The sequence below is a fragment of the Mya arenaria genome, chromosome 15 (assembly GCF_026914265.1).
Source record: "Mya arenaria isolate MELC-2E11 chromosome 15, ASM2691426v1".
NCBI classification, from domain to species: domain Eukaryota; kingdom Metazoa; phylum Mollusca; class Bivalvia; order Myida; family Myidae; genus Mya; species Mya arenaria.
In genome coordinates this window covers 54545533-54617621 of record NC_069136.1, presented here as the reverse complement: position 1 = coordinate 54617621, position 72089 = coordinate 54545533, and the positions used below count along the sequence as shown (strand labels likewise).

At 34.8% G+C, this 72089-nt stretch overlaps 3 protein-coding genes across 3 annotated transcripts; 1 reads left to right on the top strand and 2 right to left on the bottom strand.

The window, feature by feature from the left end:
• The first annotated feature begins 13455 nt into the window (after positions 1-13455).
• On the top strand, positions 13456-16166 carry LOC128219494 (monocarboxylate transporter 12-B-like). Its single transcript, XM_052927302.1, has 6 exons — positions 13456-13648; positions 13909-14052; positions 14262-14975; positions 15279-15500; positions 15748-15873; positions 16024-16166. The coding sequence occupies exons 1-6, from the start codon at positions 13456-13458 to the stop codon at positions 16164-16166; spliced, it is 1542 nt and encodes a 513-aa protein (XP_052783262.1).
• A 24299-nt stretch (positions 16167-40465) lies between these two features.
• On the bottom strand, positions 40466-43183 carry LOC128219524 (uncharacterized). The gene is made up of 2 exons (XM_052927333.1): positions 43056-43183; positions 40466-42881 (listed from the first exon to the last, which is right to left on the bottom strand). Exon 2 carries the CDS (start codon positions 42852-42854, stop codon positions 40638-40640), a length of 2217 nt encoding a protein of 738 aa, XP_052783293.1. The 5' UTR covers positions 42855-42881; positions 43056-43183; the 3' UTR covers positions 40466-40637.
• A 9748-nt stretch (positions 43184-52931) lies between these two features.
• Positions 52932-67159, bottom strand: LOC128218858 (uncharacterized). Its single transcript, XM_052926591.1, has 23 exons — positions 67126-67159; positions 66446-66544; positions 65984-66082; positions 64860-64953; positions 64428-64624; positions 64057-64183; positions 63389-63611; positions 62625-63190; positions 62207-62315; positions 61843-62066; positions 61551-61668; positions 60818-61003; positions 59795-59831; positions 59343-59615; positions 59077-59127; positions 58776-58918; positions 58091-58277; positions 57720-57839; positions 57263-57417; positions 55190-55303; positions 54339-54453; positions 53503-53596; positions 52932-53064 (listed from the first exon to the last, which is right to left on the bottom strand). Exons 1-23 carry the CDS (start codon positions 67154-67156, stop codon positions 52932-52934), a joined length of 3495 nt encoding a protein of 1164 aa, XP_052782551.1. The 5' UTR covers positions 67157-67159.
• Between the last annotated feature and the right edge of the window lie 4930 nt (positions 67160-72089).

Here is a 72089-nt window from a genome sequence, read left to right as displayed (position 1 = left end):
ACGCAATCCATAAGGGGTTTTCATTTCTAGTTATGCCACGCTGTCTCTGCTTAGCACGAAGCCTTTTAATGTATTACCAATGTATTGCGGACTTCATTATTCAATTTGTCGACAGTATGTATATTTGGATGTCGAGAATCAAAACACGTTTAAAATATACAATTAGGAACAGATCGACAAGCTTAATTAATACATCTAGTAATTGAAGGGTCGACCTGACAATTATGAAACCTTTACTTTGTTTGCAATTTTTTCCGTTTGAGCAATTCACGAACATACCTACATTCCTTTAGAACCATCAAATTGCTTTATACTGCTTATGCCGGTAGAAGAGACACTATGATATTGTGCACTAAACACTACTGACGATGATGAATAATACTCAGTCGAGACGGCTGCTCGGTTACAATGGTTGTTCGCAGATGTAAAATAAGTATTATATTTGGTAGATTTTTGTAATTACATTTTTAAGTATTTGACAAATTTAGTGGTTGTTTTCAATGTTAAATCAGTAGTTGGCCTATTTGGTGCTTGCTTGTTGATAATGAACATGATTAGCTGTGGTTTTGACTTGAAAAGTGGACTCTAATTGCAATACGAATCAATACTGTAAATTTTTGGCTGTTGGACTCTCACTGCAAAAAGCCAATTGGAAGGGCATTTATCCAATCTTCTTCAAATGTAAGTCCCTTTCGCTTGAAATGTTGCTATTCTTTAAAACAATTGGCCTTATCGTTTAACATCGTATGAGTTGTCTTGATAAGATGAGTTAATGAAAATTAAAATTTACCAAAGTGTTCTATGCGATATTGTTAATTTCAGCTTTCCAGCACATTGGACTGAAACACAGCATGGTAATACAGAACACAGTACGCTTGTGCATAATGACTCACTGGCATTGTTTAATGTTAATGCTTATGATTCCACCAGTTTGAGCACCGGACGGATTAAAGAAACACTCCCGGGTTAGTGTCATAATCTAGCATGCGAATTCTTCAATTACATTTAAATGAAATGGAACGCAACTCAAGTGTCTATGTAATATATTACAAATCACAGATTGACAGGCACGCCTTTATGTCACATCAGTAACACTGGAAATGCGTTCGTTGTTTAAAGGCAAACAATGATTAGAAAATTAACGGTTCGACATACATTCCGGGGAAAAGAATGCAGTAATAGCTTACAAGAAATAAACATAATAACTGATGAACAAACATGGTAATCACGGACACGCCGGATGTTCAAGAGTAAGTATAATATGATGAAGTTGATTCTATATCACTCACCTTTAACACGACAGTGTCCATGCGTTTTAACGAGATGGTTATTCTGGTACTTAAGAATGGCATGCTGTGTTGCGAATCACAAAGGGTAATGTACAATAGTTGCTTGAAACAATATAAAATTTTGACACCTTTTAACCCCCAGGATGATTAAAAAATGCATTTATCGAAATAACTAATAATCTACAAAACCGATATTAATGTATTATAAATTTAGCGCGCAAATTTGCATATAACGTGATTCTTACATGCCCAGTATGTTTTAACAATGTAAACTAATCAAATTGTATGTTTATCCAAAGGACTTTTCTTATCCTGTTTGACATTGTGTAAATACCAGGATAATAAATAGTGCATTAATCGCATTTACAATGATGCGACAGAACCGGAATTGTATTCTAATTTAGCACCCCCCATAAACACGAACTGGACTACTCATTCGCTATATGCTAATGCGATAGATACTATCGCATTAGCATATAGCGAATGAGTAGTCCAGTTCGTGTCTTTCAATATATTTCTTTTTAATAAAGCATTGAGCGGACCTCGGAAGTACTTTTACTTTTTCTAATTATTTCAATCATGACTTTACATGTGTCAGCTTTATGACGTATTCAATTTTCCATTCCGTTATGTCCATGGTAAGAAACACATAAACAACACGGGTCTACATTGACCGAATTATGTGGTAACCCCTTCTCTCTTCAAATTCAGTCTGAATAAATACCAATTAGCGTGGTAGTGTTAGTATATATTTATCTCGTCATTGCCGTTTCTCTATGTTGAAATAATACTCTCTGGCATACCGTATTAGTTATTTGAACATTTAAGTAAACCTGTCTGTTGAATATTATAATGTGAGCAAGTTCTGAAACAAATGTATGAATAATCTTAAAGTTTAGATATAGCTATGGCATAATTACGTATTTGAGTTATGAAATCATTGGGCGGATTGGGGGTTTCGTCTTTAAAATACATTCACTACTAAAACAAACCAGTAGAAATTAAATGCATTGATTTATACAATAATTCTTAATTTATATAAATTATAGACAGTACCTAATTCCAGTGAGAATTTATGTTTGTTATGTTTAAAAGTTCATCTGCACGTAGTACATGCCATTTAATTATTCTCTTTTCGCTCCATAGTTCTCCTTTTAGTGCGTATTTCAGTGTTTTTTATAATTCCATGTATAACTAAGTATTGCATGTTTAAAAGGAATTGAGAAATCTTAATACACCAATTGTGTTAACCCTCCGATAATGCGAATGTGTGTTTAGACTATTGGACTGCATTATTTTTGAATAATACTCTAAAATATTTTTAACACATGGTAATGCATATATGAGCATTATCGTATATTTTGTTCTGGCATTCAATCACGCGCTGAATGTATTATAGTTCATTGACCTCATAAAATAATGGTAGCTACCATTTAAAATACCTGCAGCCAATTAAGTTAAAATGGTAAAAACTTTGGTTTGGTTAAGCTAAGCTTAAATGCTTATTGATTGGTCATCCATCTTTATCCAATAATTACTGTTGATCTGTTACTGTTCACGACAACCTTTGCTGACTTTTGTACAATGCTTACAGATTGACTTCGGTGCATTACTATGGCCGCGACGGAGCATATCACAAATACACAAATATACCGCTTCTCCTCGTGATGGTTTTGTTTAAGAATATTTGTTTTCACTAACATTTTTTAAATTAGTGGTATCTTACCTTTAACCGGCATGCCATATGATGCTATCAGAAGAGAATTAGTAAAATCAAAAGCTGAAAGCATTTACATCAGGCTAAATATTAATTAAGGAAGAGGGAAAATGAAAATAGTAAATTACAAAACAGAAAATGAAGAAATAGAATCCAGTTCAAAATGATACGTCTTAGAATCACACTCGGGTTGCTGTCTGTTGTTACATGTTTTCCTCATAAGTCAAACATCACGTTAATCATTGTATTCAATAATTTACACAGGCATATATCAGGGCCACAACCATTTTATTTTTGTAAAGTTGTACCAATAACTCTTTACCAAAAAATAGGTTAATTCCTACGTAAACAATATTAATATCTCGAACGCTATGATACCACTCTAGCCTTGGTCAGTAATACGAGATTAAATTCAAAACACAATATCTACATGTATAGGCTTTAATGAGCGGCGTAACAGATAACTACGTTGAGAAGAAGGCGAATAACGATCTAAACATATCGGTAAGTTCATACTGATCTGCCGCGTAAATACCTGTCGAGAGGTTGGGTAAATATTGTGTTCGAAATATCATTCCAGTTGTAATATATCGGGCTCACAATATGAAAACAATTACGAAAATCGAAGAGCCGTGATGGCAAAAACGCAGGAATTAATTGAAAAAAAAAATGTTCCAGTAATTGCAACTCAAAGGTAAAACAAGTTTTTATTAAATTTATCAATACATTGAAACCATACATTGATATAGAAATGTTGAATATGTTCATATAATTATCATTTTCTCAACTGTCATAACAAACTATACACATTAGACAAGTGAACCTATGGTGGACAGTATCAATTAGCTTGACGACCTACAGTAAATCCATGAACTATTCTGCACATATGCTAAATAGCAGCATTATTTAGGGGGAACGTCGAGGATGAGGTCTTGTAATTGACCCACGCAATATCCAAACGACCGAGTAGCTCACAACAATGTCCAAGCAAATTAATTGCAACATAATAATGCCCCCCGTATTCATAATACTCGTATCCAACATAGTTTAATAATTTGTTGAAACAATCATTCATTTGATCAGAAGAACCAAGAGCATGGTATGTGATGAACTGCAGGTAATACATAAATGTCAACAGATCTACAACAATCCATCCATATATCCCCGTATGGTTGTCTGTCCAGTTTATCGTCTGTGGTAAATGTGCGAAACATGTCATATATCAGAAATCCAGGCACACAGTGCAGTTCATGGCGACTGAAGACAACACTTGTAACGATAACTGAATCAAAAATGTCCTCATTGGAAAGCATCAATACTTTACAATGAAGATTACTCACGGGAGGTATATGTTCACGTCTCTCAACGAGGCACATTTGGCAGACCGGCGTCTTCCCTATTATCTGTTCACATAAATATAAGCTTAACGCCGCGGCATTGAACTGGTTACTACAACAGAGCATCGAAGCATATTTCAGTCTAGTTGATACCGAACTTCGGGTGTCGCCAAAGCCGTACATTTCTGTTATTTGTTTTGGAATATTTCTTGTAAGTTTGATGCACCTCGATGCTCGCATACTTATGCCAGTGCATGAAATTATTGGACCAAACTCTTTGGCTGCTTCTATATGCCTTTCATCTCCCACTTCTGACCATTTCTGCAGTGCAGTATGGATGAATATCGCCATAGCATTAGAATGGCATCGTTGTAAGTCATTTGATCCAGATCTTGCAGTATTTGAAGAAAACATTTGAAGTATTCGCTGCTGTATTCGCAAGCCATTAGTATCGCAAAAGCGCAGTTGTTATATACCCACGATGGCAACGAGAAATTAAATCTCGCAACTCTTTTCCAGAGACGATCACTAATATTGTCAATTTCTATATGAAATACGCATTGTATGTTGCTCAAAATAATCTCCGACAGTATGCTAACCAACTGAGGTGTTTCGTGTGCGTGAATCTTCCCCGTGAACAAGTTAACATTTGCTATTGTGAAATGAGGGCAAAACCTTAGCAGTGACCATCTCAAAAGTGTTTTAAGACAGTAGGTGACGCACTGTATGATATTGTTTTCTCTCCAAATCTCTTTCGGGTAATTCTTCACAGTATACATCAGTGTTGTCTTCATATGAAATGTGCTCAGTCTATCGCCCAATATCGGCTTCAGAAATGTCTTCCGTATTAAACTTAATAGAACGTACACCTCCAACTGTTATATACTCCAGTCGAATACAAACAGTCCTTCCATCCGTGATGTTGAGTATCTCCACTGAAGAAGTGATCCGACACTTTCAGTAACCATATAATCATCAGTCACTTGGCCAACCTTTTAAAACTTTTTTGGTTAATGTGGGGATTCGCTGTACCACTGCGGAACAACAAACGTACCACAAGCTTTTGCTTCGTCTAGAAGTGATGGGCTTGGCTAGTGGCCTGATCGAGGTCTTCGAAAAACAAATTTGCACTCATACGGCAACACTGGGCAGTTTAAAGCCTTAACATAGTCCGTGTTATAGCTCCATGACACAACGGGTCCGTATTTTTTCAAATTGTCATTGGGTCGGCAAAGTGTCTTCAGAAAAATAATGCTTACAGTGTTCAGGAGAAAAATCAAGCCCGATTGTCTTTAAAATAACAATTCTCATTAGTCCTTGTTTCAGGGACAGGTTCTTCTTGTTTCACGCAAAGCAGGTTGCAATGTTGTGGAGGTGTTTTCGAGTTTTGAATGGCATGGAAATTCACGACACCATCTTTCCAGCTAGACCATTCAAGTATAACCTGGGTATTTTCAAAACAATAGAGCATGTCAATATCTGAACCCATAGAGAGTTGTTGCTTCGCTTTGGCGTACTTCTTGTACGTAATCGATACCAGCATTCTGTCAACATTTGTTTACATTTAAAAAAGAAAGCTTTAACCGAATGTATTGCTTCTTTCATTAGCCACGTCCTTCTCCGTTTTTGAATGGAAGTGGTGGGCAACACAACGTTCTCTAGAATTCTTGAAAGTACGAGTTGATATCGGCGGCTTAAGTCCATTGCTGCGAGTTCCGTAGCGATCAATCTGAATTTAATTAAATGTATAAATGTTATATCTGTTGTAAAACGAACGTCGTTATATAAACGTAAAATGTTGTTAACCGCTATGAATCATATTTAATTAAGACATACAAATACACAATATAATATGGAAGTTTGAGTTCTTAATTACGTTAATATCGAAACTCACTACTAATATCCATTTTATCTAATGACGTAAATATCACCGATAAAAAATCGTTCCTCTAGTCATACATTTTGCAAAGTAACTTCGGCCAAATTGAGTTTCAGTTCTGTCCTAATCAAGATTGTTATTCGTTTATCAATCCATGTTTTAACTCGCAATATCATTTACACAATTATATGCATTTTTGCATGTGTCCAAAATGTGGCAATATGACCGGTAGCAAGTACAGACTAGGATCAAGTGCACCACATATAATTACTTTTTGTCATGCTCAGAGTTTGGTTTATCATTTGAATTGATCTCTATGGTTTTGCATTCAATGTATATTTTATCATTTAAGAATGTGCCTTTTAGGGATTGCCTTTCGAATGTCAAAAGTTAAATAGTAGTAAGTAAAGCAAAAACAACACCAAAAAACCCTGTTCTTAAATTGATATGTGCAGGTTATAATTAAAAAAAAACACATTAATAATCAAATGCTTTCATAAAGTCCAAATTAGCTTGCTTAAACAAAATGCGCATGACATTCGTTTTAATTATGAGACAAACGACCAGTACTGATAAAACTGTGCGACGTATTGATCATTGACTTTCATTTCACACGAGATCGGTGTTTGGTGCATTCCCACAATAATAATAATACAAGTGTTAAATACTGGCGCAAGAAAATGTCTGACTCACATACTGAAGAACGTAATTTGTTTAGCAAAACAGTTTTTGTTTATCACCTTATCGTTTTCAAAATTGACTGAAAGGATTGAATGTTATATTAAAACTTTTTACCATGTCAGTAAAAGGTACCGAAAATCGGTGATAATGAAAGAAAACCTTGATTTTGCAGTAGGTGAAACACATATTCTTTAAAAGCCTAGAAACTTTTTTATGTCTAATTAGTTTTTATTTCTGAATGACGAGCATTTGGCAGCATTATTGGCAATTTTATATTTTAAGAAAATAGAAGTTGCACCAATGTAAGTATTTGTACAGATGGGTTTTGTTTTAACCTCGTCGAAACATCACGTAAAATCCTGTCAAATCTCAAGTCAGTCTCATTTTACCGCATTATAGCAAATAACTAAGCAACATTTTATACTTTTCTCTTTTTAAACGTGTATTATCTCTAACTTTTGTTGACAAAACACTACAGGTAACAATTAAAAAAAAGTATATTATTTTTTATCTATAATTAATTTTCTTATACATATTGAGCAATGATGCTTATTAACATAATACATGCTAGAATGTCCTTTAATAGAACGTTAAGTAAATTTACATTTTACTGACCGTTCCAAGGCGCTACCTAACAATTCTTGATAAACATACCAATTATATATATATATATATATATATATATATATATATATATATATATATATATATATAGTATTTATGCACTGTGCTGTATGTAGAGTTTTGTGCTGTTCTCTGTTTCTTGTTTGTGATTTTGTGTTCTATGTCTTTGGCATGTTAAAACCTTTTGCTACTTATCATGTTTCTGTAGTTTTTGCATATATATTGAGTAATGTCATGCGGATTTGTGGAAAAATTAGTTGGAAATAATATGGAGAAAGAACTTGAGAATTTTCGTGATATTCCTAAAGATCTCAAAAAACTTATAAGTAAATTCCCAAAAAGAATCTCCACTAAATCAACCACTTAATACAAAAAGTATTCAAATTCATTCTCTCATAAACTTTGTTGATTAAAATGTGATGTAAACATTACAAAGAAAAGAGATTCTACAGTACAAAATGAAATTGAATACATCTGATTATTTTAACAATTAGACATTTACGTTTTGAGAAGTTACGTTTTTAAGAAAAAGCAAAATGAGACAAGATTAAGATTTCGAATCATACCATGCTTTATGCGCGTATATGAGGTGAACTATTGTCAAGCAGGTAAAATCTTGCGCCTGAATTTTGTGTGACATTTCATTTGATCTAGCAATGGTTATGGCCTATCACTCATTTAAACAAAAGTTATTGCTAGCTACTTTGTACAAAAAAGCCCTGAAAAATATAATTGCATTATGTTATAAAAGTACCGTACACACACTCATTAGATTTCATAAGAACGCTGTTCGGCACGGTAACTTGCGCACCTACAATTTGTTTTAATGTGTACTTTTTCTTACAGAAATTATGTCTCTTTACTTTTAAAACATGGATAAAGACATATTTAGCCAGACAGCGAGTTCGAGCTAATGAATTCGACTTTATGTATGCATTAGAACTTTTGAGCATCGTTGATATTGGCTGGCTTATCATAAATATTTATGTGAAGAATTACAGAAACAAGCTCAGTAGCCAAATGTTTTAACATAAACCCCGTTAAATGGCACAGGGTTATCGCCAAAAATGTATAAAAATCACAAACAAGAAACATGGAAAAACAGCACAAAACTCCACAAACAACACGGTGCATATATACATTCTACTATATGAAAAGAACTAGGTGTGTTTATCAAGGATTGTTAGGTACCGCCTTAACGGGTACAACCGGGCATAAAGTCGCATGTGCCATTTAGCATCCTGGTTTAGTTCGCTAGTTACGTAAATAAGGAGGTTTAAAAAAAATGTTGTCAAAACGTAGGTATTGGGGTATAGAATAGTCTTATATATAGTCAATAGTGACATCAAGTTAATATAATAGTTGAACAGTAATATGACGAATTTCAAGGAAAGAGTGAGTAATGGTTTGAGGAGATAAGTTCATGAACATTGTAAGGTCCGAAGTTTTAAAGACAGTGACCAGAGTTGTGTGAATTTGTTGATTTGAATCAAAATATTTAGAATATCCTTATTTCCATCATTTTGTCCGGTCATCGTGAAGACTTCTTAAACACAATCATAAAGCAGTTTTTAAAAGTCTGTGAAACTTTGATGTCCTTGGTTAATGTTCACGATCGACCAATGTTAGAATACTTCCCGAACTCTATTATTGGTTACACTAATATAAATATATAAATAAATATTAACACTAAATGTTTGTAAATATTAACCAGAAGGTGATGTTCACCAACAAAAATGTACGATTTGAAATTATAGTTCAATGTTCTTGCATTGTGTAAAAAACAAACAACTTTAAGTTCAGAAAGTAGTAGCTCTAGTGCTATATACATTTGACTCATTTGAGAGCTGTCCGATCATAGCAAGTGAATCAAAAAGCAACTCGGTGCAGTATTCAAGGTATTCAAGTGGTATCCACATAATTGCTTCAACATTGAACTTTTCAAGAGTCTCTAGCCACCGGCATCTTAATCACCGGCGAGTATATCGACATCAAAGGGGATATTGCCGCGCTTAACGACTGCCTTGCACGGATTGAGTTCCCAATTGAGTCGAACGAATACCGTCAGGGTACCAAGATATCTGATAAACCATTAATAAATAATGTGACCCAGCTAAGACAGTATAGTGAAAATTCTGCATACGACTAAGCCCTGTCAGTCTATTTTACAGGCTACTTTTCCCCATTTACTTTCATTTATCACGCTTAGTGCAAGTACTTAACCAATGAATACGGCGCAGAGCTGGTGAACAGCCACTTTGACCTCTCCAACTTTAGGATCTTTAGTATGTTATAGGAAAACACGTCGGGGCACAACCTGATTTACTTGAAACGTTACGCTCAGCAGCCACGCTTGCCGCTGCTGGTTATTCGATGGCTGGATTAGTGTTAGAAGTTTAAACCTCTAAATGGATATTAAGGTCTTGAGGTGTGACTGAATATCGTCGGATTGGTCAGTTCTGTACCTTTTTCATACACTCAGTAGTTGCTGAAGTGACAAAGGCCTGATAGCAGACAGTTGTTTTTTAAGAACAAATGATCGTTTAGATAACATAATTGCAGTTTCTACAGTCATTAGTAAGTGTTCTTGCAAGACTATCTAATGTGGTGAGCTAGAAAGCCAATCAAAATTTAAGAAATTAGTATCAGACGATGTTACATCGATCTGTAGTTGATAGTGTTTATAAGTGTGTTGATAGTTGTAGCTTTCTGTTATTCTAGTACAGCCTTAAAAAAGTTTCTGAATAAAAGAGTATAACTGAAACTTGTATATTGGATTACACCAGTCACTGGGTAGGCCAGCTGATTTTCTATACATATATCAAGACCTATATGTGATTCATGCAGAACTTTTGTTACAGCGGATTCTGTATTAGTATTTTTTGTTTTAATCCAATGACCTATATGTGTTAACGCAGCTTTATAGCGCTATGCCATATTACGGGTCATGGATTGCGGTTAAGATAATTGAAAGTCTATCTGTTACCGACTTTCCTTCGCCGTCCTGAATGAATGTGTTTATATCTTATGCTCTAATTGATCACACTATACTACTTCATCTGGGTATTTGTCAGTGCAATTCGACATCATTCTAAGAGATGTGAAAATCTGAGAAAACTGAAAGAAGAAATAAATGTAGAAATATATAAATACATAACTTATATATACATATCTTGTTGTGCGGCAAAAATATATTAGCCATTTTCTTAAATGTCCTTAACGCTTGGACGTTGCTCCGGTTTCTCTACCCAGCAACAAATCATAACTTCATACCATCTTACTAGACAAATCGTGTTAATGGGTGTGCGAAGTTTCAACAGTGTAATTACTTATTGCATTTTATAAAGCTAGTAAATCAATTCACTCTAAACGAAGGTTGATCCAACTAAAGCACAAACTATGCCAACCTTTAATTCAAAGTGACATTCATGTCAATACTGATGCACTAAAACGAGATGTGTGGTGTTGTTCAAACTGAATGTTCATCGCATTGCTCAAGTTCAGATAGTCTGAATACTATATTAGCTATACTTTTACTGACTATGTAGGTCATTTCCGCGATTTGTTTCATACGGAGCATCGCCATAAATCGTTACAACGACATATTTACAAACTAGAGTACATGTATAACATAATCCGTAACCAAAGTGCAATAGCTCAGTACAAGTATATCATAACATAAATGCAGTTATTGAATGTTTGCATTAAGATGACAAATAGTGATCCGAAACAACAGTCAATTAATCTCTCAATTTTACAATAGAAGATACAGGGACGAGCTTGGCAGTCAAGACATTAAAGGATCTGTCACGAGTCGTCATATGATGCACAATTTTATTCAAGAATTTCAGGATATATGTATAAAGGCGAACTTAGATTCACCAGTCGGTATTCTGGCATAAGGGTTATAGTCATTAACAGTTAATAAGTATTTAATGTTGAGCCCGTACCGAGAGAAAATATTTCTCACAGCCCGACAACGTATGAAAAAGCAACATAATTTTTCAATGTGCTCTTTATGCACTCCGTAGTATGGAAAGCCAAAGGTCACGCGTTTCGCGTTCCTCAAGTTTCCGCAAGTCCGCACTAAGCAAACCGGCATATATAAATAAGCCGTCCCGGGCTCCGCATAACCGAGCATCTGAAAGTTTCCGCAAATCCGCACATAGCAAACGCGCATATTTTCATAAGCAAACCCGCACAAAGAGATACAATATTCAATATCTACCGCAGATTATAACGTAACTGATGTTTGTAGATAACCAACAAGCAGGCAAGTATAGCCGCTGTAATTGTTTACTCTTAATATAGAAACACCCCGCACATAGTGAAGCTACTTGCATTCTATACTTCACTAAAATCACCCTTTAAGAAAACATAAAACAAATGCTATCGATCATAACTAATCTCAAAACAACAAGTTAATATTTTCAACATTTCTATACTTACTTCGCAAATAGAAACTAAAAGTAACACGAATCAACCATAAAAACAAGATCAAGATAGTTACATCTTGTATGACCTTAAATTTGACGAGATGTCATATTAACACATGGTGATGATAGTGTTCTCTCTATATATAAGGTCAGTAACCCCGAAAGGTTATGTAAATTGATGTTATCTATGTACACCTTTAAAGTATTGTTCAATGAATTAACTGGTCAAATCCGGATACTGATTGTTTACACTTGTAATATTGGAGATTTGATGGGGCACTTAAAAATAATGAACTAGTTCAATGCATTTGATTTCTTGATTTCAGAGTGTAATAGGAACATTCGTCTAATTAATACGTGTTCAACTAGATCCATGATAATACATGTAATAGTTTTGATGCATTGAACAAGATAGATACAGATTTTATGAAATCAAATGTGATCATGGACTACACGTGTGGATAACAACTTGTTTAGAAGGTAATGATGTATTCTTTTCACCAGAACAAACGGTCAAACATGTTAATATTGACTGGCAATTAAGTGATACTGACCAAATACAAAAACAGAGCATACTTATTCAAAATGGCTGACATGTCACTTTCTCACATTAACATGATTAAGCTCAAACGTTACTGTTCGGATTTCAAATATGTCCAAGCAAAACTTATTTCAGGTTAATAAAATAGATAAAAATAATCCATTGAAATTATTCTCAATCGATAAATTACATTTATTAACAAATTACCGGCATAACAGCTTTATACAGTCGAATGCCGGCCGTTTTGAATTTGTCGCTATCGTCCTAAAGTATCAAATGTTTAATCATGTTGATTTTACATGCCTGGTGACCCTGTTTTTATTTGGTATTATTTTAAAGTGTTTTTTTTTAATTGTAAAGAAAGACTATGTAAAAACTATACCTTAAGTAATTTTTGTGCTTTGAAAAACTATATATATGACCTATTTAAGAATCTAAAATAAATTGAAAAAAAATGAATATGATGCATTTTTTGTTATTAAGTCCACGAAGTTGAAATCAGAAAGCAATAATAAAACATTCCAAAGGCATCTTTGTTTACCGGGCAGCTAAATTATTGCCAATGACACGTTTAAATGACACACTAAATCGTGGATCGGATACATGTACGTAATGTTAAATGGTAAAACGGTCCACAAGGAAATGCTTTAACTTCACTTAGACTTGATGCACAGTTAATACAACAAAAGCAAAGTACATTGACTTCTTACTAATTTTAAGTATCACGTGAATCTATTTAAGTTTGATTTGAATTTAATTCAACATGTTTGCTTTCGTCTGAAATTTACCAATGATATATTTGTTATTCATTTTGATGTACACATCACACGGAATATTGTAAGCCAACTTTTTACATCACTTACCATATGTATATATTAAACGTACCGTATAATAAGATTGATCTTTCAAGATCGGTGAATATTTATTCTAATAAACACAAATGCAGGCATAATGACGTCACCGGCTCCTGACGGGGGATGGGGATGGGTTGTGTGCGCTGCGTCTTTCTGCATGAGTGTCTTCACAGACGGAGTGGCTTATTCGTTCGGCGTCATCAATGTAGAGCTTCTCGAGTACTTCGGTTCGTCAAGGGGTAGCACTGCTGTCATCGCATCACTAAGCACAAGCGTTACCTTTCTTATAGGTTAATAATATCTTTCTCTTAGTGTCGATATTGATTTTTGAGCTATTTCATCTCTTTAATTAAAATTTTAAGCGACTAATACAGTTCATATAATAAAGCGGTCGTTAACGCACTCAGTCAATTGAATATCCAAGCTCGCCTTAAAACAAACCATCTCGAGCTACTTCGAATGCGACTACACAGACAACCTTAGTTACTTTAAGAAATCATTCAATACACTATTCTAGCTAGGGTTCTGGCATGTTAATGGCTATTTTCAGGTCCAATAGTGTCCATGTTTGTCAACAAGTTTGGATGCAGATCGGTTGCCATATCCGGTGCTCTAATAATATTCGGCAGTCATATTATCAGTGTTTTCGCTCCTAGTTTGCAGTTCCTGTATTTTTCGTTAGGATTTCTTCCCGGTGAGTACATTTCTAAAGCCAACAGGAAACAAAGCACCATGGTGAGTTATAACATGGTATCCAGTTTGGTTTTATATAAGTAAATGTAATGTTATCTCTGCTTTTTACTCGAATTGTTGAATACTGGATTTGTTCCTCTAGTTGTCATTGGATTGTTAAAATAATATGTAGTCTTACGTTATTTTTGATAGGTGTTACTTATGTTATAGGTATTGGCTACGGGCTTATCTACCTTCCGTCTATTGTTTGTGTAGCGTCATACTTTGATAAACGACGAGCCTTTGCTTCCGGAATAGGGGTCAGTGGAACTGGAATAGGAACCTTTGTATTCAGTCCCGTTACTAGTCTACTTGTTCAAAACTACACCTGGCGAGGGGCGATTTTAGTGCATGCTGGACTGCTCCTCAACTGCGTCGCTTGTGGTCTTCTATTTTTACCTTTGCAGAATCATGAAAGCGATAACGTAAAGGATTGTTTAGCAATTGATTCCGAGCAAGACAATCCAGTCAATAGTCGTGGACATTTCGAAGAAAGCTCACCTAGTCGTGCCGCTTTTACCAAATCTAAGTATCCGACATTAGTGCCGTTCTGTGACCATACCTCGAATAATTCCATTGATACAAATGTCCCTCGACCAGAAATCCAAGGCCTTTTAGCATATATTGACAACAACGACACTTCCACAAATGACAACATTTGTACAAGCAAACAGACCAGTTCCTATCTGTCAATAAATGACAAGGGGCAATCCACGTGTCCATGTGCTTATCCAATCGAAAGATGTATTGCTAGTATCAAGGAACAATTTGACATTACTATATTCAAGGTTGCGCCATTTAACCTGTTTATGTTATCGTCGTTTCTGTACAGTCTCGGGTATTATGTTCCATACATATACCTTCCAGACACTGCAATTGAATTTGGTAAGTTTTATAGTTAAATGCTCATACAAAAATACATGCTTTTTCAATTAGAAAACTTTTATGAGCGTATTACGGAGTGTTATAATATCATATATGCTATCTATAATATCAGTTGTAGGTAATATGAGAAACGTAACTGGTTTATAATACACAGGTCCTAAATACGTCCATGATACTTTTTTGTATAATATTATCCAAAAATATACACGCTTTCGTAACATAGATGTGGAGCGAAGTTAATACTTCAAGACAATCTCTTCCACCAAAATTGAACATTAGATCAAATTCCGTTTTTCATATCAGGTATTAACGAGCTGGAAGCTGCCTGGCTTCTCTCCATAGTTGGTATAACCAACACCGTTGCACGCGTCCTGTTTGGCTTCCTATCAGACCGGAAGTGGGTCAATCGGCTCTTCCTTTACAACACGGCTCTAGTTATCTGCGGCGTTTCCACTACGGCCGCACCTTTTCTGACGTCATTTTGGTCTCTTGTCGTGTACTCAACCTTATTTGGAGTGTTTAGTGGTACGTGTTAGTACATAAATTTGAGCGGGAATATAAAATGCTGCTGCTGCGGCATGTGTACTGTTGAACAATGTGTTACCTTAAAGCGTAAGATTTACTTTAAAACGGTAATATTCTTTTACAAGAATAAAACTGACTTTCTTGTCTGTTATCTTTTTCTGATAATTTCCAACAGCTGTTTACACATTATTTTATATGTTCGGATTTTACGGTTCAGATTTTGTGATACTTCGTCCTCATATTCCAGGCGTTACTGTGTCGCTTACCTCTGTATTGCTGGCAGACATTGTCGGCATAGAGAAGCTGTCTTGCGCTTTCGGAATGACCAGCTTTATCTCGGGAATAGCTGTCCTCGCCGGTCCACCAATAGCTGGTTTGTATGATAGTCATATACTTGATGCTTTTGACAATAACATATTAAAAGTAGTCAGACAACAAGTTATAAGGTGAACACCTGAGCGTTTCATTGCACGTTTGAAAATTGAAACGAACTCTAGTGAGCGTCCATATCCTTAATTTTCAGGTTGGCTGTTCGACATCTCAGGAAGTTACTTGATTCCTTACGTTGGAGCAGGCGTTACTATAGCAGCAAGTGGTGCCATTTTATTTCTCATTCCTTTGATTGATAACAATCTATGCCACATCACTAATAAACAAACAGTGTAATATGTGTTGTTAGTCGTTCGAGAACTTTAGATAGTTGGCATATCTGAACGTCATGTTCCTGGTTTCAACATTCAATAGCCAAGTTTGATAAAACTTCGGTTGTTTTTATTACCTTCTTCAATGCATACTTTTAATATCGAACGACATGGGAATTCTCAATATGTTTTATGTTATGCTCGAAATCGGAAGTGATCAGAGTCACAGCTGTGGTCAGTATATGTGTTTGTATTCATGGATAGCGAAAGAAAAAACTAATTGCATTAGGCTACTTGAACTCTTCTAATAAACCTCCCGCATCGTTTAGAAATGTGTAACCAAACAACCTGACCTTGCTTAACACTATGTTCTGGTTAATTGTGATACACACACACATAATGATTTGAGCAACTTCCGCTGCAATATTGACAATTCTGAAATTTATATTTTTATATTCTAAAATGTGTTTAAAATGTCACATTACAGATGTTGCATATCGATATTTATAGTGTACTAATGGAAAAGACCTCTGTTAGCAATTCTGACGTCCCAAGGTAAGACTATTAAGACGTATATGAAGTACCATATTTACATATAAATTATTTCCTGAAAATCGAGATGAGTATTCGTGCGTTTTGGCTATAATACTATATACTTCTTCGATCAAGTTAACAGAAATCTGTTTCCCTTCCAATCAATTTCTAAATTCTTTGCTTTTTTAGCGCATTTAAAGAAATATGAATATCACTAAATATCTATCATGTAGTTGTGCTTTGTACAATCATTAAAAGATTGCTCTAAGTCTTTAATTGGCTAATGGAATTAAAATATCCCCGACAAGTTATTCATTTGTTTAACAAATCAAAAAAGCTAGAAAGTTCGAACAGTCAATAACAATAATGCATGTATTTAATCACATTCACAAATTAAATTAGAACAGTATGGGAATCATTGAATTAAACAAAAAAGCTACATTTGTGATTTTTTGTTTCTCTAAAAATAAATATAATAAAATATGAATAACTGCATTTTTGTGTTTGTATCAATATCATCACAATTATTATTGATTTCTTAACATTTTGTGAATTTTTGGTGAAATTACGTTGACAGTTAAAATAATAAAACAACTTTAAAATAAATTTCCTCAACATACTTGCAAATGCTGTTAGAACAGTCTGGAACTCAAGCAACTATATAACTTTTTCTGTCATAACCGATCAAAACTCAGCATAAGTAATCTTTATACCTTCTCTTTTCTCCGGTTTATCCCTTCTAACGTTTCTTTCCTAATTAAGTTAGTTTCACTTATGAATAAAAACTATTTTACTGCATACGCTATTTTTCTACATAACGATACATTTATGATTTTCGACAACCGTACTACATGTTTTTTTCTGTATTGCTATAAGTTGTCTATACCATATCGATAAATTAATGATATGAATAAGGAGAGAAGTCTTAATATTAGCTCTAAGCTCTCTATTCAATCCTTTCACCTGTATACTTGTAACATGCTGATATATTAACAACATATGAATAAATAGTGTTTAAACCAACTATATTACTTCTAAATTCGAATGCAAATGTAAGTTGCTTTGCGTCTTTGAAACTTGGTATAATTTTTCATTCGAAATCACCTTAAAGTTTCAAAAATATCTAGAATGTAATATTTAAAGGCACTAACTATATTGACCATGCTGCGTAACGGAATAAACAATGAATTCCAATTTAAAATATTGAGTTTTAAGTGAATATGCCATATTAACATACTGGTCTTATGTTATGTTTGTATTTCGAATAGTCTTCCATAGGGGTTTATAATTCAACAGCATTTTCATCACTTTCGGAGAAAATACAGCATTTCATTTCTTCTGATTTTTCTTCTGACGTGTAGGTATGCAATCGACCTCACATACGTGCATTGACAATTTATTATGATTCGAATATTTTAATAAAGATTATTCTGATTTACCACTAAAATCTTTACAGATTAAAACCATATATTTATAGTGTTTGGCCGTTTAAATCAAATAAAATTAGTATTTTTTCTTCAGCGAAATCGTGGAACGATGATATTTTGAAATGATATTCTTGGGCTTATAAATAGCTATGCCATAATTACGTATTTGAGTTATGAAATCATTGGGCGGATTGGGTCTAAAAAAAGTTCACTAATAAAACAAACCAGAAGTAATTAAATGCATTGCTTTATACAATAATTCTTAATTTATATAAATTATAGACAGTACCTAATTCCAGTGAGAATTTATGTTTGTCATGTTTAAAAGTTCATCAGCACGTATTACATGCCATTTAATTCATCTATGTTCACTCCATAGTTATCATCATAGTGCTTATTTCAGTATTTGTTATGATTCATTTTTCACTTAGTGTAAGTACTTAAATGTATAACTATGTACTGCATGTTTAAAAGTAATTAAGAAATCTCAACACACCAATTGTATTTACCCTCCGATGATGCGAATGTGTGTTTAGCCTATTGGACTGCATTATACTTGAATAATACTCTAAAATATTTTAACAAATGGTACAGCATATATGAACATTATCGTATAAATATTTCTGGCAATTAATGACGCGCTGAATGTATTATAGTTCATTAATCTCATAAAATAATGGTAGCTACCATTTAAAATACCTGCAGCCAATACATTTAAAATGGTAAAAACTTTGGTTTGGTTAAACTAAGCTTAAATGCTTATTGATTGGTCAATCTTTATCCAATAATTACCGTTGGCCTGTTACTGTTCACGACAACCTTTGCTGAATTTTGGACAATGCTTACAGATTAACTTCGGTGCAATACTTAGACCCAACGGAGCATATAACAAATACACAAATATAAGGCTTCTCCTCATGGTGGTCTTGTTTAAGAATATTGTTTTCACCAACACTTTTAAATAAGTTGTATCTGACCTTTAACCGGCATGCCATGTGATGCTATCGTAAGACAATTACTAAAACCAAAAGCTAAAAGCCTTGACATTAGGCTAAATATTAATTAAGGAAGGGGCATAAAGTAGATTACAAAACAGAAAATGAAGAAAAAGAATCCGATTCAAAATGATACGTCTTAGAATCACACTCGAGTTGCTGTCTTTTGTTCCATGTTTTCCTCAATTTGCTTATTTTTAGATAGGCATAAGTTAAACAACACGTTTATCATTCTATTCAACTACTTACACAGGCATATACCATTTCATTTTTGTTAAGTTGTACCAATTACTCTAAAATAGGTTAATTTCTACGTAAACAAGGTCAATATTTGGAACGCAATGATACCACTCTAGCCTTGGTCAGCAGTACGAGATTAAAGTCAAAACACAATATCTACATGTATAGGCTTTAATGAGCGGCTTAACAGCTTATTTGAGAAGAAGGCCTATATCGATCTATACATATCGGTAAGTTCATACTGACCTCCCGCGTAAATACCTGTCGAGAGGTGGGGTAAATATTGCATTCGAAATATCATTCCAGTTGCAATATATCGGGCTCACAATAAGACACATTTACAAAAATCGAAGAGTCGTGATGGCAAAAACGCAGGAATTAATTGAAAATAAAATGTTCCAGTAATTGCAACTCAAAGATAAAACAAGGCCAAGCAAATTAATTGCAACATCATATTGGCCCCCGTATTTATTATACGCGTATCCAACATAGTCTAATAATTTGTTGAAACAATCGTTCATTTGATCAGAAGAACCAAGAGCATGGTATGTAATGAACTGTAGGTTACACATAAATGGCAGAGGATCTACGCTCTTTTCCCGCAAAAATGACGCACTTTATATAACATTGTTATGTTAGATACAGCGCCATTTCAAAGTGCGCCGCGTTGTTGCCAGTGTATAATAATAAATCAATATAAAATATTTAAAATATGAAGTAAGTTAGTAATTAATTTCCATATTAATTAAATCACATGTGAAATATGATGTTAAAAACAATTCAAGAAAAAAAGATGTACAATAAGCGACAAAAAGGGGTCGTTCACGAACTTATTGATTCCCCCTCGTACAACTGCTAGATCCATCCATATATCCCCATTTGGGTGTCTGTCCAGTTTATCGTCTGTGGTAAATGTGCGAAACATGTCATATATCAGAAATCCAGGCACACAATGCAGTTCATGGCGACTGAAGACAACACTTGTAACAATAACTGAATCGAAAATGTCCTCATTGTAAAGCATCAATACCTTACAATAAACATCACTCACAGGAGGTCTATGTTCACGTCCCTCGACGAGGCACATTTGTCAGACCGGCGTCTTGCCAATTATATGTTCACACAAATATAAGCTTTCAGCCGCGACATTGAACTGGTTACTACAGCAAAGCATCGAAGCATATTTTAGTCTAGTTTATACCGAACTTCGGGTGTCGCCAAAGCCATACATTTCTGTTATTTGTTTCGAAATGTTTCTTGTAAGTTTAATGCACCTCGATGCTTGAATACTTGCGCCATTGCATGCAATAATTGGGCCAAACACTTTTGCTGCTTCTTTATGCCTATCATCTCCCACTTCTGACCATTTCTGCAATATGGATGAATATCGCCTTAGCGTCAGAATGGCATCGTTGAAGGTCATTTGATCCAGATCTTGCAGTATTTGAAGAAAACATTTGAAGTATTCGCTGCTGTATTTGCCAGCCATAAGTATCGCAACAGCGCAGTTGTTATATACCCACGATGGCAACGAGAAATTATATCCCGCAACTCTGTTCCGGAGACGATCACCAATATTGTCAATTTCTATTTGAAATACGCATTGCATGTTGCTCGAAATAATCTCCGTCAGTATGCTTACCAATTGAGGTAATTTTGTGTGCGTAAACCTTCCCCGTATACAAGTTAACATTTGTTATTGTTAAATGAGGACAAAACCCTAGCCGGAACCATCTCAAAAGCGTACTAAGACAGTAGGTAACTCACTGTATGATATTGTTCTCTCTCCAAATATCTTTTGGGTATTTCTCCACAGTATACATCATTGTTGTCTTTATATGAAATGTGCTCAGTCTATTGCCAAATATTGGCTTCAGAAATGTCTTCCGTATTAATTTCAATAGAACGTACACCTTCAACTGTTGTATACTCCAGTCGAATACAAACAGTCCTTCCATCCGTGATGTTTAGAATCTCCACTGAAGAAGTGATCCGACACTTTCAGTTACCACATAATCATTAGTCACTGGGCCAACCTCTTCAAACTTATGTGGTTTCTGTGAAGATTCGCTGTATCACTGCAGAACAAACATTCCACAACCTTTGGCTTCGTCCAGAAGGGATTTGCTTGGCCAGTGGCCTGGTCGTGGTCTTCGAAAAACAAATTTGCACTCATACGGCAACACTGGGCAGTTTACAGCTTAACATAGTCCGTGTTCTTACAATGACATGACAAGTGCAAAAATAAAACCTTTTTCTACATAAACATATAACATTTCATATTATTTTCAGTATTTGCAACACTTTCTGAATATAAGATATTATTATTGTATGTTTTTGTCACATTTGTTTACGTTGGACCTGCTTATTAAATTGACTCAGACTTAATTAAAAAAACTGTTTTACAACTATCTTTAATACATTACAATATTTTCTTTTTGCACTAAACAACGTTTTTTCGCACACCTTTCTATTTAATATTTATCTTATCTAGAAATCCTCTTACACTAGAAAACTTATTCCTTATTTCATTTGTCTATCATTTAAAGATATTTATAACATTTTTAAACAGTTGAGTCATAAATTAAATTGCTCAGAGCCTCCTTCTAAACAAAAGCATTGCCCTGATCGCAATTAACATCCAATACTTTAGAATATTGCCCCATTACACTTTCCAAAAGTATATCAACATATTGATATGTTATCTTTAGGCCTGAAATACAAAGTCACCAACTTTTTTCCCGTGGTCCGAATCGTCGTTAGATGTGTAAATTTTCCTCTCTTTGCTATGTTTTAAGCCACTCGAACCGCAGATTTCGTCCTTTGAACTGAAAGCACTCTCGCTCGTCGTTGTGAAACCCATTTTGTCGCTGATGTCACTGCACCAAGACAATCGTGTGACGTAACGCCACAGTCCCTAAACAGTTCAGCTCAACTCAACTTTTGCTGCAAATACAACATTTCACAGGTCCATGCTTTTGTTAAGTGATTACAACACACATAGTCCGAGTCATATTTGAACAGACGCGATCCGGCTCGCCCCGAAAACTTACTACCTAGCCCTTCTTTGAAACTCGAAAACTAACACAGAGAAATGTTCAAAATATATACCAAAATTGTGGGGACAATCGTGACAACCAAACTACCAAGACCAACACTTACTTGTTATAAGCATAACAACGTATTCATAACTGTGCATTTGTACGCAAACAGCTTTGAACCACGCATATTTGGACAATAACATATTAATCAAATATGCCTTACACTAATAAATAAGTGTTGAGAAAAAAACGTATGACAGATATACATTTAATAGAAATAAAAAAAGTAACGATGAAGTTCTCGTTGCGTTGGCAATACGCAATACCATTCACTGTTGAAACTCAAAATTGAACACATCATTCGCCACAGAACCTTGGAACGTTGCCGGCCACTCCTTTTTGGCATGGACTCGTAGCAAGTTCTCTGAAAGTTTATCAGTTTCAGAGGATTTTTTAAGAAGAATATACATTTGTTCAGCTCTAAATGCAGGGTCACTGTGATAAATGGATATAACGTAGGACAAACATCTTGTAAGGTGCTCATAAATCGCTAACACCTTCCCCTGTTCAATCAGCTTTGATCCATCTAAAATACAAACAAAGCGTTCTTTGAATTTATTGTTTTCAATCATAATTACGGGAATTTGTCTGAAGTTAATACAGTAAATAGTATGGATATCATACGTAGATAATTGGACCAAGGTTTCAATTAAATCATCGACTTTAAGTTAACGTCCCGGTTTAGGTTTGTGTTTTGTAAACTCTTAATTCAACAAAATTATGATTGTTAAACCGTTGGATCTCTCAGTTATTGTCGTTCGGGCACATGCCTTGTGTGTGCTTCTATACATCGATTTTTATTTTATAGGATCGACAACTGGGTTAAGATTACTTGTCCCTGTAGTGTTCATTGTATTATTTACGTTGTTTTATGTTTCCACAATCCTTCGTTATAGTAAAAAGGGTGTTTGTAAGACGTTAATAATTAATACTACGTATAAGAAACCGTAAAGTCTTAAGTATATACAGTATCGGACGTAGGCTGAGCGTCAAGCGCTCTTATAACCGATTCTTCCAAAGGTGTCAATGTGAGTCCCTCCACATATAGCGTAAATTCAAGTCTCTTGATTACAATTTCTTGAAAACCCATAACGAGTTTTAAATCCATCGTGTCAAAGGGAGTACCATCGTCCGCGTAAAATATTCCCGTAGTGAAATCGTAGTAATGTCCCGAAATACTTGAACACTCAAATTTGGAATCTGTAACGATAAAGATCAATGCGTCGGTGTAAGCTTGTTTCTGTAGGTTTTCACATAAGTTTTGTTTATCGAGTTGGTCTGTTTGTCCAGGTGTTTGCATCCTATCCGAATATGTCGGTATTTAGACTCCCTCCAGGGTACGTTCTCGAGTACGTTTTTTTATAATTGTAGAAAAAATATTGAATTAAACCATAACATATACCCGTGTGATAGATGTGAGCTTGCAACTATCATATTAGCATTAAACAAAGTGTTCAAATTAATAAAATAAAAGAGTCTTTCATATCACTTTAACGTTTTCGAGTTTAAGAATGCAAAACGTCAATGTCTTTTGTATTGTAGCATAGCTATATAAAGCGATATGGTAATAGTTTAAACATTTAAGAATACCATATAACCTCTAACGAGCGAAATTTGGTCAACTAAAGGCAAGTCCCTGAATCCCGGAATTAACTTAGCAAATGCCACAGTTTCCACCACTCTTTGTTCGAAGAATGGCTCAACGTAGTTATTCACCATGTACACGAGGCGGGCTCTGTCCGTACCAAATTCATTGAGTTTGGCCTGAAAAAAGAGTACGTATTCTAAACATATGTGATCATTTCTATCAATAAGTGTCTGCTCCTAACTGGAATGAGTATATAGAAATCAATGAAACAGACAACTGAATACAAATAAAAAGAGGATACTTGTTTATCTTTGGTATAAGATCGAAATTGTTTTCGTTGAGTGGTCCCATAAATCGATCTTATCACATGTAGCGAACCGACCTTTTTAATTTTTTTTGTTTAAATTCAAGAAAAAAATATTGATTTATTGCCATGAAAAGGAAAATCTCGTAAACACAACACAAAAACATGTGTGACGTCATCCATTGTTGTTTTTGTAATTTATATACTAGGCTTTTGGATTGAAACCGTCATTTTGTTAATTTTCTTTAAAATATTTCAAGAATGGAAAATTTGGGTTTAAATAATGGAGTCACTTGAAACTACATTTAATTGCACAATATTATAACCTACTTAGATACAAAAAGATAAATGGATCATGCTACACGAATTTTCAAATATCGTCACATGAGACGCATGGTTTGTACAGATTAAACATGGCTACTAAACCAAAAGCGATCGACAAACAAATATAAGATAACAAAGGCGTAACGAAACATGAGAATTTCTATAGTTTATAAATTAATGTCGGTTTAAAACATACAAGTATTGTATTTTAACTGACTTCTAATGGAAACATGGAAACTTACATTTCTTTTTTTGTTCATACTCTTCAGCTTCGTAATAATGTCAAGACGAGACATTGGGTATACCTTTTCTTTGGCTTTAAACAAACTTTCCGACATAGATTTTGCATCTATGACACCTGTAAAATATGAAATTATTTCGTCATTTTACCAATTACTTATTTATAAAAAGTTTTCAGATGTAACAAAATTAATTATCTGTTGATGTTTGACAGAAGACAAAAGCGAGTATTTTATGTCAGACAGTTCTGGGTAAAAGTTTATCACTATTAACTTACTGTCCCCTTTGTGTGATGATATAGTCATCGATCCTTTTGGCGTAGTTGTATCCTCAATTCGTTTAGCAGTAAAGTTCTTATCACAAACTTCAATAGGTGTCTCTCGGCTGGACATGACCTTCGTACGAGAAACCTCGTCTGTCTGTTGTGCGTTCAAAAGTCCCGTAGTTGCTCTTGACGAATTTGCTTTTTCAACAACTAACTTTCGTTTTCTCACGTTTGTATAATACCCCTCCACGGGGACAAGGTTCATCCCTTCTTCCAAGGTGCCCACTCTTAGACAACCTGTTGGTACCACGCCTGGTTCGATTATCGGTCCTTTCCTGGAGTGAGGGACATTCAACTCTTTCATGTATCGTTCTATCAAAGCATCGAAATCTATTCCCCATGGTTTAGGCTTAGTAGACATGTCATCCATCGTCGGATATATTTTTAAGGGCAATTATTTAATCTTGCTGATTTATAAGCACATTTGCGTATCAAGATCTAAATCGGTAGTAAATAGTCGCTATGTCTACTGTATGGTACCATTCTCTGCCCTTATTTTTGAGTAGCTGTATTGTTGTACTCCCTGTAATGATTTCAATACTGTATGAATGCAAGATTAAACTGTGTTTGATGTATGTTGGCAATTATTTGCGCGGACTCATAAGATGTCTATTTTGTATTCAGTCACATGTTGCAAGTTATCGGTCACACCTTAAACATACTTTCTAAATACTTTGTTTATGTATTATATTAAAATATTGTTTTATATCAAGCTCTTTTATTGATACACAGGTCCGTTTTATGTGCAGCATTTTACACCACAAATACAAAGCAAATATAGAGTGCATTTCTAATGAAAAAAACCGAGTTCATTTTAATCCAATATTTCATTTCGTACATATATGAGTTTAATGCCTGTCTGAACTAAAAGCTGTGCGTTTAAACAAGGATATTTATCAAAGGATTTTTGTAATTAAAGTGTGTGACTACATGACGCTTTTCTGAGATCAGTATCATGTCGAGTTCTATGTAGAAACATGCATACGCGTTGACACGCCACACTCGACATGATACAGAACGTCAGAAAATTGTCTAAACAGAATACACGCGATATTAATAAAAGTTTCTGCAATTACACCAGTCTTTATTGAGTCGAGATTAAAACAAGAATTCGGTCACCATTTAAATTCGAGATGGCAAACTGAGTGTAACCCTATTGTTCCATACACATAAAGGGGCGCAATATAGGTTTACACTTTAGGCCACACTAAGAGTTAATCTTACGGTTTTTCAAGAGGAAAAACATTGAGGTGAGCGAGCGAAATAAATTAGAATACCTTTTTTTCAAAACCAAGCGCCGAAAGGCAATTTTAATAAAAAAAAAAAAAACGCATTCTGAAGGGGAGCAAAAAGTTATGTTCATTATTTACCTTCATATATTTGATGCAAAACACAATTTACTCTGGTGTTCGCAAGTTCATTATTTACACAGAAACAGCATGAACTCAAATCACCATAGCTTTATATTGACATGAACAGTGCATTTGAAATTAAAAGAAACCACTACAATAATTGAACTGTTTTTTGGATACAAAATGACACACCGCATTGCATTATAGATTTATACATTGTTACACACTGAGAAAGTGAAAAATAGGGAAAGTCCGCGGACACAGGACATGCAATCCGAACATTATTACAAGACCGTATAATCTACTTCTCTAACTTGCCACTCTTAAAATGAGTCATCGAAAGCACATGTTGATTACACATCATTTTACCTAAGGAGTCAGTAGAAAAGTCTCAAAGGTCAACTGTCAATCACTGTGTAGGTCCTCTGGACAGCCAATCTTATTTTTGTTTCCAGAGTTTAAATCATGATCAAATCCTCATGTAATTTCTTCACTCTTAATTCTAAAGTATAATATGTTTACAGCCTCAAGAAATGGAATATAATATCCATTTAGTCATGATACTCTAGTAAATCGAACATAAAAATGATATCCGAAAACTCAACATGTCAGAAATTAATGACAGTAGTTTGCCACTCCACTAACTGCTTTACCATATTGGTCTTAATCAACCTGGTTTTAAGGTTAAGTTAAAGTATAGTTTGTACAAATTGCATGTGTTATAATTATACACAATGCAGACAGTTCGACATAAACGGTATATCCAAGAAAATCCATTTTTTACGTTTTATATTCCGATTTGTTATTGTTGATATTCTCCAGTTATCGACTTCCGTTTCCGCCGAGGTTGATGAAACTTGTCGGTTGATCTGAAGATTCACTCTTAGAAACATTGTTTATTAGTGTTTCACAACAGGCATTAATTAATTTTATTAGAAATCAAACATTAAATTGCGTAAACTTTTAAAAAATACTCCAAAAAGATGTCCGTCTCGGCAAAAATCAAGGTGCGGGCTAAAAAGTACTTTTTTTTTCATTTCGGAAAGAAGAGGTGTGGTACAAACAACAATCAGTTTGGTGTGGCCTTCGATGCAAAAGTATATATTTTTTTTATTTTTTAAATAAAATTAATGTTCACGTTAAACTCATTTAACTTTAATTATCAAAACAAAGGAGCAAATGTTTTGTGTACAGTATAAGCCTTTATAAATGGAATTTTGAATTGATAACTACGTGGTCACAAATTTCCCACTAGTATCGTAAATATATTTCATCTGTATAAGAGAACTAATAAAGTAATAGAGGTTACTTTATTATCTTAGTTATCTTATACAGATGAAATATATTTACGTCACTAGTGGAAAATTTGTGGCCACGTAGCTACCCGTGGGGCGCCCCTCACGCAAAATTAAAGCTGTCAACTTGTCTATTTCCGGTTTGTTTAGAAATAGTTCTCTGCTATTCATTCTTATGATTTATAATAAGCTCGTTTTTTAGTGCGAAGCTTTTATGAACAGTAATCAATTAAGTTTTATAAGTGCATATATTTTCCAAAAAAAAACGAAAACACTTTTATTTTAAGTGGGGCATGAATACATAACCAAACTACTACGCCGCTATTTAATGAATGAAAATTTGGAAGGTCAAATGTGTTAGCAAAACAAATGCGGATAGTCATTGGATTTTAAACATTCTTCTTAGTGTGAGACTGCATGTGTTTCATAGTAAATGCATATTCAGTCCTCTTACTGTCAGAGACCAGTCCGTTTCGCTTGAAAACAGGTTTGTTTTCCAGGTAAGGGTGAATGCCACGCTAGTTTGTTGACAAGTTTTGAGGCGTGGGTGGGTTAAAAAATATCGGATTATCTGTAAATGGTTGTGTGATTTTTCCGGGAAGCTCATTTTACGTATGACAACGGCAAACAGTTCAAAATACATTTGAACGATGATATAAAATTCTATATATGTTCGAACAGTTGTTTTCGTCTGTTATTTGTTTGGTATGAAAGCAAATGTTCGAACATTCAGCTTCAATATTGAGAAAAGTTTTAACGTGATAACCAGTAATAAACGGTAAGTTGTTAATTTCCAAATATATATTTTTTAAATTTATAAAACAATTTTTATTTTTCAACATTTTTTTTTGCCAACATTTACTGGTTCAAAGTGAGGTGTTCTGTTCTGATCAAGGCAAGTAACCACAAACGAATTTAAAAGTAGTTCTGAAAGTTGATATTTTTACTCCTAATTTTGCAAAGAAAATATCAAATTGATATTTTCACTGTTGTTATTTCACTGTTAAAACCCCATATTTCATCGAAAAGCATGAAAGAAAAAAGTATATTTATTTCATCCCTTTATTCATGCTGTAAAATAATGGCGAACTTAACATATATGCATGTCAATGATTTGGCAATGTTAGTAAAGATCTGTTATAGAGGTGTTAAGATAAGATCTGAATACGTGTCAAATGCTAATTGTTGGTTACGTTTTGGATTTGCCAACTGAAATTTAAGATGACCTACAGTACTCTTTGACAATGTTGAGTAATATGGGCAAGCCATAACATTAGTAAAAGTGATAAAATGCATTTAAGACGGGTCACCGTATTTCCTACCCGTTACAAATGTATATAAGGTCGGATATTGATATAATAAATATATGTACCTGAGGTGAATGCTGTCTGAAAACTTAGACTATAATATCACAGCTAAACTAGTAGGACATAGAAGAAACCGTGATTAAGGGGTTCTTATAGGTTAACATACGAACGCTAATGATTTTCCATATGCAGGTTTTGCAAAACTGTTAAAACTTTTGTTCTTCCAGTTAAGCTATGGTACTTCTGTTTGGGGTGTTAAATCTTAAAATTGTATGCAACAACTGGCATATAAGTCTAAGTTCAGTAATCGGTAGAATTAATATAATAATAATTGACTGGCCATTTAATGAAACTTGCAGTAATTGCAAACATTGCCATACATTGTACAGTATAAATTAAACTAATTAGGTTTGAATAACTATACAGATGTGCCATTTAATCGTAATATACTTATATCTGACGTAAATAGTTGGCTGTTAAATGTTCATGTTGCTCAGTTGGATGTTTAAATACATTAAAGCTCAAATCGGCGTAGTCGGAATTAGTCAAAGTCTTACAAATTACATAAGCATAATTATGAGGTTGAAAATTAATGTAAGATGGTGCTATCACTCTTAGATCATAGATCTGCTCTGGCAAAATGTTGCTCCTTTTAAGGATATAAACTGACCGATACGAACATGTACTTAAAAGAACTCGTCGATTCTTTCAATAAACCCGAAAAAGGATCGACATAACCAGAAATTAGAAAGCGAGTTTTGACTATAAATATGAAATCGATAGAAAAGAACTTCAGGGACTTATAAAAGTATCAATTAAAAATACATATCATTTAAATGCAAACATAGTATAATTTCGTTTTAAAATATATTCCGTACCAAATAAAGCGTAAATAAGGTTCGTCGAAAAGATTGTTTAGAAAGAAATTATACTATAATTGCTTTGAAATGAGAGCATTTAACACTCGTAAGTAGGTTGAGGCATGCTATTGTACAAGTCATAGTTTTCTCAGACCTACTTTGTAATTTTAAACTCGTAAGTAGGTTGAGGCATGCTATTGTACAAGTCATAGTTTTCTCAGACCTACTTTGTAATTTTAAAGGTTTGCATAAAGAACGAAATCGAACATAATTGGTCCCCACAATATCCGTATCAATATGAAATGAATCAACAACCAAAATGGAACAATGCCATTCCACTAATTGAACCGAATTGATAATATCCGTTATTCATCAATGTATGTCCTGTCTTACAGTTTAACCGGTGCATATTCACGTTGACTTCAACTTACGGTAAGATTTACTGAAATATTTCAGTAGGAAATCCGTCGTCATCTGATTGCTCCATTACGATTAACGTTTTATTTTGATGCCCGTTTGTCTTGCTGACTCATTACATTAAAGTTGAATTGAAATACCAAAAACATAAACAAAACTATTTAAGTATATAAATATTTGTTTTCTTATTGCAACTGAAATCCGACGTGAAATGACCTTCTTTGCAATGTTACAGGCCAAACAAAAAGTCACAATGCCTGTAATATTACGTTTAACCACTTTTAATTTATTGTGGTAATTAATCATTTTAATTTAAAAAATATGTGGCCACCAGGCATCACGTCGTCGGCTATTTCCGAGAAAAATTTGGGCTATGCTTGTGTACCGAGGGCGAAATTGCTAGGACAGTATCGTAATAAAGAATAAATTTTGAGCAGTATCAATAGCTCCGCAAAGAACAAATGCTGAAATATGCACAGACACTCATACATAGGCTTTCCGGTAGAGAAACTAAAGTTGGCGAAAGTTGCATTTAAACTCGGTTCGTGGGATAACGGTCAGTAGAAGCCAATCCCCTTCAAACATAACGGTATTCCACGAACTGTAACGGAAAATAATACCGTGACGAATATAGCAATGCATTATATTGATAGTATACCTGTTCAATAATGTCTAAATAATTTTGGCTTATTGAACTGATTTTTGTTTGGCTAGATGTATATGAGCTCCTGTCATCAAGGCACTGTGCAGTTATAGTGTACTTCGTAATGAATTGAAATAATGCGTTAATGTTTATGTGTGTGGCAGACAATTCTAATTCTTTAGTTGACGGGCTTAAAATACATTTTACCTATGTTGTCAAAAATGTCAACCAACGCAAATAACACCATGTTGCTTTATGGCTGCAGAATACCGCAGGCCATTAAACTGTAGTTCTGCAAATCGAAATCAGGTACCGCCGCATTGACCTTAAAGCATAACGTGTTAAAAGAACTTGCGCCGGGTGACAAAATGGGAAGCTTTATTTAATTACCTCCATATAATTGCAATGTCGATGTGAATTTAAAAGCAAGCCGAATAATCTTAAAGAAAATCTTTGTGAGGAATCTAGGGAATAGAAACTATAGAAAATTACGTTAGAAATGGACATGTGTAACCTTTATCTACAACTAAGGTTTCCTCAGCCAATATCGGGTTTCATTTAAGAAGCATTACATTAGCAAGTGTCTTTCGAGATAAAAGCATTGTCCTAGTACATATTGGTTGATCAGTTACGTTGAAACTAGCTGATTGTATTATTATTGGAGGTAGTGCTGTTCTTACCTGGTACTTGAATACCTGCATGCATGTACCCTTCTTAATAAAAGTATTTTACCATATTCATTATCACATTAATACTACAATTGGTCAAGCTGATAGCTTAGTTGACAGCATTTTGTTTAATTTTCACAAAGTGAAATGACTGAATTTATGACCTTCAAAACATAGAGCTACTGTATAACAGTGTTGAGTGCAAACTAACTCTTGCAGAATATGGAAAACATGTTTGCATTTTTTTTTCAAAATTAAAAACATGCGAGATTCACTATTTTATTGTTGTTTTTATTCCATCCTGCATATGCTCATTTGGCGTACATAACTTGTTAACTTAAATAATAATTTTAGATCCAATCGGGCTAATGCGTTATTTCAATTTCAAGAGAACCGATGAACTAGTATATTTATGCACACCAATCTCCAGCACTGAGATCTCCCTTTACGAGCATAGACTATTCCAAACTTTACGAAAATGACTGGAGTTATGTATATGTTTAAAGATTTACACAGCTTTACTCGATACCTTATTAAAGTTTTTTTATTCTAATTAAATGCAAACTTTTTGAATGACACATTCTTGATCGATGTCAATGCCCCTTATTCATATAAATTCTAATATGTACATTTTATATAAAACAAAATCATAATGTATTTTTTGTTTAACATTGCTTTTCATTATTATATTAACGTTTTATGAACTGAACTCCTTATTTTGATTTTCATTTCATTTATCTTTTGTTCATCCAATATAATATAAACTTTTCGGCCACATGGGTTTTTGGGAACGTATTCCTGAAGCATTTTACTTAAACATTTCAATTTACTGGAACAATCCTCTTATTCCAAGTTGCGTTAAATGACACCTAAATATCATGTTGCATCAAAAGCATAAGACATATGAGCAATAAAATGGACCAAATACTTAATGCCTATGACTTTAATATGAACAATAGAAAGTAATTAAAATATTCATTGTTATGAATGCCGACAGTATTCAACAATTTAATAAATGTTCTGTTCTGTTATATCATTGATTCATAATAAATTAGCCTGGTTTACCGGTTAATAAGTAACTACAATGCAATTAATATGTACAATTGCAAGCTTAAAGTTGCACTCTTACAGATTAACAGTTTGGATATTTAAAAACAAAAAACAAAAATGCCTCAGAAACTTTTCAATTTACTGACCCAATCCTCTTATTATAAGTTGCGTTTAAGAAAACCTTAAAATGATGTTGCACCAAAAGCAATAAAAATTGTGCAAGATAAAGGTGCAAATACTAAATGCCTATAGCTTTTATATGAACAATAGAAAGTTATTAAAGTGTTCGTTGTTAAAAATGTCGACAGTTTTCAACAATTTAATAAATGTTCTATTTTATTTTATCATTGATTCATAATAAATTAGCCTTGGTTACCGTTTAACAAGTAACTACAATGCAATTAATATGTACAATTACAAGCTTGAATTTGCACTCTTAAAGAGTAACAGTTCGGATATTCAAAGAAAACAACAACAATGCCTTTCAATTGAGTCATGTTAGATAATTCACAATATAAGAAATCTCCAATGTTTCGAAAACTGGCAAAATTTTGAATTTGCGAACGTTAATATGAAAAACTGCTATTTGATAGTTCGTCCACAATGGTCTCCCCAAATCTTTGCAACAATTTGAAGACAAAAAATACTAAATCTTCAATCGGTGAGAATGCAGCTTCAAATTCCTAAGCAGTTTATTTGTTGTTGCCTTGCTATATAATTTGTTTTAACAATATTTATATTCGTGTGTAAAGTTACTTTTTTATATAATTTTATATCAATTATTCAACATGACAATAATAAAATCGCACTAACACGCAAAGGTTTATTATCATAAACATTTCGGTATAACGGCATCAGTAATTAATCGTTGTTTGTATATTTAACATGCAAACACAATTATTTTATCTGATTGAAATAAAAAATGTACCTTTAAAACTGAGAATCCAGTAACGCAATCGGCCGCTTAAAAGATACTAGAATTTCTTCAAATATCGCTCTAAAACTGTCAGCTGCTCACCTTCTGTTCACAGTTCCTATAACGATCTGTAGATTTTGTATAAATGTCGCTAATTGTTTTTTCAATAAATCCGTGAGCGATGGGTTTACTGTAAGTACAGCGTCGTGCCGTTCTAGAGTGCTAAACCATATGCATTGAGTTGACTAAATAAGCTTCTTTGAGCTAATAACTGGTTATCCTTCCCTTTAAAACAAATTCTGTCCCAACTTGATTCGGCAATGTGGAATGAAGTCCAAACATGTATGTATTTGGATAGCATTTCAATTGATAAGTGAGTGTTCTTTCAATAGACTTAAGGTATGTATGGTGTAAATCTGAGATTTCATGCTGTAGATCGTAAAAAGAACTAATGCCACAGGGTTAAAAATGGGACGTATGGTGTAACGATTACCGGGTAATAAGCAACTACAATGCAATCAATATGTGCAATTGCAAGCTTAAAGTTGCACTCTTTAAGATTAACAGGTCCAAATACTAAATGCCTATAGCTTTTATATAGAAAATAATTCAAGTATTCGTTGTTAAAAATGTCGACAGTTTTCAAAAATTTAATAAATGTTCTGTTTTGTTCTATCATTGATTCATAATAAATTAGCCTGGATTACCGTTTAATAAGTAACTACAAAGTAAAAACCAAGCTTGTGCTCCGACAACATTTGAAACTGTTTTAGCGCTTTGATTGTATTTTTCAGGAGCCATACGTTTTAAATTTGACCTAAATCTTGAGAATGTATGAATGTAATTGTTTTTTTTTCCAATTAGTGGCAAAGTGTGACTTTTCTGTTGGGGAACTGTCTTCTAGGATTATCCATGAGATATGATCGATGGTCATAAATATTAATCTTATGGCTGAATGTATTTCTGAGTAATCGTAGTTCCACCAATCAATGGAAGCATCGTAACCCTAGAATAACATATGCAGCCCATACCTTTATCTCCAGGTTGGTGTTCACACGGAGAGCCGCAAACCACATGCGCTCAAGTCGCCACGTTTCATTTACCTTTCTTCAGACTATCCATCTAGCTATCCATCGGGTTTTAAATTATCATCATTTATCACAGAATACAACACGTTTTCAATCAGGCTGAAATGTCTATGCTAATTTCGCGAGACACCAATTAACATCTTTGCCTCTATCAGTCGAGTTGTTGATAGTCTTGCTTTTTGTAGCAAAGATATTGCAAAACTCTCTGCACTGTTACAACAGAAAATTGTTCAAATTTGGACTTATTGTAAGAAGGAGTAATTTCCCGTTGAAGTTGACGCCAGGCCTGTATAAGGATCAAAGCAAGCTCTCGCTATCCCCGATGAATGACATATTTCGGACACCCACTTCTTGGTTTGCTTTCAAATTGTTAACTGCTCTAAAATCGCTTTGAAAACAACCGATCGTAGTACTCATTCCAAACGATTTGTTAATTTCTCAAGCTCGAAAAGCAATTGGTATCATAGAAACCAGAAGGTTTTTGTCATCCTCTATCATCTGATTACCGTATTTACCCATTTTCGAATAAGTGTGTGTTTACAATAGTAGCAGTCGAATACTTCCCCCAAAGTTCAGGCATACTAAAGGTAAATACAAGTCCTTTATGCCATACTAATCTGAACTACGATTTTTCATAACGCAAGTAAAACTCAAGACGGTTTAGAAAAACTTCACTCAATAATGCCACCTGTAGTGCAAGGAAGTTTTTGTTATATATTATTAACATCAGACTATTCCAGTGTCATCATCCAATCGCTCCGCATATGTTCAACCGTATGCTAATTATAGACACCAATGTAAGCAATTAAGTACTGAGCGAAACAATGTACCATTTGACCGAAAATACCTAAAACGTCAAAGCGCAGCCCCTCTCCCTCGGAAGAGTTATATTTTTTGGCACCTTACACACAAACAGCATTACAGTGCAGAGAACGCATTTTTGTTATGTTCTGCATTTGAATTTGAAAATTAAAAAAAGGGACTTCTTCTTGTATTTGTTTCCATTGTCTTTTTGAAACCAGTTTATTTGCTTTTTAGAACAAATTTTATAATCATGCGTATTTGAGGCTCACAATTCAGTACACTTATCGAGATGTTATTCTTAAATAAAGTGTGACGTTAGTAAGCGTAGCTTCGGCTTCGCAATTACAAGATCTGAAGCCTTACGATCTTTCTTGAAACGGGGCCCTGGGCGTTCACTGTCAGATATGTATGCGACTAAATAAAATGTAGCAAACACTCAAAGTAAGACGAACATTGAACTAAACTATAAATATAATTATCATTCTGTAAAAAAGGCCACCAAAGCTTTGGAAGGCTGAAGGCGCGACAAGTGAGGTATTGTATGTTCTTACAATACTATGCACGCAAAAAGTTCGAATCTAAAAAGAAAATGAGTGGCTCCAAAGTGTAACCGATAAGTCCCTATGATAATGATAATATTTAGATAAAATTCGCTAGTTTCATAAACGTAACTGATAAACCTATATGTACTAGTATATTGAAGATTGTTTTCATGTAATAATTTAATTGCTAGTGTAAACCTAATTAAATGATACCCGATTGTTTTTGGTGTAATTCTCTAAAAATCTCTATTCCCCTTTGTTCGTAACCAAGATTTATTTTAAGTTACAATCATATGATTACTTAAATAAAGTTGTCTTTTGATTCGCACTTTTTTAAACAGCATAACACCATGCTTCCATTTTTTAACCACGGCGCATTAATAACAACAGAGGCCCCGTCCCTTAGTACCAAATAATCTCTAATATGCTACCACAATCTTTTCCTTCTGCGATTGTTTCAACCGAATTATGCCAATTTGAGGATTGCCAATATGCGCTATCACATAAAAACCTGTTAAGTCCCGTGTACTCCTTTGACAAAGTCTTTAACACCGCATACCATAGAGTAGGTATATAAATGCATTAGTGTTCTGGGGAGAAATTAAAATAAACTGTGCAAGACGGTCAAATTAGAGTGTCAGTTCAAGTTTTAAAGAAAAATGGTATGTATGATCAAGACGAGGTAATTTGCAACTTCTTGGATGGTAATTCTAAACGTGCTTAATGAAGCCATGCGGGTGACTATCGTTAACATTCAAATGTCACCTGATTGCCTACATAAAATATTGAATACATAACAATGTACATATTCAATATCTTTATGAATGCGCTGTTTTCATAAGAGGCAAATAACGATAAGAAGATGTACGAATTGACACATCTTCCCAGGAAATAAAGCAGTAATAGCTGCTATTTGTTTGACGAGTTATAAACATAACAACTTATCGATAGGCACGGCATTCAAGGACACGCCGAATGTTCCAGCGTCACTCTATGAAGATGATGTTGATTCAATAACACTCAATTACGGAATGTCTTAGTACTCAAACGTGATGGTTGTTCTAGTACGTATAAGAAGGCCATACTGTGTTAGGAATGTCGGCTGTAAGGTATATAACTTTATCCTTGTGTCTTTCATTGTTTAATTGACCTTCACAGTTAAAAGATAATTCAAGCAATCCATGACTGTACAAGGAATTGTGACATACGTCAATTTTGGCTTATAATGCTTTCTATGCCTGTATCTAATGTTCATCATAAACTGTTAACTAGCCATATTTGTACACTTTATCAGCCTGTTGATTATTTCGATGTTAAGGATTCGAGAACAAATACATGTATTATTTAATAATTTGATAAATCTGACTAATATGTTTTATTTTAGTATCAACCATTTTCATACAGTTTAGTAGAAACGTTAACCTCAATAACCGTTTTTGCGCCGACTATCGAACCAGATTAAATAAGGGAGAGAAATAATAATATAATGATATTTAAAATATACAAATATTTGAAAACAAACACCGGTTAAACATATAGCCAGCAAGCTATCATGTTTTTCATTCCATACACTATTATAATTACGTTCTGTGATTTACAATCATTAGACGGGGTGTGGGTTTGTGCACGTCTATATTATACTTCTATTTCTAACACAAATCAAATGTAACTTAATACAACTCGTTTGTACAATTACGATTTAATAAGAGCCATTATATCGTATTAAATGCCATTTATAGTTCGTCTGTTTTTTCGAAGAACAATAATCGTAGTATTGTGTCGTTGTCGTCGACGTTGCGGATAAACATTAGCATTTGCCATAACTTAAAAACCGTTCCAGGTACTAGATGGAACTTGGTATACATGTTGCTAAAGACAAAACGCACTAGTATAGCAAGGCCAACGCTTGAGATTCCATTCTTGCCGATTTGTACTCCGTGTTCATCTGGAAAATAGACGAGCGATGGCGTTCGCTCTACGGTTACATCTCCGCGCTTTTCAATGTTTATTTTTCACATTGTGTGATAAAAGCGAGCATAATGGATAATACGTTTTTAAATGTTTGTTTTAAATAATGACTGGCAAAATAATTGTATATGGCTGGATATAAATATGTCCATTATTTACATTGAGTTACACTGTGCTGTATTTTTGAAAGATATCGCAAAACTATAAAAAAACACATAGTGTTAACCAGCAGATAATGCGGATGTTTGTATAACCAAATGTATTTTATTCTTCTGATAACGAATGTGGAAAATGGCTTGATTAATCTTCTTTTAACGCATGGACTTAAACAAGAATGAACACTACAGTATTATTGTCCTGGCATTTTATGATGCGGCTAATATATTGTAGTTCATTGGCATCGCAAATTATTGGTTTGCTACCATTTAAAATAACTCCAGCCTATTGTATTAAGCTGGTCAATTCTTTGGTTTGTTAGCCAAAATGTTTATTTATTGGTCAATCTTTACCCTAAAATGATATCAGATAAGTAGATCCAAATATTTGGCCATGTTGGAAATCCTATCTTGCCAACAGGCAACGATAAAAAAGTACACGTATGGAGCTACTTTTTCATTGTCATCACGCAATTATCTCCCCGGTTGGACACTGTCGTCTTAGGCACCATAAACACCTTGTTTTCTGACAATAATTAAAAACCAAATAATACATTTCTCGCTTCAAATGGCAATAAATCGTATTTCATGCTGCTTCAAGAAATAAAGATGCACTCTCCTCAGAACTATCTTGAGAACGATATGATCTTTAACATATTTTCAATCACTGCGCGCATATCTATGGCAACCACAAGTAATCACATATCAATTACGCGAATTACTTTCATTACGCATGAAAAAAATCCATTTTAACTATATTCAATTGTTCCACAGTGGGGGAAAGAGCATCTCCTATGGTCGCTCGTGTAAGATAGGTGCATCCAAGCCATCGCGCAGGGTGGTCTCAGTAAACGTCGTTTCCGTAAAACACCCTATGCTGGTTTGGGATCTAACACGTACGGCCCTCGAAGTATATAATCATATAATCATCGCGCATATCAAATTGCTTTTAGGGCATATCACACATAGATCGTTTCTTTCTTGTTAAGGAAGATTTGTACTCACTCACATCACTTAAATCGATCACAGCTTACGTATCGATACATCATGTTCTGAGTATGGAAATTTGGATGCAATAAGACAAGCTAATGACATACAGAACACAAATATATATTCATAAGAGACGGAACTTATTACTGACAAATAACGCAACTTAGGAAATGACAGCTCTTTGTTACATTCGATGGGTCATTCATTTTTCCAACACTTGACTCTTAATCAAATCATTGTTATACGATGACATCGGGTACATTCCATCTTTCTATATTTGGTAGCTAAGTAGTTTTTGGATAACATATATTCAAAGAAAATACTAGATCAACTTAGTTTACATATTGGTTGACACAGTATTTCTAATATTGCTAGGCTTGATTGGGGACACTGATATCGAAATATATAGTTGGTTTCGTTTCATCAATTTTAATTTTATTTTCAGAAACGTATACACTTATCGGTCAATTCCCCATAAACATTAGTTGGGACATCTAACCTTCAAAAATAATGTCATAAGATTCTATCATATAACACTTTAAAGGACTAAGAGTTCTAACATCGCCATAAGTATTTAGAATATTAAGACGATAGTAAATTACAAAAAATAGGTGATTAAGATATCCGATTTAGAATTATATCCCCTGGAACTCCTAGATTCGGTGTTCGCTATTTTTTCCCTTTTTCTGATGCGCCACATGCCCTTGTTAAAAATAGGCATGGTAAAACATCAAGTTAAACATTCTAATAAAAAATACATACGCAAAGATAAGGACGCAGCCATTTAATTCATGAAAAGATTTTACCCATCAATCTTATCTAAACTGGGTTAAATCCTAAAATGCTAAATATCTTGAACGCTCTGATACCACTGTAGCCTTGAACATAAGTACGAGATTAAAACCGGAAACCACATGTTTATTAGCTGCGATGAGCGGCTTAATAGTTTATTACTTTGAAAAGAAACTCTTTTCTAATTTAAAATGTTGGTCAGTTCGTAACGGCCAAAAACTTCTCCGCTTAAATTTAATTGTCCGTCGAGAGTTGGAGTAAACACATGTATCTGAGATGGCCTTCCAGTTAAAATATATTGCACTTATGAAAAAATAGATTACATGACGGAACGTTGCGCAACAATAGGAGAATCAAGATGAGTTAAACACACATAAATGAATAGAAAAGAACTAAAGTCAACATGCTTTATTTAATTTTATCAAGACGATAAGACCTATACAAAGCTATTGTTAATTCAAAAGAATTATCATCAGATATACAAAGGTTGAATATGTATATGTCATAATCAAGTTCATAAATGTCAAAGCGTTGTATACATATCAGATACGTGGACCAATGTCTGAAAGTGTTATATAGCTTGTCGACCTACAGCGAATCTATGAACTATTCTGCACATGTGCCAAACAGCAGGGTTATTATGAGGAAACTCTGTAAATGATGACTTGTAACAAAACCATGCCCCTTCCAAACAGTCAAGTTTCTCACAACAATGTCCTAGCAAATTAACTGCAATGTCAAAATGGCCCCCATATTTATTGTGCTCGTATCTTACATATTCTAATAATTTGTTGAATCCATCTTTCATTTGATCAGAAGAACCAAGTTCCTGGTATGTCATGAACTGTAAGTAATACATAAATGGCAAAGGATCTACAATTGTTAGATCCATCCATATATCCTCATATAAGTGTCTGTCCCGTTTATCGTCTGTGGTAACTGTGCGAAACATGTCATATATCAGAAATCCAGGCACACAATGCAGTTCATGGCGACTGAAGACAACACTTGTTACAATAACTGAATGGAAAATGTCCTCATTTGAAAGCATCATTACTTTACAGTGAAGATCACTCACAGGAGGTTTATCCTCACGTCTCTCCATGAAAGACATTTGCCAGACCGGCGTCTTCCCTATTATATGTTCACACATACGTAAACTTTCTGCCGCAGCCTCGAACTGGTTACTACAGTAAAGCATCGAAGCGTATTTCAGTCTAGATGGAATCGAACTTCGATTGTTACCAAAGCTATACAATTTAGTTATTTGTTTTGAAATAATTCTTTTAATCTTGATGCACCTCGATGCTCGCATACTTGCACCAGTACATGCAATCATTGGGCGAAACACTTTGGCTGCTTCTACATGCCTATCATCTCCCACTTCTAACCATTTTTGCAGTATGGAGGAATATCGCCTTAGCGTCAAAATAGCATCTTGGTTTGACATTTGATCCAGAGTGAGCAGTACATGAATAAACACTTTGAAGTATTCACTGCTGTATTCGCCAGCCATAACAATCGCAATAGAGCAGTTCTTAGATACCCATGATGGCAACGAAAAATTAAATTCCGCTACTCTGTTCCGAAGACGGTCACCAATATTGTCAATTTCTATTTGAAATACGCATTGTATGTTGCTAGAAATAATCTCCGACAGAATGCTTACTAACTGAGGTAGTTCGTGTGCGTGAATTTTCCCTGTGAACAAGTTAACATTTGCTATGGTAAAATGCGGGCAAAACCTAAGCTGAGACCATCTCAAAAGTGTTTTAAGACAGTAGGTGACGCACTGTATGATATTGTTGTCTCTCCAAATTTCTTGCGGGTAATTCTCCATAGTATACATCATTGTAGTCTTCATATGAAAAGTGCTCAGTCTATCGCCAAATATCGGCTTTAGAAATGTCTTCCGTATTAATTTCAAAAGAATGTAGACCTTTAACTGTTGAATACTCCAGTCGAATACAAACAGTCGCTCCATCCGTGACGTTGAGTATCTCCACTCAAGAAGTGATCTGACACTTTCAGTTACAATATAATCATCAGTCGATGGACCAACCACTTTCAACTTTTGTTGTGTCTTTGGAGATTCGCTGTACCACTGTGGAACAACAAACGTTCCACAAGCTCTTGCTTCTTCAAGAAGAGATTGGCTTGGCCAATGGCCTGGTCGAGGCCTTCGAAATACAATTTTGCACTCTTCCGGCAACACTGGGCAATTAAAAGCCTTAACAAAGTCCATGTTTTCGCTCCATGACACAGAGGGCCCGTGTTTGCTCAACTTCTCATGAGGTAGGCAAAGTGTCTTCAAAAAAAGAATGGTAACTGTGTTCATGAGAAATATAAAGTTCCGATTGTCTTTAAAATAAAATTCTTCAACAATCCTTGTTTCAGGGACAGGTCCTTCACGTTTTATGCAAAGCAAGTTGCAATGCTGTGGAGGAGTGTTTGCGTTTTGAAGGGCAAGTAGACTGAAGACTCCATCTTTCCAGCCAGACCATTCAAGAATAACCTGCATATTTGTAACGCAAAAGAGCATGTCAATATCTGAACCCATAGAAAGAGTTGTTGTCGCTTCGCTTTGGCTACCAAAATGGTACTTCTTATTCTTAATCGATTCTAGCATTTTGTCCACATTTTTTACATCTCGAAAGGAAGCTTTAACTGTATGAATGGCTTCTTTCATTAGCCACGTCATTCTCCGTTTTTTAATGGAAAAAGTGGTCACCCCGATGTCGTCTAGAATCCTTGAAAGTATGAGTTGATATCGGCTGTTGAATTCCATTTCTGCTATTTTTTCTTAGGCTTAAATCTGAAATTGTATCAATAGATAAAGTTTTGATCTGATTTAAAGGAATGTTATGACATAAACGTAAATTGTTTTAAACCGCTATATATGTCATGTACAATGACGACATACAAGGTAAATTATATAAGCTGAGAATTTCGGTTATTAATAACACTTATATTAAAATTGACTACAAACATGTTTTTGATCCAATCACGTAGTTATCCCTGTAAACAGTCCTTCCTCTATTCATGCATTATGCGTAATAACTTCTTCTAAATCAAGCTTCAGTTCTGTTATAAATCTATTAGATTGAATCGAAGGCTTACTTTATCAATGCAAGTTTAAACTCAAACTATCATTTAAGTGTTTTACTGCATTTTGGCATTTGTCCAAAACGCGATCAATATTTCATCTAGCAAATAAACCTTACAGACTTAGATCGAATGAACCACAGATATTTGCATTGCATCACGCTCAAATGTTATCTTGCATTAAGATTAATCTTCATGGTTTTGCATTTAATATATGTATTATCATCTAAAATAATGTTTGAAGGAATCGTGGTTTGAGCGTTTATCCCAACATTTATCAATTATGAAATAGTGATAACTACATGGACATAAAACAATTCAATGTTTTGTAGGTTTTTACTTTTTCTAATAACGTATTTTCTCAAAAAGGCAAATAATATTAAGTTAAGCTAACAAACCAAAAAAAACATCACCTTAAGATAGGTGCAGCTTTAACAATAATCATCTTGAACCAATATTTTTATAGAGTCTTGGTTAGATTGTAACATATTCATCTTAAAAGTTTTATTGTCTATTATGTCTATATATTTTTGTTTCTTCGTCTTTTCTATAAATTCATATGTGAGCTCTCATTTCATCTCATCAGCCCTCATTTAACGATCTGCATGCATTTCCTTTCTTTAATTTACTGCACTTTGACCGTTTTTTACACCCGTTTCGGTTCTTGGGCACGCCTGCGCAGTTCCTATATTTACATCGGATAGGCGCGAGCTGTCCGTTGTTTAAGACAATAATTGTCCATTATAAACATATAAACTGTGTTTACAGATTAGTGAGTATTGAGGAAATGTATGTTCTAACTATGTGTATTATGTACTTTCTTTGCATTTATATTCGTTCTGTGTATCTATTCGTTTTGGCAGTTCCTATATTTACATCGGATAGGCGCGAGCTCTCCGTTGTTTAAGACAATAAATGTCCATTGTAAACATATAAACTGTGTTTACAGTGTTTACAGCCCATTTGCTAAAGAGAACTCACAGGAGTCGTAACATTGGTGGCCAGTGTGACTTTGGTTCGGAAAGGGCTTGTACGAAAGACGTCGCGGTGAATTGGCTTGAGTGCGAAACATTTCTGCCAAGCTGATGATGTCACAGCACTGAGGACCAATGAGAATTGGAAACTCCCTCCAGTTTTAGCGATATGGAATTCCGCCTACAGTGTAGAGTGGTGTACAGTTTGTTTTGATTTTGGCTATTTAAACGAGTTTTCAATGGTGTAAAAGGCCTAATTAATAAAATATCTAGATATACCATCAAACTACACTGAGCTCAGTACATGACAACCTTGGAATACTTCATTTCCTCAGATTGACAACTAAACCGGTACTTTGGATGAATTTTTACATTGTGAAATTTGACAGCTGACATCTTCAGAGATCATTTATATTCTTTAGTGGAGTTCAACTATTTTTATGACAGTATTCAGGAAAGTGTTTAATTTTGGTTCATGTCATAAATTATTTATTGGAAATTTGGAGAGTGTATGTTATGCATTGTTGTTTTTCTTGTGTAAGTCATTAATTGTGTTCTTTATTTTTTTAGTTTGTGGCATTTAGATTTTTGTGTGGCTCATACAGTCTGAGGATTGCAGTGCACAATAACCTGGTCATGGGACTCCGGCATGTGCATTCGGTTGCAGTAACCTTAAGGTGGTTGGTGAGCTAACAAACATCACCCTACAGTTTAATATTAACCTCTTTTTCTTAGAATTTTCAATTCTTTATATATTTCTTGAAATAGACATAAATATAGTTGTCGCCTCCAAATAAGTGGTTGTGATAGTTAAGGTTCTTTATTGCTAGCGGGTTATTACTAAGAACATACAGAAGTGTGTAGTGCTTGTAGAAAGTTGTTGTTTATCATATACTGCTTGTTGGAGCCATAGTCTCTGATATATTAGACCAAGCGGTTTATTTAGAAAATATTGAAGGATTTTTTTTATTTTTTGTAAGTGTGAAGGTGAAAATTAATCATTTCAGCAAATTGAGTTGAGAGCAAATGCAATATAAGTGTTGAAAATTTAGTGAAACAATCACAAAATACAATGGAACTGTATATGTTGTGTGTTTCACTTTGAATTAAAACGGGCATTTGAAAAATTGAAGATATTTCAGAAGAATGGTAAGATTTTGCTGTGTTGCCGAAAGGTATTTGTTTGGAATTGACTTCGCGTTTGATTGATAGACATTTTGCAGAATATTTTTTTTGGTAAATTTATTGTAATATTTGTATTGAAAAAAAACATAAATAAAAAAAATGTGTTGGTGTTATTTGATTTCATAAAGTATAAAAATACATCATAAGAGGTAATATTAGGTAAATTTGTGTTATTTATTTAATTATAATGTGAAGAGTAATATTTAATCAGTAATCAAATACTCATGAACATTTAACTGTTTTTGACTGTTTAGATAGTATTACAGATCTATTATTTGTTACAAATTAAAACTTATTAATATGTTTGTATGGTGTCACATACAGGGCAACTTGATTGAATAGGAGAGTTGAATTGTTCAGATATTACATAACTCCCGGCTTTGAAAAATTATTTCATAATTTGTATCACACATCTCCCTTCTTTGACCATTACATAGTTAACCAAATACCATTTATTACACACTTCCCCACTCTTTTGGAATATTAACTTTTCTGCATTAAGTTGTTACATTCCTCACTGATCTGTTATCATGGATGGAGATTTTAGTAGGAGAGATGGTGATGATGACATAGACTATTGTCTAAACCGAGTTATCCAGGCTGGGTACTTGGTGGAATCTGAAGGTCAGCAACCTAGGTTGAGTAGAGGTCAGGGTGGTTTATCACAACAGTTTGGCACACCTACACCGGTAAGGGAGCATCGCCTTTTACAGATACAACCGCGAGCTCGAGCAGAATGCGATAGTGTCTTAGGTGCTGCTGGAGTTGATAGGCAACATTTAATGCGAGCCAGGCAGTTGACGAACCGTATTTCCACAGCGAGTTCCTGAGAGACCCCCTCCTCCACATTATCGTAATTATCCACAGGCCAATTTCCCTTGCACTGGTTACCCCATGGGTGTCCCTTCACACAGAGTGCCTAAACTTCCCCAGTTCTCACGTGAACATAAGAAGGAAGATGTAGACTTTGTTGTTTGGAAGTATAAGGTGAATTGTCTCATCAGAAGTAGTATGTACTCAGGCAATACGTTATTGGAAGCTGTTCGTAGCAGTTTGAGAGGCAAGGCTCGTACCGTTCTCATACATCTTGGGGAATGGGCATCTATTTTTGATATTTTAAGGGAAATGGACGCCACCTATGGGAGTGTTGCTAGTTCGGAGCGACTAAAGGAGCAGTTCTACACTACTTGCCAGAGAGACAATGAGTCTATTGTTGACTACAGTTTAAGGTTGGAGCAACTCCTATGTAGCAGCCATATTGGATTGGACCGAGATATGAGGGACGAGATGCTTAGGAATAAGCTTTGGTCAGGACTGAGGGATACGGACTTGAAGAATGCGACGGAGGGAGCTGAGACAGATTGAAGAAGACATAAGAGGGCAAAGGGTCAGTCAGGAGAGTGAGATTACCCATGGGCCCTGCAGTAGGTTTAGTTGGCCAGTTAGTGTCAATGGTGTTGAAGCTCTCGGTTTGATTGACACGGGTTCTATGGTGACAACACTAGGCCAGTCTTTCTTTCATTCACTTAAACCGCTGCCAGAACTTTTGAGTATATCAGATTTTAACGTTACCGGTGCTAACGACGCAATCATACCCTATGTTGGTTATGCACTAGCAGACATAGGTATCCTTGTATATCACCGTTACCTGTTTCAAATCCTGTACTGATCGTGTCCGACACTCGTTATACTGACACTGTACCGTTGGTTATTGGTACGAATGTGATCAGTTACTTCAAAGGCATGGAGGCATCAGAACAGCACGTAGGTCTTGCATGGAAGAAAGCTTTTTCAGTTATGTCAAACTCACATGCAGTTGCAGTGAAAGCTTTGATTGACAAGCCAGTTACTCTGCAGCCATTTGAAGCCAGAGTTATTACCGGCCTAGTGAGAGGTGTTGGCGAATTGATGCATGGAGTCACTGAAGGTGTCGACAATAATAACACTGTCAATGTTTGTTCTCGGTTGGTTAAGGTAAACCCAAACCGTACTTACTCCAAAGTACCGGTTCGGATCTTCAACATGACAGTTAGGCCAGAGAAGATCATGCCTAAGACTACTATTTGTAAGTTGCAGGAGGTTGATGTTGTAACGACTGTAGATCCGTTCGAGGGCTCAAATACATCTCAGCAGAAAAGTAAGTCTGCTTCGATTGAGGATTTGGGAATTTCTATTCCATCTGATTCCATCCCAGAAGATCGTAGAGCTGAGACTAGGCAATTCATCGAGGGATGGAAGAGTATATTTTCCACAGGTACGACTGACTTTGGATGTACAAACCTGGTTGAGCATGAAATTAATCTTACAGATCCCCGTCCCTTCAAGGATAGCTATGGGCGCATCCCTCTTGGTATGTTTGAGGAGGTTAGAAAACACTTGCAAGAAATATTGTCTGCAGGTGCCATTCGTCCATCAAAGAAACCATTTTCCTCTAATGTGGTTCTGGTGAGAAAAAAGATAACTCTCTTCGCTTCTGTATTGATTTTCGCAAGTTGAATTCGCGTACTATTCAAGACGCATATGCCCTACATCGTATAGACGAGACTATTGACTCTCTTTCTGGCTCTCGTTATTTCAGCAAGTTGGATTTACGGTCAGGGTACTGGCACGTGGCAATGAAGGAGGCCGACAAGGAGAAGACAGCATTCTCTGTTGGTCCACTAGGGTTTTATAAGTGTAATAGAATGGCCTTCGGGCTTACCAATGCACCTGCGACATTTCAGAGAATGATTGAGAGATGCATGGGAAAACTACACTTGCGCCAGTGTTTCATATATCTAGATGATATCATTATTTTTTCGAAAACATTTGATGAGCATTTTGAGCGATTGCAGGCAGTTTTTGAACGTCTGAAGGAAGCAGGTCTCAAGCTCAAGGGTTCGAAATGTGAGTTCATTCTACCAAGGGTAACATACTTAGGTCATGCGGTAAGTGAATCTGGCGTTGAAACTGATAGGGAGAAAGTCCGCGCTCTGAAAGAATGGCCAGTTCTTAACAATAAAAAGGAACTGCGTAGTTTTCTGGGATTTGCTGGATATTATCGGCGTTTTGTTCCTGGTTTCTCACAGATCTCAAAGGTTCTCAACGACTTACTCGTGGGTCACCCAACCAACAAGCGGTCGAATGCGTCTAAAACGAAGCGGGACATTGCACCTTGGGTATGGAGTCATGAACAGCAGAACGCGTTTGACAAGCTGATTGGCCTTCTAACATCCCCACCCGTACTTGCATATGCAGATTTCAGTCGCCCTTTCATTTTGAACACCGATGCTAGCACTTCTGGCCTTGGAGCAGTGTTGTATCAGGTGCAGGACGATGGGAAGGAGCGATTAGTAGCTTACGCTAGTAGAGGTTTACGCCCAAATGAACGGAACTACCCTGCTCACAAATCACAAACTAGAATTTCTGGCACTGAAGTGGGCAGTGGTGGACAAGTTCAATGACTACCTGTATGGAAACTCATTCATGATTCGCATGGACAAGAACCCACTTACATATGTTCTGTCCACAGCAAAGTTAGACGCAACTTCACGCAGGTGGTTCGCAGCCTTGTCAGCACACAATTTGAGTTTAAAATACCGGCCTGTTCGTTCTAATATCGATGCTGACTTCTTGCCACGCATACCAGAGAAGGATTCTGTCGTCTTTAACGATGCAGTTAAGGCAATTTTAAGGCCTCTGCAATATCATCTGAGATCTCACCTGCCTTTGAATGTATCAGCCGGGAACAGCATGTTGATAAGTCGGCTCCTAGTGAAGCATTTTGTGGCATAGATTGGAAGCTGGAACAATCTAAAGATCTTACCGTTTCAAGGGTATTAAACATTGTTTCAGCTGGACATAAACCAACCAAACGCCAATGTGCGTTAAAACCGGAACCTGTGCGGAGATACCTAAGAGAGTGGCAGAGGTTATATATAAAAAACGGCGTCTTGCGCCGCCGGGGTAGTGTTCTCGGTCAAGAGGTTGATTAACTTGTTCTTCCAGAGGCGTTTCAAGACATGGTTTTCTCTGGTTTACACGACCATGCTGGACATCATGGTGTGGGTCGCACATCTTCTCTTTTCAAATCCAGATTCTTTTGGCCTGGGATAGACGGTTTTGTGGAGACACGTGTTCGAAGATGCCTTCGTTGTATTCGTCGAAAGACACCGGCTTCTAATGCCGCCAGTCTTGTACCTATTCACTCCTCTTATCCCCTTGAGCTCGTTTGCATGGACTTTCTCACTCTTGAGATGTCGTCTGGTGGGTATCAGAATATCTTCGTTATTACAGACCATTTCACCCATTCTGCACAAGCGGTGTCGACAAAGAATCAGACGCCGAAGACGACGGCCAAGGTGTTATTTGACACGTTTATTTGTCATTTATTTAGTGCTTCCCTAGCAGGTTGCATAGTGATCAGGGAGGAATTTTGATGTGTCAGTTATTAAAGAGTTGTGCCGCCTGGCAAATGTAGAAAAGTCTCGTACGACGCCCTATCATCCTCAAGGTAACGGGATGCCGAAACGATTTAATCAGACTCTCATGAACATGTTGGGAACGCTGGAGGAGGAGAAGAAGGCGAATTGGAAGGCGTTTGTGCCAACCCTGTTTCGTGCATTTAACTCAACCCGCCATGAAACATCAGTATTTACGTCCCATTACCTCATGTTTGGTAGACATCCCCGTTGAGCCATAAATGCTTTTCTGGAAGTTGAACCAGACACCTCGTCTCGGAAGAAGAGCTCATCAGAGTATGTGGATGGCTTGAAGAGAAGGTTAGCGTTCGCCTACCAAGTGGCAAGCTGTGAGGCACGAAAGCAGGCTAAGCGTCACAAGAAACGGTATGATCTTCGGGTCCGGAATGTACGTTTAGAAGAAGGTGACAGAGTTCTTGTAAAGAACGTCGGGCTGCAAGGAAAGTGTAAGCTAGCAGATAAGTGGGATCGGGATGTGTACATAGTTGAGTCTCAGCCTAATTCTGACATTCCTATTTTTTTAGGTTGCTCCAGAGTGTGGAAATGGGAGACGGCGTCTTCTATATAGGAATTTACTGCTACCATTTATAGGACTCCCATTGCAAGAACCTCACTTTTCGACAGCAGAAGGGGTTGCGGATCAGAATAATGGAAATCTTCTTCCTGCAAAATTTTATAAGCAGCCAGATACCGCAGTTTGTCTTGAGAATGTTCCTGGGGACACAGCCCCAACTGATAAGTATGTTATTCCGGCACATAATGACATTCAAAGACAATATTGTTGCTATAAACCGTTTGATTTACATATATTAAGGCATGGGTATTCTAACAAGTCCTTAGCTTGATCTGTAATAAGATAGATGCATATTTACAAATATGTGTGAGCAATAGTTGTTATTAGTTAGTTAGCTAGATTAGATGGTCATAGACTACGTTATAAGTTAGCTTCAGACATTTATGATTTATTTATTGTCATGTAGTAGTCTAGATTGATAAAAATGTCGGGACGACATTTATTTTTGGCGGGGAAGTATGTCGCAGGTTAGATTGTAACATACTCATCTTAAATGTTTTATTGTCTATTATGTCTTTGTTTCTTTGTCTTTTTCTATTATTTCATATGTGAGCTCTCATTTCATGTCATCACCCCTCATTTAACGATCTGCATGCATTTCCTTTATTTAATTTTCTGCACTGTGACCGTTTTTAACACCCGTTTAGGTTCTTGGGCACGCCTGCGCAGTTCCTATATTTACATCGGATAGGCGCGAGCTGTCCGTTGTTTAAGACAATAAATGTCCATTATAAACATATAAACTGTGGTTACAGGTTAGTGTAGTATTGAGGAAATGTATGTTCTAACTATGTGTATTATGTCTTTTCTTTGCATTAATATTCGTTCTGTGTATTTATTTGTTTTGGCAGTTCCTATATTTACATCGGATAGGCGCGAGCTGTCCGTTGTTTAAGACAATAAATGTCCATTATAAACATATAAACTGTGTTTACAGCCCATTTGCTAAAGAGAACCCACAGGAGTCGTAACATTAAGAAGGCTACAAACATAAAGGTGTTTAAAATTGTGTGACAAAGGACACTGATGTTTAAATTCAACTGATAAAACTAATAAAACTTTGTGATATAGTTGATCGTTGACCTTCAAGACAAACACTTCAAGCCATCACTTCGTTATTCAAGATGGGTGTAACATTTAAAGTAGGGATGGAAGCGAATATCCAAGTATCCGGATATCCGGATATCAAGTATTCGGATACCAAAATGGGTATTCGAATATTCGTTAAGAATTAAAATTTCAATGAAATAGCTTAGCAGAGACATATCAATTGTTATAAAACTCTTCAGATGAAATATTTCAGGTGATCAACAGTGTCTGTCGCGAAGCGAGTATGTGTCACAAATTGTCTGCTAATTGAGTGTTTGCACAAGGCCTGATATTGTGTCCTTGTGCAGCACCGTGTGAAGTTCTATGACCTTGTTTACCATGACAAGTGTTGTTTTATGATCACAGATTTGCTTAATTGACACTAATTGGCACTAGTTGATCTTGTAATTTTGTTTTGAATTATTCATCGTTATTCCTGTATCACGACTACAGAAATATGCCTCCAACATTGACTTCAAGTGTTTGGAAGTATTTCACAAAATAGATAAATAATTTATTTCCTATTTAGTATTTATTCACGTTTTATTTTGTGTAGTGTATTTTATTTTTCATACGATATGTAAACATGTTTAGTTTATTGATAAATAAAAAAGTACACGCATGTCAATAAAGAAAAATCAGATCGTCTTTTTGTCTTCTCATCTTTTCCGCAATTATATCCTTCATTACAAAAGTAAGTTATAAGTAATTAAAACGTCCCATTAAGCTTTTAAACATGTAAGAAGGTTGGTCGGCATGGGCAATTGACACCTGCAATGCATGTGTCTTTTCACTCGGTCCAACAAAAGTATTGGCGCATGACAAAGTATTCAACTAATTTTCATGCGACATTTTCAGCGTCTTTCATTTTTGCACTTCCAACTTCGAGGACATTTCACCCTGTATAACACAAGTTATTTCCTATATCAAAAATGGCCTGAAACAAAACTTATTGTGGCGGCTGTTGTTACAATCGCATTGCACATGCACTCATTAAACTTCATAAAATTGCTTGTCGGCATTTATTTTGTATTTAAAATAATTTTGTAATGTAAAGCTTTCAAAGTGACATGGAAAACAAATCTATTAAATAGCACAAACTTACCTAATGAAACAAAACATGATATATGTATTTATATTTAAACTGTGTATCGGAGATTATATAATTATTATCAACCGTAACGTTCACGTTGCACCTTTTCACAGGGTCTCCCTATCTTATATTTAATAAAGTTCTCAACTTCAGAATGTTTACATTTCGAAAATGCAGTCGTCGTACAAATCGTACGTCGTAACTTGAATGGTAATTTTTCAGACGGATTCATCAAAATATTATTAGGAAACACATATTTAAGTTTGTTGGACAACAGTTTACTTTATTCAAGTAGTATAGTATTGTTATGTTGTTAACTTTCTGCATGAATTCTTGTATTGGTCTGCTATTTATTCTTCTGCATTGTTAGTAATATTTTTCCTTTTTATTTTTTGTAATAATAGTAGTCGTCTTGTGGCGCGGTAACAAATATTTCATCCAGCTCTTCTCTGATGGCCTTGAAGCTTGGACGCTGTTCTGGTTTTGTTTGCCAGCAACGGGTCATAACGTCATACCATCTGGTTAGACAAAGAATGATAAAGTCACAGTTGTATTTAGTTTCGACTGCGTCATTTTTATTGAATTTGATAAGGTATGCAAATTAAGTAAAATCCAAACGACGTAGGTTAAATTACCAAACGAATGAAGTCTGGTTCCTATGACATGATATTTTTCTTAAAAAGATTAGTTGATAGATTACCGGTATAATTTGTCTATTTTAAATGCGTCTTTGCTTTGTTCATGCATAATTTATTCATTCACTCTTTCGTACCAAACGTTTCACACGCCTTTTCTTTTTTTACAAAAAGATAAAACTGGGTTCGACCCCTTTTTGTCAGGGACCATCAGGCAATCGAAACCAGAATTCCATTTTGCCTATCGTTTAACTAAGCAGTTACATTAATCTAAACTATGATGCACTAAGAAATGGGACTCCGCGTATTATTATAACTTACTTGTTATCGCATTGCTCAGGTTTAGGAAGTCTGTAGCCATTCTTCAACTGACTAGGCAGCTCCTTTCCGCGAACTGCTTCGTAGGGAGCATCACCTGAACGTATACGATGTACAATCAAGCTTGTCATTACTTTCGCAGTAATGCTAAATGTGGATACCTGTGACTCCATTTATAACTTGTCTGATTTGAAAAGATATTCATTGCTGTTAAAAGTTATGTGAAACAAATAATGTGACAAACAAACTGTGTATACAATTATTAAAGTTGTGTTTTTGTTCACCATTTCAACTGATATATTTTATGTGCATAACCTTTCAAGGACAAAACAGCTTAATATTTGTAATAATATTTCAGTATATCTGTTCATACCCTTTCGCTGTATATCATACCACTTGAAATGATTCCAAAATAATATGGATCACCAGGCATCCAGAATTGACATGTGTGTGATATCGAAAACAAACTCATAATGAAAAAAACATGATATACTACATAACATTTAAAACATAATCCGTCACCGAAGGACAATTCCTCTTATTTAGAAACAAAATTTAGCTATTGAATTATTGTATTAAGAAGATGAATAATGACTAAAACAAGTGCACTTGAAACAGCTGTCTCAAAGCTTGTTACAATATCTGCAGGGCATAAGTGGATTGATTAAACTTCCAGAATAGTAAAGATTTTAAAATTAACTTTAACAAAGTTCTGAACAATCAGCCCCTATTGTGAATACATGCTGGAAGAGATTCCGTTAATAGGAAGATACTGTCATATTTTTAAGCTAGCAGTCTCCAGGACATATTCCATACAGGATGGAACGTCGAGCTCGTACCGAGAGAGAATATTTCCCACAGCACGACTCCATACGACCAAGCATCACTTTTATCCGTTGCCTCTTGTGTGCTCTTGAGACACTCTGGGGCCATCCACTTCATCGGAATGCGCTCCTGAAATGTTCTCAAATATGCGATACTTGCACAGGTCCAAATGCATGGCATCATATTTGATATTGCTTTAAATATAAATGTAAATCCAATGTACAGTAATGTTAAATGAACCATATTTCTATTTATTTTCTTACTGTTTAGTCAAATCTAAACACATTACTTAAGGTGTGTTTGGCTATTATGTCTGTATTGCTAGGAATGGTTTGATCGTTTTATTAATTATGCTCGCCTGAATGAGTTGATTATATATTCAAGATACTCAAAATGTGAAGGTAAACAAAGGATTTACTATTGCAGAAATATATGAATAATAAACATACGATGTATGCATTAATCAGAATAATCGTGACAAAATTGAGAATGATGATTTGAAGCTAATACTATGACTCGCTTCTCTCACGTCAGTACCCTGTTATAATGGTAAGGGCAGTATAAAGTTAATATTTGTTTAACCTCCGACTATTCACCAAATGATAGGATAGGATTGAGCATAGCTTTGTGGGTAGTAGCAATTCCTCCATAGTTCCAACACACACAACAATAACGTTAGTGCGATGGCATTGATAAACTAGGCGACTAATTCAAAAACAACGTTCTTTTGAGCTTGTATAGTGGAACGAACTATATTATTATCCGGAAATAGAAGGTCCACGTTTTACACGATTTCTCCGTTTGGAGATAACTCATGGACCGATGCGCCTACTTTTCAAAAAGGACAATACTCAAGTACCCGTACTCGTTTACTGGTGTCATCCTTCAAATCGACCTTCAATGGACCGAATCCAGCTATCTTCACATCAAACTCATTGTCGAGGAAAATATTGCGAGCAGCCAGTCGGCGATGAACAATCTTCAATATAAAGGATTAATTCAATATCAAGAAAATATCGAGGGATGGAAGCGCAAAAGGTGTATTTGCTTCTTTATTTAATGTCTAAAAATATTTTCGTGCTAAATGCTTAGAATATAAAGAATATCAATAACATAGACTTTTGTCCAAGAGAATATCAATAATACTGATAAAGGCGAAAGAGAATATATCCAGTAATAAATTTTATATAAAAGACTAAGATAATATCTATGACAATGATAGGAGAATTTTGGGATACAGAGAATATCAAAACCATAAATAAAGAATAAAGAGAATATCAATATTATAGATAAGGACATAAAGATTCACCATGACATTGATAAGAGAATATTGATACCAGAGATTTAGGACAAAGAGAATATCTAGGACATTGCTAAATGATAAATTTAAGAATATGAAGAACAAAGGCAACGGACAAACGATAAACGACAAAGGTAACCAACCGAGAACACTGATGCATAACAAAAGGACTTTTCAAGAACATATACTATATTTAAAGACATAATGAGATGAGAACAAATATGAAAAACGAACTGACCGACAAGAGAAAAACCAAGGACATAGATAAATGACTAGATACCAAAATTACAAGAGTATCGCTGGAGGAAATGAATGCTCCCCATAGGCCCATTTTCTATAAAAAGGCAGAAATTATAATACAATGTGCTTGTAGAAGCTAAAGGTTGTAGCATTATTATACACACGTTGAAACAATCTTAACACGTAAAGATATGGGCAGTTTGGAGAATTGTTTTAAAGTAAATTCCAAGCAATGAAAGAAATTGAAATTCACATATATCAGTAGAAGAGGATCGTTGACTTTGGATCTTTAAATATTTTATCATGCCATTGCGATCTATATAAAAACCTCGTTTCATTAGAATCCCTTTCAAATATTCCAAGATAAGGCTCGAACAAGCATCCACAATGGAGAAATATAAGGTTAAGGGGAGATAACTAAATAAATATGCATGATATGATACGATTCTTCAGTTCTGTACTTCCTCTTATTTACATTTATCTACATTTCAAGATTAATATCAATCCCTTTAGCACTAAATGACAAGCACCGATTTTCGAAAAATATTAGGTTAAGTTAAGGAGAGGTAAAGAGGTGAAAACTGAAAATGAATTATGGTTCTAATGCACTTCCTTTCATTGCCATATATCTATATTTCAAGTTTTATTTGTATCCCTTCATAAATTTACAAGATATGGCCCGGACAAACTCAAAAACATCAGATTAAGGAGAGTTTTAGGTAAGATAACTAAAACAAATGCAGGGCAAGATTATGGTTCTTGGTTAGTGTACTTCCTGTCTGGAAAAGCAAATATTATGAAAATAATAGTTATGGGAAGATAACTAAATAATTATGCATGAAATGATTATAGTTCGTGTGCACTGCAATATCTCTCATTGCCATCTATCTATAAACCAAGCTGTATTTCAATCCCTTTATTATTTTTAAAGATATGGTCCGGACAAGAACCACTAATGAAAAAATGGGGAGAAAATCTAATTAATGTGCACGATATCATTATGGTTTTAATGCACTGCTCTTAAAAGTAATGCATCCATATATACAAAGTATTTTAATCATATCAGTACTTCAAAAGTCGTTCCGGACAGTGATGAGACGGACGTAGGTACGGACGGATCCACAGACAGTTGACAACGGGCGATTATATTATAATAATCAATGACAATGTGAGCAGCAAGATTATTTATTTGGGACGTTTGAATAATTCAAACAATAACAACGCTGAAGTTGCCACGATAACAAAACATTTGCAAGAAATAAATCATACCGCCTGTCATTGCCGAGAATAACACTACAGTGAAGAAAAACAAAGGGTATTTAAACACTTAACATTTGACATGTAACATTATTCATACATAGTTAGAATATACGAACAAACAAACGAACGAACAAATACCTTTCTTTCTGCTAGAAACTCCATTCCCCGGGCAACCCCGATACTAAACCTATACAACATTTCATGTGTTTCCACAGTCAGATTTTTCTTCAGAGTCTGGAGGAAATCACTGAGTTGTCCATTTACACAGTATCCGTACAATATAAAAGGACCCACTGTAAAGAGCATAAGCGCATGCTGGAAATGCAGGAATTATAGCAAGACAAGCACACGATTCTGATTGAAATAATTCTTTTAAACAACAGTTATACAGTGTACTCAAAAAGTGTAGTCTTTTTGTTTATCCTAAATGCAGTACAGCTCATTATCAACATTCTACTTCTATTACACCTTGCTTGATGTAATATAATATAAATAAACATAATTTAGCCATATCTTAGTTTCTGATCTAGTGATATCATGTACATTCAACAAGGTATGAAGACCATATTAATTTTCAAAGTCACATAGTTCATACTCATTGTATCGTCAGTAACAGCTCCGAGGAACGCTATGACGTTTTCGTGTTTTCCAACTACAGTCGAGAAGAAGTTGATTTTTGCATTCATAAGATGGACATCCTGCTCTGTGAACCCCTCTGAAATAGGTAATAAAAAGGTAAGTTAAATATTAAATCCGAAAACTGGAAATACAGAGATATGCTGTGAACTCAATACATATAAATGTTCATTAAACTGCCGATAAATATATTTATAATTTTAGTCTTCTATTTTTTTTACAATCATTCATATTCGTAGGACAGTAAATCTAGTAAATTTAGGAATAAGAATTTACCTTTATTTAGCTTATGTGCCTATCAAATATTTACAAGTTTTTCATACAACCCACTTCTTAAAATTTTGGCGACTGCTGGGCTGTCTTTGCCTTTAATCGTGGCCTTGAAGATATCAGCGAATGATCCCGATGTTAATAAACTTTGTAGGCTAACATGATCCCGATCAAGTTTCCAGGTGTCCACATCGGAAAACTCCATATCGCCATAGACATACATAGAATTCGAGTACGATTTGAGATCCTTTAAATAAAAATACACTTCACGTTTTACCGCAAGACTTCAACAGTGTTTCTTTAAAACGTCGCGTTTTATTTAGTCTATGTTTAGTCTATTTAAATCTTTGTGTTCGTTTAAATCATTTTACAAAGGCTTCAAAAGAAATCAGTTTTAGAATGATGTGGTCAAAACAAAAGAACAATATAACAGAAACATTACTATTTCAGCAATGGCGTATAACGTTGTACCAGTGTTAACGATATAGTAACAAGGCATTGGAATTCGGAAGTATAAAACATAAGATAGGTATGGTTTAACGGTATAGGTGTCTAATTGACACTAGTTCCAGTTTCTACACTGGAAACGAACTCAATGGATTCGTTTCAGCACATACGTATACATAGAAATATATATGCAAAAAGCTACAGAAACATGCTCAGTAACAAAAAGTTTAAACCTACAGTCGAGATGAACTTAATACACTATACGTAAAATCTAAATTTCAACTAAAAGGAGATTCACCTTTCTTGCATTGTGTCTGCCTGCCATTGTTTTTCTATAGGTAACAGAAACCGCTGTCATTCCTCGTCGTACAGGCTTCATATGACCTCTCCGTAACAAAACGACAAATATCGCAACCAGTATTCCAACAATTACAAGCACACCTACAGTGTTTAAACATTTCAGAATCAAATGTACATTTAATGTCACAAAGCAGTGCAATATGCAAAGCTCAGTATTTGTGTGGATGCCAACAATATAATAAAATTATCTCAAATATTACAATAAAGTAAAACGATTAGAATGTCCTGGTAATACGTACTGACGATGATTGCGGCAATGACGCCTCCTTGCAAGTGATTTCCTTCTTCAGCTTAAACATACATGTATATCTTTAAACGTGTAATGCAAATTACATACGTATAAATGCATAAATGCATAAATGCACAATACACAAAATAATTTTTTGTCTTTTTTAAACACAGTTACTCTAAAATCAAACCATGAATTCGAATTTGGACTTGTTTCTTTTACATGATGAAACCGTTCATTTCCTGTGAGAATAATATAAAATAAAAAAAATAATACCAGTCTTAAAAGTGTAAGGCAGAGCAGCAAGTTCAGTTCCTTCATATCCAACATTAAGAGACACGCTGTACTCTTGATCTGAGTCCAGGCCGAGAATGTCCACTGAAGTCTGTTCGCTGCTGACTTGTATAACCCTCGTTAATCCTTTGCTAAGATAAACCACTAACGTGATGTCAACACTTCCATAGCAAGAAGCCTTTTCAGGAATATCCCAAGTTATGCGGACACCACTTGACAATTTTTCGTCAATACGTATATTAGTTGGTCCGGAATCTACAAATCACGATTATTGAGTTAACAGTCAGAGGCATATCAATTTGGCTAAACTAAGCAATAATAATTATACAGTAGAAACTACATCGGCAAGACAAAGCGTACATTGAAATGTCTATACTGACCTCGAAATAATGTTTGTTGCTTTTAATACTTGAGTACAATAATAGCGTACTTACATTCTTCAAGACCCATGAGATGATTCAGCTGTGTAATCTAAAATAATAACATAATTACATGGATCGTTTAGTTTCGATGATATTTCGGATCCATCGAATATATCTCTTGAACATATACTGTTGTTTTACATAAACATTTGGAACTACCAAACAAATATCTTGCTGATTTATCATTAAAGGAAAACCTTCAGCTATCATTGATGATAATTGTTATGTGAATATAATTACTGATGATCAAACTCTCCCCAATCAAAGAAGAAAAAACAACACTTTGCATTTACATTATACTTTTGTTTAAACATTTGTTAGTGTCTGTTTTAGAATAGACCTTTATTTGTTCAGGTAGGAAATGACTTAACAACAAACTGATATAGATTACGTAATAAAATATGAACATATACTGTTGTTGTACATTAACATTTGGAACTACCAAACAAATATCTTGCTGATTTATCATTAAAGGAAAACCTTCAGCTATCATTGATGATAATTGTTATGTGAATATAATTACTGATGATCAAACTCTCCCCAATCAAAGAAGAAAAAACAACACTTTGCATTTACATTATACTTTTGTTTAAACATTTGTTAGTGTCTGTTTTAGAATAGACCTTTATTTGTTCAGGTAGGAAATGACTTAACAACAAATTGATATAGATAACGTACTAAAGTATGAACATATACTGTTGTTTTACATAAACATTTGGAACTACAAAACAAATATCTTGCTGATTTATCATTAAAGGAAAACCTTCAGCTATCATTGATGATAATTGTTATGTGAATATAATTACTGATGATCGAACTCTCCACAATTAAAGAAGGAAAAACAACACTTTGCATTTACATTATACTTTTGTTTAAACATTTGTTAGTGTCTGTTTTTGAATATACCTTTATTTGTTCAGGTAGGAAATGACTTAACAACAAACTAATATAGATTACGTAATAAAATACACTTTCTTATCTTCTTTGGATTGTTTTCAGTCAGTCTATAGGAAACTTGAGCACTCGTATACTTACTGTCATGTTAAATTTCCTTGTCAGTAAGGCCTGGTTGAAGATGGTCACTTCCACAATGCCTGACTTATTGAGATCTTCCTTCGGAACTATGAACCAACAGTTGTCAAATTCCACTGCCTGTGGCGGTCGATAGCAGACATCTAACACGCAGTTACAAGAGGGATCCTTGTCACATGCTCCTGTTTCCTAAAAGGAAATATGTATAGAGATGTATAAACAATTTGACCGATAGAGATATATATTTGTTTGTTGCGGGCGTCAGAACATAAAAACTACATTTGGCTGTTTTTCGTATTTTTGTTCTGGCGTTCAGACGTAGTGGCTTGCATAAAAAGTCGATATGGTTAAAGAATACATCTCGTTTTTCGCCCTTCTTATCTCTGTATTGCAAACGCATATCATAAATGCGGTAACCGATCGGCAATATTCATTAGAGGTAAGTTTTAAATAATTTTACGTAATTCCGATTTGGCATACTAGCAAACAAGTTTCATGAAGATTGTGTTATAGCAATGAAAAATTTGAAGACGCATCACAACAACAACCAATCACAAATTTACTATATCAAGTTATGCGGGTAGAAAAAAATAAAGTGTATTATGTTCGTCTCAGCTATTACTACATGCAAACAATATTTGAAACCCTAAATAACCGCACGGTCAGGTCCCATTACCATTAAAGCCGGATGTTTTTATTCATTTTAGTCGTTTATTAAATGGAATGGACAACATACATTATTTCTGTTTGCTTGCACTGCATGTACTTTCTTCGCTGTAGTACTGTTTCCAACAAATAGGGTTAACTGTAGCTTGTGTACACCACTGCCTTCGTCGGATGCGTCAAATGTTATTCTGTGTAAAGTTGTTTCACAAAACAGTATTTTGTTATTATACATCTCAAGTATTTATACGTAAAATGCAAAATACGTGCAAATGCTGTAAGTATTGGCCTTTCACCTGAAATGGTTTGAAGACAACTGTGTTACTGAAACAGACAACTAAATATACTAAAAAAAATATACATACTTTGATGTGTAGGTAAACGTGCCGTTCCGTATATTTTCCTCAAGTCGCTCGTTTGAGAATCTAGGAGGCGTATTATCTACGTGAACTTCAGTGTAGTCTACCGCAGTGTTGTTCATGATGTCAGTTGCCCGTAACCAAACCCGAACATGGCTCCCATCATCCAAAGATTCAGTTACTACATAATTCTCTTCCAAAGGCAAGTTCGTCCATGGGGTTTTTGGAATCTGCAAAAGCAAACATGTTTTGTATATAAACACGTCGTAACATACAAAACATGGAAGCTAATTAAAATGTTAATTCATTACATAAAGTTGCGTAAGTATAAATTTCAGTCAAACAACATGGTCTTTGAACAACGAGTTACCTCTTTGTCATCAGTGTAAACGCGGTTTAGTTCGAATTTTACGATACCATGCTTATTTGGAATTGCGGCCAACGTTCTATCACCGTCGTTGTCGTCAATGGCAACGTATCTAGAGTAGCAGGGATTATTTTTGATAATCAAAGTGTTAGTTTTACTTAAGATATAACAAATATTAAAATAACATGAGCTAAACATGTCTTTTGATTAGTTGTACAGATGTGACGCAATTTGCGAGAACCGAGCATCATCAGGAAATTCCGTATCCCGAGATATCACGTGTTTTTATCAGGCTATTTGTTTTTGCATGTGTCCTAGTTTTCACAGATTGCGTCTGATATTTTACATTTACTGTACTATTGTTTCAATTCTTATTTTAAATTAAAGTTCGATATGAATTATGATTAAAACTTTTATTCACTTTTTGCTTCTGAGAATGCCATCATCTTCCAACTCCTGAAACTGGGTTGGATAAGGCAGAACCTTATTCAGTAGTCTACCGTCGTTGTGTAAGTTGTTTACAAAATGATTGTCCCATCTGATTTTCAAGACTGTCTTCGTGTCATTCACTGATGTTTGCCACATGTACCCCGTTTCTTTAATGGCACTGATAATGTACAAACCACCATCACCGAGATTCATTTGCTCGATATCTTGAAAACCTGGCATCTTTGCAAAAAGTCCAGGCTTTGTAATAGTAATTACTGACGAGTTGTCGTACAAAACTAGACGTCTGGCAATTTTTGTATTGTTTGCCAAGTCTGCAGTTGTCAATAGCACGGAATACATGCCGGTTTCTGGCGGTGTTATGGTAGGGAAAGAGGGTCGTTCAATATTACTTTCAGTGTAATTAAAGAGCGGTGCTAATGGCTCAAGTTCCACAAGTTCTTCATGTACGTTTGGACTGAGCTTGAACACTTCAAGTTTGTAGTAAAGCAATCCAGACAGATCATCCGACCAGCCAGCCCACTTAGGCGTTATATGATTCTGAAAACGAAATCAACGTAGACAGTTTTAACGATTGGATTTCTTATTCAATGTATAAATGTCGGAAACATTCACGTAATTAAATGTCAGAAGTTTATTCATCTACGCGAACTTATTACTATAATGTTTCTCTGAGAAAAAGGAAAACATATTTGGTGGTCCATCAGTTTCTTAAAATAAATAAGATGCACATATTACCCTTGTTATGTCGTTGTATATTATAATTGGTTCTTCGCCAGCTACACAATGTACGCCGGAGTCTTCTTCAGAGCAATGTTTTGGAGCAACAAAGTCAAATTTGAACTCTACCATTTTCGTTACTGTGTGGCCTTGATAAATCTCCGTCTTATAGAAACGGTTATAGTTTATGTCGTGCAAATCTCGAAACCCTCCGCTCTGTATGCTGAATATCACAGTGAAACTAAAACGATAAAAAATTCCGAAAATAAATATAATTATGAGAATATCGTTGACTTTTTGTATCGGTGTTTGTTTCTCCTCTTGTGTCCGCTTGGCCTTGATCCGTGTACCCTTTAAGCAGGATCTCGGCTTGTACTCAAAAACGTCCTAGACAGCTTTGAAATGCTTCAAACATCTTTAATATAACCTGTTTTTACACAAGATGATGGCCTGATCCTAGAACAGATTGTTGGTAAAAGATAATAGGATGTGTTTGAATATTTCTCTTGTAATTTTACAATAAAATAATTTTGAATTCTGATTCTCAATGTGTTAGTGAATACGGGCCTTCAGTTAAATTCTAACATATTGCTGTAGTTTGGGGATACTCCATGTTGTTCTCTTTGTATGATTAATGATTTCATAAAATGAAAATATTATTTGAAATAATCCAATAAAGTTCATACTTGTCGCCATGTTCGATGCTGTATACGTAGTCTCTCTCAACAAGCGTGCAATCGAGATTGAGGATGGGGTTAGTGTTTGAGACTTGAGAACACCTAGCGATCTTGTTGAGTGCGATCAGAGCGTATCCTGTAACAAATGAGGGTTTTGTCGTTGCGTCTGTTGTCACTTTTTGATTTATATTTACATCATTCTCATGAGTTACATGCCAAATAATTCTTTTCAAGATAATACTATTTCGTGTACATGGGAAGTTACAAGCCTATTTCGCATGCGTGGGGTTACTGCAAAAGACCAACATATATGAATATCTGTAAGTTTTTGATAGTGCCAAACTTTAAGCATAGGTGGAACTTATCTCATTTGAACTTACCTCTTGGATCCTTATTCACCTTGCTATGAATGATATGGGCACTACCAGATACAATTCCAAACCCGAACTTAGAAACGTAGTTTTCCTCTGGATAAGTTGTTGCTGACACGCTATACATCCCTTGTAGTTGGAAATCAACATAGTTGAAGTTTTCTTGATTGCTCCATACTGGCTTATTGGTTGTACCACAAGGTGCACTGTAAGCAAAGACATTGGAACCGTATTGTACTTATGGACGTCAACATTTTCAACATGACAAATAAGCATACAATCGCTTATTGAAAGTTTGGTATTCACCTATGGTATTTGGTTAACCTAACGATACGTTGTTTTCATTATGGTATTTTGTGAATGTATTATTGACAAAAATCATATTAACAATATCTTAACATCTGGCTTAAAAATTAATCATAAATCGTTGAAAGGTCGTACTTAAAATAGAAGAACTCCTTCAGATCCGTTCGCCTGTCGTCTCTCAACGTAACATCGCAGGAAAGCAAGGTCGGCATGTTTTTACCACTTTCAACTGCATAAATGATTAATAGTATTCATATCATCTTTAAACGTGTAGCGATTGGCCAAATGTAGGTCACATGGATGCCTATGACGCAACAGTCTGCGTTAGTTCGTTCGAAAATGTACAGAATAAAAACATAGGTTTATATAGGTCTTACGGTATTCCATGTTGTTTAAATTATTATATTTAGTCCACCATCATTGCATATTATTTTATTTTTTTAAACATGGTTGAAAAGGAACCATGAAATTTTTTCGAAATGGTTTGATATATGAGCACACAGGTTTTCTTGACATGTGCGTCTCATTGCTGCGGATAAATGCAAGTAAATGTTTATTTATTGATTTCTACAACATTTATTTATAACTATGTGTCGATGTATGTGTAGTATGCCTGTGGTGTTTTGAATGTGGTATGTCTGTGTTGTTTTGTATGTGGTATGTCTGTGTTGTTTTGTATGTGGTATGTCTGTGTTGTTTTGTATGTGGTATGTCTGTGTTGTTTTGTATGTTGTATGTCTGTGTTGTTTTGTATGTGGTATGTCTGTGTTGTTTTGTATGTGGTATGTCTGTGTTGTTTTGTATGTGGTATGTCTGTGTTGTTTTGTATGTGGTATGTCTGTGTTGTTTTGTATGTTGTATGTCTCTTGTTTAGTGATATTGTGATTTGAACTTGTGCCTTTGAAGAGGGTCATCAACAACTGTATTTTTTAAAACTGGATAAAGGTTTAATATGACAAAGAAACCTTTATATTTTAAAAGGTATAGTACGATATAAAGTAGCACTACATAGGTAATAATGAACAATTTGCATGTCTCGAATGCGTATGTGAAAAGTATTACATTGCAATTATAATTATAATATAATATCAGGAAGATGAACACTTTAACGTTTTAGTTACTTTTGCTGAAATGATAAAAGTTACTTGTGACAGTTTAATGCAAGCTTTTTGGATATAAGTGTTTTGTTTACTTAGGACCTTTTATGCGCAAAACCTTTATCAAGAACGAAATTTCATCAATTTAATATCATTACGCACAATTCAGGCATCGTGATCCCGTCCATCCATTATAACACTGACAGCTATTTGATGATGTACACGCTCCGGGGAAACACGGCAACAAATGCGAACATTGGACTGCAAAATACCACAATTACAATATTTGCAAATGTCACAATATATGCTAATGTAAAAGTTAACGAAGACACACTAATAAAGGTTTTATTATGGACGCAATATGTTAGTATATATTCATTTTTCAAAAGGATTTAATCAATTTTCCAACATACCAATGAAATGGATGACTATTTGCATTTATTTGTTTCCTTAATGGTTTACACTTGTGAGGCCAGAGTTATTCAGATTGCTTTCGAGTATGGTCAAGGCTTATGTTCTGCACAATTACGACGACCAAGCTGACTACGAAAGTAATGCTATCATAATACCTCTTCTTTTTCATCGAAATATTAACGATCTAAAACGAAGCTGAAACATCCTTACGTTTAGTACAGAATCTCCCGTCGTCGTACGCGTGTAGACATTGGCAGGTATCCGGACGAACACATGTCCCTCCATTAGAACAGCGAACATTACATATTGCTGTACAAATACATGAAAAACGTACTTTAAACAATGTTTTTTAAACAAATATGTGCTATATTGATGTATTTAAATATCGTAAAATAAGCACGCTTGTAGTGTTAATTCAAATGCACTACGCCTAAAGTCACTGAAAAAAAATGTTATTGTTGTTATTTAACCTCTAAGATAAAAGAGATTCGTCGTTGACAGGTTAATACCGGCGCGCTCCGTAGCCAAATCATATGGCACGCCGTTTGTAAACTTTTGTAAACCTATGATTTATTACACTTTTTTCTCCCGGCTTATTTAGGTTATTTGCAATCATTGTGCAAACGGCGCATGAAACCTTTTATGTGAATTCATATCATAAGTGCTTTTCCAAAAAACCTGACGATACGTCTGTACTGTGTACTTCCCTGTAGCGAAACATTGGCTGCCTCGCGGACTGTGTCTTTTGGTAACAATACGTTGCATACAAAATCTAATAGTTCTTATACTTGCCCATGAGTACAAAAGTTACATAATATCACATTTGGATAAAACAGTTGTACAATGCGCTCGATTATTATAAGGTAGTTAAGTAACTTGCGAATACGCACGAATTCTGCAGGAGCCATAACGGTCAGCCATCCAGCCCGGGCAGCAAACGTCTACAGATCGAGACTTTCTCTCGAATTTGGTGCAACGGCTCCAACCCCTGTGAAGAAAATCAAAACTGTTTTAATCCTGAACTGGTATTAATAACTTCTTTATCTAAGCCGATATATTTCAAGAATAAAGAGAAGAAAAAGGTGTAACCATTGCATTTTCGTGAGGTAATTTAAGTCTAGTAAAATATTACAACTGACATTATTTTAATTTCGAGAGCTCCTTTATCAAGGGTGAGTGGTTTGGGCAAATTTTGCGCCGACTTTTTTAAAACATTGGCACCAATTGGTCAACTGATTTTTGATACGTTATTGTCTTTGAGACGTGATATCGTTAATACATAAACCGCTTTACTAAATGTGTTCTATTTTAAGTAATCTCGTTAGTATACCTACCAAAAATGACACTTCACGTAATAAGTATGGATGTAATACTGCTCCCTTGTACACTTATATCTGTAATAAACAAGATTTATACGGTATTTTACTATTATGTTCAACAAGATTTGTTGAAATTCCGTTTGCTTCGACCTCGACAAAATTGACCTGTATTTTATAAAAATGTTCCACACTTTTAAATAGCAAATAATTACGGGCTATCGGAATAATCATTTTAAATGTGAGCGATTCTGAGCATATATAATTATTATTAACTTTCTTTTTACAAGAATGCAAATATCTCTTGACATAGAAGAAAATCCTAAGCCACGTGGCATTGATGTTTGGATAAAACTGAATTCCTACCAACGCGGTAATTCTGAAAGTTTCCAACAAATCAGTCAGTACGTAACTTATTAAGAAGAATTCGCACACCATAACAAAATAACCTGATAGCGCATGGATCTGGAATGCATTTATAGCTTAGTGGTAACACGAATCTTATTACGTTAACCAGTGAGTATGTTACTTATTAAGTAGAATTCGCAAACCATAACTAAATAACCTGTTAGCGCAGCCTGAAGCTGGAATGCATTTATAGCTAAGTGGAAACACGAATCTTATCTATTTAAACTATTAGTATGTTACTCATCAAGTGGAATTCGCAAATCTTAAGTAGATAACCTGTTAATGCTGCACAGCTAAAAAAGGTAATACGTGGCAGTTCTCGGCACGTTTAAGCCTGTTATTTAGTCTTATGATATTTATCTTACCAAAAGAGTAACGCGAATATTAACTAGATAATTAGATAATTATCGCAAAAATTAAGTGGTTAACACGAAACAATTCGCGAACAGGTTATCTTACGGCAGTTATATGCCACCATACAAATTACATTAAAAGTAGACCTTTTAACTACAGTGATGTATAAGTATGAATAAAGTTGGCCAAAATAACATTATAAAGTCATTATTGCTACTTTGTTAGACAAGGATTATATTTGACTGATGTTCATTTTATATTCAATATTCAAATAAATGACATCATAAGTATAATCTGCGAAATTACAATATTATTATATTATACAAAACGTACACAACGACAAAGTATGAAAACAAAATAGCATTGATACTCGATGAAATTATATTTCATTTTTATAATGTAAGTCACCAGTTTTAAACAAACCTTCTTATATCCTTTAGATTGAATAAGCAAAATGTTTTCTAAATAAATAATGAAACGTTGTTCCATCGATCGCGATAAAAATATTCAAATTTTAAAGAACAAAAAGCTCTGGATATTTTTGTTGTCAAATATGTATATCCTTTTTCTCATACCGTCATCTGAAAAGTAAACCGCTGTTTATGCCATATTCTTCAAAGGATATGATGAACATTGTGTTCAAAAAGATTAAGTAAAAGTAAAGCTACATACGGCCCTGTCAATGCTTTAACAAACTCCAAATTGAAATAAACTATCAATAGAAATGCAACATATTTCGGTACATCCATATTTGCCAGTAGCCTTGGATCATTTGTAAAGAACGCAGAAGTCCTCTATCTCTGTGATAAAAAGGCAGTTTAGGCGGGCGTTCATAAGATTAGAGCAAAGCACTTCATGATATGCTGCGTAGTTTGGATTCCTCTTAAAGAGACTCACTCACAAATATTATGTTTGAAACAATTGTATACAAGATTGTTAAAATATGGATTATAATAATAATTCAATACAAGTCACCTCAGTAATAATATCATTTATTTCCTTACTGTAATGCTAATCAAATGTAAATTCATTTGATTAGCATTACAGTAAGGAAATAAATGATATTATTACTGAGGTGACTTGTAAATGTTTCTGCGTCCAATACCCAAATATCCGAAATAATACGCGTGCGCGAAGTGCGAGTTGTATAACTTGGAAGCACGATGGTAGCGAGGAAACGAGTGGTAGCTGTGTTTTAAAATATTATCAAGAACAGTACATGATAAATAGTTTGCGCATCTGTATGAGTATCGTTGAAATAGATTTGTACATTATTTATTGCACAGTAAAAGATTTGCCGCCCGGTTACCGTTCCACATTGAGACTTATGAGTGAAAAACAAATGCTTTCAAATATGCCACAGCAACGTGTCTTGTAGCCAAGATAGGCAAACCTGACAAGCAAAAGATAAACCACTGCTTGCGTTTGCCTCTGTTGCTCTATTCAGATGATAGTTATGTTTGCTGAAAGGGTAAAGGAGTTACACATAGGTGTGTATACACAATCATAAATATTGCTGTTCACGAGATCATTTTCCTACCAACCAGGGGGGAATTCGCCTTTTTGTGTACACTGAAACATTTTTCTCACTGAATGTTTTCATTAAACGAAATTACGTCTGCAAAATACCATACCAGGGAACGTAGAGGATGGTAAAGCTCAATTGCAAATAGAAACTTATTAAGACTGGCGAAAAAAAATTGGAAATAGAAATGAATCAAAACGCAACAGTTATGACTAACATTCAATTCATTGTTTAGGCATTTAAAGAACTGTTCGACTTTTCGCTATTAATTCAAGTATTGACCTTATGTATATAACTCTGTATTTCTTTAAAGTTCAGTTAAAATGAGAGGACCCCGAAATGAGGCATGCTTTCTATGTTCTGTAAAACGTTAATACTCGAACTATACATAGTCATGATAATTTGATACAAATATGCACTACACATTGCTTTATCATACGTCAATCACAATAATCGTTATATAGCAGGTTCTCATCTAATCTTCGAACATTTTTCAGTTGTATTTACTTTAAAAATCATAAAATATTTTTGTCAACGAACTCGTACTATACAATATAATCGGCGAGCAAACGTTAAATGGAATATAAACTGGCTACAATTTGAATAATACTCATTTCTTAATGACCCATACATATATACATACATAAACTTATGTATAATTTAACCCCAGAAACGGTCTAGATGCGAGTTGAATTTAAGTTCTTTGTTACCAGAATGGGAATCGTTTACATTAATTTAAATAAAAGTCAAATATTCGAATATAACACTATCTTTTAATTGTCTCTATGGATAATTAAAACAATGTTTTTATCCGTTAAGACTTCCGGCTTGTTGATTTAAACTTGAAATGTTGACTGCTGGGCTTGTTTAGAAACATTTGATTGGATATTCAAAGGTTAACATTAACTATATACTGTTAATACATATGTTACTATATATAGTAACACATTTGTACAGGGATTTCGCGATTATTTGCATGACACAGTGATTATCAGTTTTGCGGCCCGGGCCGATTTTTGATTATTATTTTGCGGCCAGTAGAACGTTCGCACTTGAATTCAATTTTCGTCTTAAAATCAATTTTGGCTACTGTAAAATAATGACTTGACTAAATAATCAAAATTAATTGATCTGATTGAACATATTTATTATAAAAGGGATGGAAAGGCAAAAGCAGTATGGAAGATATGCTAGTGTTTGATAACCAGTGTGGACCATTAGGGCGGCGTTTTTTTTATTTAACGTTGACATTCAAAAAACAAAACAAAATTGAATTTACTTGAAAAAACAGCAACTGTTCATACATGTTGACATCAATAATACGAGGTATTGGTTTATTTAAGTACAAACAGTCATTCTACTTGCTAAATGATCATGTGTATTGAATTGAATTCAGTTATTTAGGACATGAACAGACATATGTCAGTGACTCGTACTGAAAAATTCGGATATACGTTGTGGATTGTTCAAGGTGATCAATTGAAATTGGAATGGGAACATAAAAATTTCAACAAAATATTGTTTGCCTGTTAAGCTCACTTTCAAAAACTGAATAATAAAAAGTAAATTTAATTTGAGAGTGAGTTAACTCATTGTAGTCAAGCCAGAACGAAATTAGAATGCACACCTGGATTGCAGGAAAAAAAAATTAAAATTGCAAAATAAGAAAAACAAACATATGTATTAAAACAAACATATGTATTAAAGAGGATAATACAGGGCGTAGCCGGGCCGTTGAGTGAAAATTGGCCCTCGTGCTCATAATGGCCCGAGACGTAGTCGAGGGACATTATGAGCACGAGGGCCAATTATCACTCAACGGCCCAGCTACGCCGTGTATTAACCTCTAAATAATAGTTTGAACAGTCTGCAAAGCGTATATTTTAAATGATATTAATGTTATCATATACAGCGTGTTAAGTATAATAAACTTTTCTTATTTCTTTTGAATGAACAAACACAAATATTTCCGAATTTAGCAGCTGTACTTGATAGCAAATTTATACACATACATATATCTTACAGTAGTTGGTTTATGTATAGGTAAATGATTCAGTCAATTGACATGGCAGCGTATTTATCTTGAAATCTGAATATATTTCAAGATGGCTTATTGTATATGTGTATTTGGTGTTTATGCGTTTGTGTCTCTAGTTAATTGATGTTTTGGTCTTTGCCTTGTGCCTCTAAACAGGATTCATGTTTAAATTTCCGACCACTGGGCTTGTCCCCGTAGTTTACAATGTATTTA

Bases quoted from the DNA above. Each gene is read 5' to 3' on its own strand.
- LOC128219494 (XM_052927302.1), top strand. From the start codon at position 13,456: ATGACGTCACCGGCTCCTGACGGGGGATGGGGATGGGTTGTGTGCGCT. The intron at 13,649-13,908 runs GTTAATAATATC...GGCTATTTTCAG, and splicing joins AAGCGTTACCTTTCTTATAG to GTCCAATAGTGTCCATGTTT. The intron at 15,874-16,023 runs GTTTGTATGATA...CTTAATTTTCAG, and splicing joins CGCCGGTCCACCAATAGCTG to GTTGGCTGTTCGACATCTCA.
- LOC128219524 (XM_052927333.1), bottom strand. From the start codon at position 42,854: ATGGAATTCAACAGCCGATATCAACTCATACTTTCAAGGATTCTAGAC.
- LOC128218858 (XM_052926591.1), bottom strand. From the start codon at position 67,156: ATGGCTGACCGTTATGGCTCCTGCAGAATTC. The intron at 62,067-62,206 runs GTAACTCGTTGT...TTGCTTTTGCAG, and splicing joins TTTACACTGATGACAAAGAG to ATTCCAAAAACCCCATGGAC. The intron at 58,919-59,076 runs GTACGTATTACC...TAAACACTGTAG, and splicing joins CATTGCCGCAATCATCGTCA to GTGTGCTTGTAATTGTTGGA.